At 42.9% G+C, this 71,894-nt stretch overlaps 5 protein-coding genes across 5 annotated transcripts; 2 read left to right on the forward strand and 3 right to left on the reverse strand.

Moving 5' to 3' along the window:
* The first annotated feature begins 346 nt into the window (after positions 1-346).
* Positions 347-2,606, forward strand: marcksl1b (MARCKS-like 1b). Its single transcript, XM_034094411.2, has 2 exons — positions 347-647; positions 1,544-2,606. The coding sequence occupies exons 1-2, from the start codon at positions 561-563 to the stop codon at positions 2,129-2,131; spliced, it is 675 nt and encodes a 224-aa protein (XP_033950302.1). The 5' UTR covers positions 347-560; the 3' UTR covers positions 2,132-2,606.
* A 5,052-nt stretch (positions 2,607-7,658) lies between these two features.
* On the forward strand, positions 7,659-18,381 carry LOC117454901 (probable histone deacetylase 1-B). The gene is given in 12 exon segments (XM_034094169.2): positions 7,659-7,766; positions 8,809-8,926; positions 9,014-9,088; positions 9,841-9,979; positions 10,989-11,130; positions 11,277-11,369; positions 11,574-11,682; positions 14,487-14,870; positions 16,516-16,580; positions 16,582-16,672; positions 18,013-18,058; positions 18,266-18,381. Coding segments are annotated over 12 exon segments (1,365 nt in total). The 5' UTR covers positions 7,659-7,691; the 3' UTR covers positions 18,294-18,381.
* A 2,323-nt stretch (positions 18,382-20,704) lies between these two features.
* Positions 20,705-28,106, reverse strand: eif3i (eukaryotic translation initiation factor 3, subunit I). The gene is made up of 11 exons (XM_034094202.2): positions 27,996-28,106; positions 26,727-26,819; positions 26,546-26,633; positions 26,192-26,257; positions 25,951-26,100; positions 24,513-24,640; positions 24,150-24,260; positions 23,982-24,071; positions 23,399-23,472; positions 22,926-23,018; positions 20,705-21,107 (listed from the first exon to the last, which is right to left on the reverse strand). The coding sequence occupies exons 1-11, from the start codon at positions 27,996-27,998 to the stop codon at positions 21,026-21,028; spliced, it is 978 nt and encodes a 325-aa protein (XP_033950093.1). The 5' UTR covers positions 27,999-28,106; the 3' UTR covers positions 20,705-21,025.
* Positions 28,107-30,205: 2,099 nt separating this feature from the next.
* Positions 30,206-41,442, reverse strand: txlna (taxilin alpha). Its single transcript, XM_034094201.2, has 11 exons — positions 41,332-41,442; positions 40,085-40,517; positions 38,542-38,805; positions 37,906-37,997; positions 37,517-37,687; positions 36,027-36,221; positions 33,030-33,149; positions 32,870-32,944; positions 32,682-32,774; positions 32,499-32,594; positions 30,206-31,472 (listed from the first exon to the last, which is right to left on the reverse strand). Exons 2-11 carry the CDS (start codon positions 40,506-40,508, stop codon positions 31,161-31,163), a joined length of 1,842 nt encoding a protein of 613 aa, XP_033950092.1. The 5' UTR covers positions 40,509-40,517; positions 41,332-41,442; the 3' UTR covers positions 30,206-31,160.
* A 7,195-nt stretch (positions 41,443-48,637) lies between these two features.
* On the reverse strand, positions 48,638-64,478 carry kpna6 (karyopherin alpha 6 (importin alpha 7)). Its single transcript, XM_034094315.2, has 14 exons — positions 64,272-64,478; positions 61,280-61,416; positions 60,966-61,058; positions 60,703-60,802; positions 59,655-59,749; positions 55,811-55,942; positions 55,642-55,730; positions 55,447-55,546; positions 52,576-52,739; positions 52,421-52,499; positions 51,301-51,426; positions 50,976-51,103; positions 50,265-50,449; positions 48,638-49,401 (listed from the first exon to the last, which is right to left on the reverse strand). Exons 1-14 carry the CDS (start codon positions 64,273-64,275, stop codon positions 49,214-49,216), a joined length of 1,620 nt encoding a protein of 539 aa, XP_033950206.1. The 5' UTR covers positions 64,276-64,478; the 3' UTR covers positions 48,638-49,213.
* Between the last annotated feature and the right edge of the window lie 7,416 nt (positions 64,479-71,894).

The raw sequence follows: 71,894 nt of genomic DNA on the forward strand, positions 1-71,894 counted from the left end.
CTATAGATATTCCTCATATTTAACTGAATAATCAACAAATAACATAAATAAATGAGCACTGGCACACATGAGCAGACACACTAAGGACAATAGATGATTCATTAAGATACATTATATGTTTAAATGTGGTGTTTTTTACTTTGAAGCCTGTTAAACACTGAATTCTGCTGTGTTTAATGGATGGCGTTGCTGGGGGTCCTCCTGAGGGGCGGGGCCAATTAGGGAGTCAGAGGTGATTGGCCAGAGCTGACTAGACTTGCCCTCAGACTGCACGCTGATTGGTCTAACCCCAGCTAGGTCCCGCCCACGGGTGGCGCCTTGAACCTGCTGTATGTTGAAGCGTTGCGTTCAACCAGTGTTGAGTTTAGAGGGTCTCTCTCTACCGGGGTGACAAGTCCGAGCTCAGGAAAGGAATAACAGGCGATTGAAGACTAACAAAAACACCGTACTTTTCATCTCTTCACCACTGGATACTTATCTCGAACTGGAGTTTGGATTAACTTCGAAAAACACACTCTTTTTTAGTTTTTCTTTTGCTTTAGAAAAACTCACAGAAGACAATGGGGTCCCAAGCATCCAAAGGAGATGTGGCCGCGGAGGCGAGCGCTGCTGCCGCGGACGGAGCAGCTGTCAAAACCAACGGACAGGTAATTACACGTTATTAAAATGCCATTCAACAGATGAGATACTTGCAGATGCATCAAAGTTGGTTTTCTCGTATGAAAACATTAGTTTAAATGTTTTAGTCGACGCTGAATCGATACAACTTGAATGTGAGGAGGTTTGGGTAAGTCAGGAGGGGCTTTTTTTAAGCTTCGCTTTCTCCTGCTGATGGATTAATCACAGAGAAAAACTAAATAAACCCATATAGCCGTCCGTGTTGTTTGTGTCGGTTTAGTTCATTTATGTTAAATGTGTTTATTTTTGACGGAGGTTTTACCCAAAATCCGCACAACACGTTTGACAATGCCAGGCATTAAAGGGGGAGGGGGGGGTGGGGGGCAGCGCGATGGCACGTAGGCACCACTCCTCCCTGTTAGTCTGCACACCGATTTGGCTCATTTGACATCAAAAGGTGATAAAAAAGTCACATTTAATCATGCATTTAATTCTTCAAACCATTATTACATGTTTTGCATTGATTTAATTCGAAATGAAGGACACTAAAAAGACGTTACTTGAGTTGGCAATGTTCTTGCCAGGTTGGTTATTTTGGAGGAAAACCTCAATTGGAAGTGTTTTTACAGTCTTCCTTCGAAGAGCTCCGGTCTTGTCTTTGTTGAGTCCATGTCTGTCTGGTACCTCAGGCGGTGTGTGAGGAGCTACCGCCGCCTATCGCGAGATTAGAGTACTGCAAGGCGTCGCCTCTGAGCCAGGCGACACGGTGGTTAATTGATGAGCTCGACGACGCTGTGCAAAGAAAGCAGAAATGCACTTCTAAAATCCCTCCTCTGTGTTTTCTAGACATCTGCACAGAGGATTGTTTGTAATTCAAACGTGATTTTCTGTCTCATATCTTATTTTTGTGTCAACCTTTTTTCAGGAGAATGGACATGTGAAGACCAACGGTGATGTCTCCACAAAGACTGATGGAGACGCCGCCGCCGCCACCAACGGCTCGGCTGAGGCAGCGAAGGAGCCTGAGGCGGCCGCAGGAGACGCCATCGAGCCGGCGCCCGCTGCAGACGGAGACGCCGCCAAACCCGAAGGAGAGGCTGCTGCCAAGGAGACTCCCAAGAAGAAGAAGAAGAAGTTCTCCCTGAAGAAGTCCTTCAACTTCAAGCTGAATCTGAAGAAGACCAAGAAGAGCGAGGCTGTGAAGGAGGAAGGCGCCGCCGCCGCCACCTCCCCCGCCGAGGAGAAACCGGCTGAGAACGGGGCTGCTGCTCCTGCTGAGGAGAAGAAGGAGGAGGTGAAGGAGGAGAAGAAGGAGGAGAAGAAGGAGGAGAAGAAGGAGGAGGTTGTTGCTGCTGCTGCTGCCGAGGCCCCCAAAGCAGAGGAGGCTCCGGTGAAAGTGGAGGCTCCCAAAGCAGAGGAGGCCCCCAAAGAGGAAGCTGCCCCGGCCCCCGAGGCCACGAAACCAGCAGAGGAGAGCAGCTCGACCCCCGCTCCCTCTGAAAAGAAGGAGTGATTGTACGTTTATCTCACAATGAACTGGGTGAACTGTTTTTCAAGAGAGAGAGAGAAAATTTAAGAGTATATATATATATTTATATATATATGTGTATATGTATACATATGTATATGGATATATGTATATGTAAATATATACACATGTATGTGAGAGACTCCTTCGACGTGCCACTTTTTCGTCATGATAACAAGACGACAGACTAGATTCACTAGATCACTTCCCTGGTTTCTGCTCGACATCTGGACCCGGACTGAGTTTTAGGCTGTGGGCTGGTCGCCGTGTGGAAATCTGGATTTTAAAAGCTAGAAAGCGAGCTAATGACACCCTGACGTATAGACGGATGGAGAAAGATGGCATCTTTTCCCACAAAATCTGCAAATCAAAGATGCCTCCTTGCTGAAGAAGCTAGATAACATACTAGGACACCACCACTTGAAATGACTGTTTGCAAAAAAAAAAAAAAAAAAAGAAATCAGAAAATTAAAGAGACTTGCCAACTTTTTACATTCCTATATTTTAACCCAAATTTGAAGTATTTTGTGGTGTATTATAGAGAACCATGTTAAAGATTCAGAGAAGCTATTACTTGTTTGTTTAAAGAAAATAAAAAAAAATAGACAACTTTGATTTTTACCTTACTATGAAAAAAGAACACTTAAGCTTGCTATGTTCACTGTTGCGGTTTGATATGAAGCAGAGTCGTTTACCTGTCGTATGTGAGCCTGAATCTGCTTTGTCTCTGTAAATACATTGGATTGATTTCTGTTCTTTATTTTGCTAATGTTGACAGATGTTACTGGTTTTATTGTAAAGTTGATAATGGTAAATAAATGTTGGTTACCTACCTGTGTCTTTATGGTCTTTCACATCATGCATTACATTTTAAGTACAATACTGCAATTAAGAGCGTCTAAAGCTTGGATATTATACTGAACGTTTTATTACAAATAAACAAAAACATATTGAAGAGCTGCAACGATAAGTCGACTAATCAATTGGTTGATAATCAGTAAGTGATTGTTCATGCAAAGATGACATGAAATAATACTGTTTCAGCTGATCACATTTAGATGTCCTGCTTTTTCTAGTTTATTTCATATACAACGGAATATCTTTGGAATTTGGACCCACAAAACAAGACATTTAAATACAATAATGACATTTAATTGACCTATCAATTAGTCAAAAATTCCAGGCAGGGTAATCCATACTGAGATATAAGGATTATTTCTGTTTTGGATTATATAAAACACAACATCTTTGGGTTTGTGACCTATAAAACAAATTAAAATACATCACATTTTACTTTTTCATTGACAATTATCAAAAATGAAAATAATCGTTAGTTGGAGCCAGACAGGAAAGTGTAAGAAAAACAGTGTAAGTCATCCACTTATTGCACAATTGAAACTAACAAGGCAGGTGCGTCATTAACTAACTGGTGTCTGAATATGAGCTTTAATTAGAGCAGCCACACCACTTCCTTTTCCTATTGTTGCCCTAAAAAAACTAATTTCAAACAAGAATATGAAACTTTTAAAAGATGAAATAACATATTCTTCATAAGGTTAAATAAAAAGCACTAAAACACATAATATTTCAGCAGAGAACACAGGAGAAAATGTGGCTAGATTGACATGATAGGTAATTTGTCTTCTCGTTACACTACATTTCACCCGTTTAATGATCACCCTCGTGGCTGTTATTTAGCACAACGACACCATTTGGCCCTAATGTGCCCAAAAAAACATCATTTTCTGAGCGATGTGACATTAGCAAATCATTTGAACCCCAGGTAGTTACAGTACAGAAGGAAACGTGTACATTACAGGGAGGTAATAAAGTGTCTTAGTGCCACTCGTAAAATATGAATGGCTAAGTTCTGCATGACTTCATGTAATTATTGGACTGCCAATCACTCGGTCATAGCTTCAAACAAATCAGATGTGTTTATATACGCAGATATCACAAATCCCACATTTCCACTGATGGAGGAAGTGTTATGACATATTACATTACACACAATCGTACACAGGTAAAAGTACAAAAGCATCAACATCAAAATGAACTTTGAGTAGCGTAAGTCAAAGTATTCGTTATGCAGAATGGCCTTGTTCATTCAAATGTCCTGAATTATGTATAATGAAATGCGTAACCTACATTGATGTAATGTTGTAGCTTGTAAGGTGGAGATTTTTACTTTTTAATACCGTATACGCTGATGAAAGCTTATCCTATGGAAAATGCACCATATTTAATTAGTTCAAGAAATCTGTGTTCATGAATAACAATCTCAATCTGCTAAAAACACGACATTTGCCTTCAAAATGATTAGTGTAATATACTTGAGGTATTCATGTCGAGTACAACTGCCTCAAAATCAAACTCGCTTGACTACGTTTCATTCTGCAGATTCGCCTGGAGGGCCTTTAGAACACAACATCTTTGGATTTAAATATAAAACATACATTACAATCAAGTCACCTTTGACTTGCAGCACGCCCTCTGCCCTCAACCATTAAAAAACATCAATTATTAAACAACACTGATCCACCACTAATAATGTACATAATGACCATGTATTTGAACTGATATGAGATTAGGTTGTTATAGTAACCCACGCGGCACTCCCCCCTCAACACGTCCCATGGATCATTCTGTGATTCCCCGTGGAACAAGACTCACTGAAGGTGATTGGTGTGGAGGTAATTGAACACGCCAACACGTCCATGTTAGCTCCAATCACCCCTGGCCCTCCATTAGTCTTATGGCCCTGAGATCAGCACCATTACATCCACCCCCCCCCCCCCTCCCCCCCTTCCACATCTACAGTATTTCTTCCATAGACAAAGTGAACGCAGCAGTCCGGCTCTGGGTAAACTGACCTCGTTCACATGGTGATATGATGAGTTGAGATTGGAGCTACATTTGAACCCAGACTTCAAAGTATTATTCAAACAAAGCAGTGGCTATGCAGCTCTCTGCCCCTTGAAACACTTCTTAAGCTTAAACATTACATTTTTATGATTGTAAGTGTCTTTAAGAAGAGCTCAATCCTCACCTCTCATACCTACATTGTGTAAACTCTCCTCAATGTCCATTAAAGTGCACATTATTAGCATTTAAACATATCTTCCAATTGTTATGATAACCCTCTATACACTATGTTTTGTTTGCATTGCATACTATAGCATACTATACATGAGACTGTCACCGATCTGCATTTCTCTTTCAGCGATAGATGACAGGTCTGCAGAGATTTGGATGTAAACATGTGAGCTAACACTGCCTCCTGGTGGATAAAGTGGGAAGTGCCACGCAAAGGGTCATCTATTGTCTGTTTTAGAATGGAAGAATTGGGAGGGATGAAACCCTCTGTAATGGTCACCCAGCACACACAGTGAAATGTGTTCTCTGCTTTTAACCCATCCTAGTACCAGGAGTCTAGTACTAGGAGCAGTGGGCAGCTATTGCACAGCGCCCTGGAAGCAAGGGGGTTGTCCGGTGCCTTGCTCAAGGGCACCACGGCATGGCAGGACGTGAACTGGGACCTCTCCAAGTAGCAGTCCACACTCCATATTTTAGGTCTGCTCGGGGACTTGAACCAGCGACCCTACAGCTCACAGTCCAAGCACCTACTGACTGAGCCACTGCCGGAATGTTTTCTCAATATGCCTGCATTCATATGCATAATCAACCTCATTGTGTACACCATAAACATTTTACATATCTATTCTATGTTAGGGTGTTTTCAGAACAGAGGGTGCTGGAATAAAAGACACATAAATAAATGATTTGATGAATGATTTAAAATGCCATTACATGGACCACAAACAATGTTAAAAATACACGTCTGCATCAAGTATTTCAGTGGTAAATTAATTATTATTTATTTTTCAAATTATATATTTATTAATTGTTTTGGCATCTTCTGTCCAACCATAATCTGGCAATGGACAATTGATGATGTTAAATTGGCCCTACACTCATTCACAGTTTTTGTCTTGATCAATCAGGGCCGTCCTTCTCAAATACCTTAAATACATCTAGAACATGTGCTGATAAAAATATATACAGAATTAAAACGGGCGTTTCCACTACTATCTGCTCAGATAATTAAACATTGTTATTGCTTTTTCAGTTAATTCTGATTTTGCACTTCAGGAATCCACTATTACACTGCCATGATGTTATCTGCGCATGATGGAATAAGATACCCCTGTGACCTAAGAATTGCATTGCTATAACTACACTGTAGTTATGTACACATGGCAATAAAAGCCTTGAACCTTGACAAAAATGATTATGAATGGCTGGGGACTTCAAATTACAACACTATCTCTGCGTCATTGAATTAAAATACCTGCATTTCTGCCCCAGTTCTAGACGTCTAGTGTAGCTGCAACCTCGGGGGGGTGCTGTTTGTAACCCCGGCCGGCCTCCCATCCGGGCGGGTGCTCGCCTCTGATTGGGTGACGGAGCTCCGCGCTAGTTGGCTTGCCTGGTGAGGAGAGAGAGGAACCGTGTGAGTGTGTGCTAATTGGTGTAAAATGGCGCTGTCTCAAGGAACAAAGAAAAAGTTTGCTATTACTATGGACGGTAAATATATCTATTAAAACATCAGTTTTGTTGTATTATGGAAGTTTCCGTTAACAGTGCGTAAAACATGTTTGAACGCATGGGTTTAAAAGATGTGCGGCACAGCACGGGCCAATGCTAACTAGCCGGTTGCTAGCAAGGCTATCGTTAGCTTCAGGCTATCATTAGCTTTGATTAAACAGCCTGATTTAGCTACTTGCTATGCTATGCTAGCTTCGAAATGACCCGGTGTTTATCTCTATTACGAATTCTCTAATACCCACAACAATTTCCTTACTTAATTCAAAACTTGAATTGGAGTCTGACATCTGCATGTGAGAACTTGGTCATACTGGGACGAGAAAAGTCGTTAATTTACCCGGTGCTTATAACACAAATGTTTCCCCAAATTGCTACCAACTTCCGAGAAGTGAGGACCGATGCACCGGTGTTCAGTTTGGTTATTTAACGATCGTTGTTCTAGTAAATAAGGGCTATTATGTTGAATTGCATTTCACTATTTTGTTATGCACAAGTAGCCTACTCTTAACAACGTGCACGTCTACACATTGTATGTTGGAAGTAGAAGTGTGATGGTTTATGTTATGTTAAACACTTGTATTAATGTTGGTTGTTGTACATTTTTACTTGTGTCTAAAGATAAACACAAATTAAAGAATAATTCATTCTGACCCGCTGGTCCTTGAATACGATCTCACATGCTGAGAAACCTATATTTTAAGTAGCATATAGTCACAGTTCAGCAAATTGATCAATCAAACTACATTTTATTTTAGTGGTGGATTCAATAAAGGACTGGTTCATCCTGTTTTATACAATTGTGACAAATTTAAGTATGTACGATTGCAAATAAAAGGGCACGTTTTTGAATGTAGTTTGTCATGAAGATAACATTTTCTGTATGTCTTCTTCTTTCCAAGGGGATGTGGGGAACTACTACTACGGGCAGGGCCATCCCATGAAACCCCACAGGATCCGCATGACACACAACCTGCTGCTCAACTATGGACTGTACAGGAAGATGGAGATCTATGTGAGTTATATCACTCCACACAAATCCACCAAACTTACAACCATACATTTTATCTTTCGTTCAGAGAATATTAAACCATCATGTTTTAAGTTGTGTGGATACAATGGGGCAAGGGAATTTTGTAGAATTTGTTTAATTACTATGAGGGGTGTAATAATACATGTAATGGCAATTTGCGTGTTCCCATGTTCCGGTAGCCATTAATAAACAGGTGAGGTTTGGAGTGATCCATACGCGGAGACAAACAGATTATTTCCGGTTGTTGAATGCAGTTTAATTTGATGTTTAGTCAGAGTTGTACCAGGGTTGAATCTTCCACTAAGAATACATTGGTAGTTTCTTGGTTGCTGACTGTACACAAATGTGTATTCATTATTGATGGTTTCTAGCTCTGAAGTGGCAATTTTTAATTCCTTGTTGGCATTTAAATATTAAATATTGATAGATAGATAGATGTAATTTCTTATAACAGCATCAGAAGGTTATCAGGCATTAAAAAAGACACAGTAATATATACATATCAAAGCTACAAAACATATGGAACTACCGTACTTTTCGGACTATAAGCCGCGACTTTTCCCCCCATTTTTTCTGTACAGCTAACGGCCACTAGGGAACCTCCTAGATCTATGGATTTCACAGGTCAAATTAACCACCTTTAACACTATGGGCTCTAGGACCGGTCCGCGCCCGCCACCTCTAAGCGGCGGGCTCCAGCAGGAAAAGCTGGAGGCCGGAAAAGAGTGAGACAGGTAGCGCGCCAAAGTAAAAGTGGAACCGAGAGACAGAACGAGAGCAAGACAGACGGACAGTTTAGCTGCTGCGGCTCATATGCAGGTGCGCTTTATAGTCCGAAAAGTACGGTAGATGGGATTAGATCATATAAGTTATTGATCCCAATTTGGGAATTCGTTTTTTTACAAAGAGACTTGCTAATTAAAAACTGTACACTTAACAATCAGACAAACTCAATGACTACTGACAAGTGGTGAAACGTTAAAGCTGTCCCTTTCTTTCTGATCATGGTCCTGTGTGTTTCCAGCGACCACACAAAGCCAGTGGCGAGGAGATGACCAAATACCACAGTGACGACTACATTAAATTCCTGCGGTCCATCCGGCCAGACAACATGTCCGAGTACAGCAAGCAGATGCAGAGATGTGAGAGTTTGTTATTTCATCCATTGGACACTGAAGCACTCCTTCTGTCCACGTGTGATCATCTATTGGTCTCTTTTTGTCTCGCAGTCAACGTCGGAGAGGACTGTCCGGTGTTCGATGGCCTGTTCGAGTTCTGCCAGCTCTCGACGGGTGGATCTGTCGGTACGTTTTCCAACCATATCTCCCACAATCCCCCTGGAGCACCAGCCTCATACAGGAAGCACTTTAATGACTGTGCAAGGAGTAAACCTGACGTTCATCAAGTTTAGTTGATCCTGCCCTTAAACGTGGTTTTTGAAAGTCCTCTTAAATTAGGATTATTCATTTATTGACTATAATGTCTTGGACTGAGGTTACAGGTATATTATAAACAGGGGTGCACATAACTTTCTCAGTGAGGTACTTATTTGATGAAGCCCTCAACGAGGTGCTAGTGGAGTACTTCAGGAAAGTCGACAGAGAGGGGGGGGGGGGCTAGTGGAGTACTTCGTGACCACAGAGTGTGAACGTTGTGATCAGCTGTTTTAGCGCAGTTGATCGAACCGCCTTCTGGAAAAGCTTCACAAGTACGTCGGTACGCAAATGGCTTTGTGACACAAGTGACGCATTTCAGATTGTTGCCGCGCATGCGTCTGCGTAGCAGTTTTGTGCACCCCTGATTATAACCACCTGTGTTAGTCGTCACTGGGGGTATAGCCCTGTCTACAATTATTTAAACTGTTAATATCCAGGATTGATAGAAATGTAAGATTATGCTGGGTTTTATTAACTCACTTTAAATACTTTAGCATGACATTATTCTCTGCTGTGTTTTTGTTTTTATGATCCCTCAGTTGTTTGTTAAGATTTGTTGTTTGCACTTTGTTGAGATTAGCGCTACATGAACAAAGGGTATGTATCATTCTGTTCTCTAGCTGGGGCGTTGAAGCTGAACAAGCAGCAGACAGACATCGCCATCAACTGGGCGGGAGGTCTCCATCACGCCAAGAAGTCTGAGGCGTCTGGTTTCTGCTACGTCAACGACATCGTGCTAGCCATCCTCGAGCTGCTCAAGTAAGCTGTTGCTTTAATTAGACTTTAATCCGCTTTCTTCACATCTGATGTGACAATACGTGACTTTATAGGCTTACGGCCCGTCTACACTACAGGCATCGAAAAATGCTTTCACCGCTTCGCCCCTTCACTTGAATGGGGTGACGTAGTTGATTTTGAATCTTCGCCGAACTGCATTGTGGGGAGCGGAGCGTGGCTTTGCATCGCGAGCATCAAAAGTTGAGCAATGTTCAACTTTTGAGGCTCGATGCTTGGCATCAGCCAATCAAATCATGCGTATGCAAATCTGACAGTACAAGCGCTAGCCAATCAAACCGTGTGTATGCTGGGAGAGACTACGCAGGTCATTTCCTCATATTCAAAAAAATGGAGCGGTAATGAATCACCCGCTGTATGATCAGTCTCTGTTCATCTACCGGGATACAAACCGGAGGAGCGAGGCATGGAGGGAGGTGGCAGAGGCAGTGGATGAAACTGGTAGGTTTTCGCCTGTTTGGGGATTTTATATCCAGTTTACTTCGTTTTAACTTTGCTATTGCTTTGTATGCCGGGGGCGGGCGGGAGATTCCTGATTGGCTGTTGGTCGCCTTGGGCGCGAGAAATCGCCAAGTCTCAGACACGCCCAGCTTCAAGATTTGTTGATGCCTGTAGTGTAGACGGGCCGTTACTCCTGATTAATCAATATCTTTCCAACTGTATTTGGTCACGTTTTTATCCGAGCTTTCGGCCGGTTTGATTGCATTGGCATTTTTGGGTTTCAAAAAGTGTGCTGCTGACATTGCCAAATTTAAGTTTTAGACCACTTTCAAAGGTTGTTTGGAAGAGTGGATGTTAGAATCAGGGAAACTAAGTAATGCGTGCTTTAAAAAATAAGCAGACTCATCGTTTGTGGAATAACTTTCTAGACAAAATGAACCTTAAGGCAACATCCTCTTGAACCAGCTGCCCGGTATCTACTGGATTTGAATGGCTCTCAGGATGTGTTTAACTCGATGGTCGTCTTCCCCAGGTACCACCAGAGGGTGTTGTATATAGACATCGACATCCACCACGGCGATGGGGTGGAGGAGGCCTTCTACACCACAGACAGGGTCATGACCGTCTCTTTCCACAAGTATGGAGAGTACTTCCCCGGCACTGGAGACCTGAGGGTGAGTTCACTTGTTCTAGTCATACTTCCATGGTCATACTTTTAAGATCACCATTTTATTATTATGCACAAAGAACAATACAAGCCTTGAATTGAAGTCGTGGATCCTTTCTCAAAGTAATTAAATGATATCTCCACTGTGTGCAGGACATCGGAGCTGGAAAGGGAAAGTATTACGCAGTAAACTACCCGCTCAGAGACGGTATTGACGACGAGTCGTATGAAGCCATCTTCAGACCCGTAAGTGGTTTTATTCAGATGCTACATTATCAATCACTGCTTCTCTGAGCGTGTGGGTTAACGTGTGTGTGTGTGTGTGTGTGTGTGTGTGTGTGGTGTGTGTGTGTGTGTGTGTGTGTGTGTGTGTGTGTGTGTGTGTGTGTGTGTGTGTGTGTGTGTGTGTGTGTGTGCGTCTGTGTGCGTGTGTGTGTGTGTGTGTGTCAGATCATGGCTAAAGTGATGGAGATGTACCAGCCGAGTGCTGTTGTTCTGCAGTGTGGAGCGGACTCTCTCTCTGGAGACAGGCTGGGCTGCTTCAACCTCACCATCAAAGGTATCATTAAGAGCTGCACAATTAATCCACATCTTATCAAAATCGCAATATGGACTAGTGCAGGAAGCACAATATAAAAATATCACTCTGCATTAAATCTTATTTTGCTGCAGAGAAGTCCTGACCTGTAAGCGGTATTCTACAGACTAAAAATACTTGTTTGGTACAGATCATTATTTTATTATATTTTTCAACAAATGTGTGAATAATAATACATTTGATTTAAAAGCGCTTTTCCAGGTGCTCACAGACGCTTTACAGGGGTTTGATAAAACATGATGAAATAGAATAAAGAATAGAAATTAAAAAAATATATATCAACACAGCATAATTCACAAATTAAAAGCCAGTCTGAAGAGGTGTGTTTTGAAAGTGGGGGGGTCGGTGCAGTCTCTGATGTGTGGTGGAAGGGAGTTCCAGAGCGTGGGGGCAGCGTGAAGAACATTTTACAAATTGATATTCCCTCTAATAAAGCAAATCAAATCACTATTGCAATATCAGTCAAAATAATCTGAGTTAGTGATTTATTTCCACAACCTCAGTATTGACAGTTATCTCTTCCAGGAAATGACTCATAAATAAATTAATAAATAATAAATGAAAGTTATTTATAAACCATCTTTCAAGCTTAACGCAGCCCAAAGTGCTTTACAGAGTATACATGAGAGTAACACATGCGTCACTTCGGGGCAAAAAGTACGGCTCCGCCCACTTTTTGGGGGGGAAACAAAGCTGTCAGTTGAACGGCGGTCAATACAAATTCAGAAATGTTTGCCAATCCGATCAGACATTTAAGAAAACCGTGGAGTTTTGGATCTTCAGAGAACCCGATTACGATGGCCAGTCAGGCAAACAATTACATGAAATCATTGGAAATCGACGGTCAGGCTCGATATATGGTTGAATATAGCTGTAGGCGATCGATGTCCATAGATGAGAGTAACATCTACGTCACTTTACGGCCCCGCCCACTTTTGGGGAAACCAACGCTGTCATTTGAACGGCGATCGAGCCTGAAGCCACAGAGCTCCTTTCTTCTTAGAGGAAGTACAGAAACACGTAACTCTGGATTTGTTTTAATGTTTGAGGAGAAATAAACGACACGGCAGCTTGTTGGCATGATTAAACTATTATGTTCCGCCTCGCTCGTGAGAGTAACAGCTGGAGAAATTACAGCCTCGCCTACTGATTATAATTTAACCATATATCGAGCCCGATCTTCAATTTCCAATGATTGAATGTAATTGTTTGCCTGTCTGCGCATCGTGATCGGGCTCTTAGAAGATCAGAAAATCCACGGTTTTCTTAAATGTCTGATCGGATTGGCAAAAAAATTATATTGACCGCCATTCGAATGACCGCGTTGTTTCCCCCCCAAAAGTGGGCGGAGCCATAATTTTCGCCCGGAAGTGGCGTAGGTGTTACTCTCATCTGTGACAAAAAATCACAATAATTGGAATATGTTAAAACATGAACAGTGATACTACAAAAAATGATCAAAAAGATAGGTCTTTAATTTACTTTAAATTGAGGCTGCCGTTCTAAGATCCAATGAGATGCGGTTCCACAGTTTGGGGCGATATAAAAACAGAAAGCAGCCTCCGGTTCTCTTGTAATGCACTCTTGAAAAGTGAAACCTTGGAGGATCTAAAGCTGCAGGTTTTAGCGCGGCTCGCCATGGCTCGGTTCGGCTCACTTTAAGCTACGTTTCCATTACGGTCAGTAACGAGGGTAGTAACTGTGGGGGAAGCTTCTGAAGCAACGGGAGTCAGGACTCGGAGAGACACGAGGAGAGCTGGAGCTTTGATGGCAAACACCGACGGTTTATTTGGAGCTTCGGCGGAGAATTCAGAAGACAGGCCACGAGTTGACCACACGGTAGAGATGCTACAATCAATCCTGAAGAGCCCTCCTGCAGCTCCAGGTTTAACTAGAGAGTGTAATAATCAACATTCTTCAATAGAGAGACCAAACAGCTGAGGACACTGAATCAAATTTGTTGTCGCTTATGGCTCGGGGTCATCTCCACCCCGAGAAGGATGTGTTCCAGGTGTCCCACAACAATAACTATCTCTCACCGAGAGTTGCCCGGTCACAAACTGGTAACATCAACAATATGCTAGGGCAGCCCCTCCTTAAGGGAGATAGCGGCTGCTCAAGGCTGCGTCAGAGGGCGAAGGAGGAGGACATGCAGGGCGAATGATTCCCCACAGTAACCACGCAGTGTAGGCGTGTTGTCCTACTGGAACCACTCCGGTGTGGTCCTTGATGGATCGATAATCACAAGTCCTCGTGAAGCTGTGTGCGGCCAACGGTGAAGAGAACTCCTGGTACACTTTCTCGTTTTCGCGTTGCGCCGTCGAGCTCCCGCTGTATTTTTTTCAGCGAGATGGAGGAACATCTGTACCTCGTACCTTGTTGAAATAAAAAATACTTTGTTGAAATTAGAAACACTTGCTGCCGGTAGCTCGTCTGTTTGAAAGATGGTGCTTATGCGACGCTTAGGGACTGTCGCGCAAGAATTGTGACGATTCTCTCAATCAGCGGTCGGCGGTGTTTTACGTCACTAGCTAAGCATATTTTCAGCCTGCTTGGAACCTCGACTGAGGTGGTTCTAAAAAAGTACCAGATAGCCGGTACTACCCCTAGAGGAAAAGCAAAAAAGAGCGAGCCTCGGCACCCTGTAGTGGAAATGCGGCTTTAGTGTCCTTGCCGGTTGATGAAATGAGACAGTCACTTTAATATGTTGTCATAAGCATTTATACATTATATAATGATAATTGATTGTGTGTGTTTTCCTCCAGGCCACGCCAAATGTGTGGAGTACATCAAGAGTTTCAACCTCCCCCTGCTGATGCTGGGGGGGGGGGGCTACACCATCCGTAACGTGGCGCGCTGCTGGACGTTCGAGACGGCCACCGCCCTCGACTGCTCCATCCCCAACGAGCTGCCCTACAACGACTACTTCGAGTACTTCGGGCCCGACTTCAAGCTGCACATCAGCCCGTCCAACATGACCAACCAGAACACCACGGAGTACCTGGAGAAGATCAAGCAGCGGCTGTTTGAGAACCTGCGCATGCTGCCCCACGCCCCCGGGGTCCAGATGCAGGCGATCCCCGAGGACGCCCCTCACCCAGACAGCGGGGACGAGGAGGAGGGGGAGGACCCCGAGAAACGCGTCTCCAGTAAGAGACTTCTTCAGGCGTAGAGTTTACTAACAATCTAATACAAAACCAGCCCTAATTACCATAACTTAGGTGACACATATTTTACCTGTTTTTGCACAAAAAAAGCTATAGACCAAATTCTTTAATGGCCAATGTAAATGAGAAGTGGAAACATTCAGTGGCTCTGAGGGCTGAAGCACCTCTGTAGTATGTATGGAGTCAAATGTGGACAGGGCAATTTCCTCATGTTCGTTTGCACTATGTTTATGGCTTAGAACAGTGGTTCTCAACTGGTGGGTCGCGGACCCGTTTCGAGCGGGTTGCCGATGTGAGTGAAGAGAAAAAGAAATAGATTTTGCAGTAGGCGTTGGACTGGAAGTACCGGAGTCCATAAACGGTTTTGAAAACGTCTGTCGCGTAGTGATCATCTTCTCAATAAAACATCTTTGCTGATGTTTTTTCGAGTCTTCTGGCCAATCAGAATCAACATTGTTGCCGGAAGTCCCCACGGAGAATAACTTAGCGGTAGAACTATTCTTTATACATCCATGGGTACGACTTCAGATAGAAATGAACACATAATGAAATATGGCCCCGGGTTTGATGACAGGTCGCAGAACAATGGGGGCTATCTCCCTTACCCACAATTTAAAGTAAGTCACACAGACTCTCCTCTTTGCTCTTCTCTCTGTGAGGAGCAGCACGCTTCAGAACTAAGTGAAAAACAAACAATGGCATAACATATTATTAATATGTCGGGTAGTAATACATTTATTTATTTTCCTCTCAGAGTGTACCAGAATGCGTATTTTATATTTAGTATTTCAAAAAATCTCCTGGGGGAGAATCCCCCCAGACCCCCTGCTGGGGTTGGGTTTTCAGCACGCGTGCCTTTTTATGTTATGCAGTTCAGCTTTGATTCCATCATCTCATGAAACCTCTTCTAAAGCATACTTTAGTTCTGTGAAGGGATGTACGCCCTGCACTGTACTTCACTTTAATTAATAATGTGTGCTGCAAAGCGTATATATTACAGCACCATTTTCTTGTTGAATAGATTTGAGTTGTTAAAAATGTCGGGTCGCGATTCTTTGCCAAAGGTCCCGAGTGGGTCCCGAGGCCTGACCAGTTGAGAACCACTGGCTTAGAATATTTTATTCTAAAGCGGGATTAAAGGGAACTGACTCATACATAGATGTAATCAGAAACAGGTTTATCACCAGGTTTGACTTGATGTCGTGGTGCATACATAAAAGTAAAAAAAAAAACAGAACTATTTTAAGAACCCTATAATAACATTAAAAAAATTATATTGTGAAAATCAAATAAAGCAGTATTTACATTGAAATAGAGTATAAAATATGTGCAGTCAAAGAAACAGATATTGTAACGTTGTGTGCATTAATGTTTTTTTATTTTACCATATTCTATTCAATATGCTCCTTAGATAACTTTGTATTGTATTTGTTTTATTATTTTCTCCTTATAGCATTGTGAAGCACCTTGAGGTGACGTTGTTTTTAAAGTGTGCTATATAAATGAAATGTATTATGATATGAATGTAATGCATGGAGTCTGCGTTGTGGCTAAGTGTACGACACGCAATATTGTTTGAAAAATGACCTCAAAGAATACGAATGAATGAAGTGTCTCTGTGTTTCAGTCCGGGCCCACGACAAGAGGATCGCCTGCGAGGAGGAGTTCTCCGACTCTGAGGACGAGGCGGAGGGGCCGGGGTGGGGGCCGCAGGAACGCAGCCAATCACAAGAAGGTGAAGCGAGTGAAGAAGGAGGAGGAGAAGGATGCAGAGGAGAAGAAAGGTAAGACCCAAGTCCTCAAAAAGTCACTCAAAACCCACCTGTTCTGCTCAAGCTCCCAGGAAGTGCGCCGGACTGAGGGAAATATTCGTTGTGGCCAAACGGCGGTACTGCACTTCTGTATCAGTCGCTGGGCCCGGAAACACTTTTTCCCATTGAATAACATTGGGAAAGAGACGTCTGTAAATCGTTGGATAATTATTTTTAAACTAAATAAACTACCCAGTATGAACGTGTGTATAGCCCTTAATAAAAACATTCGGTTCTCAAGTTGTAAAAGGTAATAACGTTATTCTGAGAGTTATTTTCCTCGGCATTATGAACGCCCATCTAACCCACGGGACCGCGCTGCCCGGCACGTTCATGTGACGTGTTCAGTACTACATGAGTTTTACCTTAACCCATGGAGGCACAATAAGAACGGATTATATGGGCCATTTTGCGCCAATGAGCAACTCTCATAGGAATGGACGAGGCCCCGCCTCCCACGCTGTATCCAGTTCTTATTATACATCCATGGTTCAACACTGCATTCAACCTCTCTCTCTCTCTCTCTCTCTCTCTCTCTCTCTCTCTCTCTCTCTCTCTCTCTCTCTCTCTCTCTCTCTCTCTCTCTCTCTCTCTCTCTCTCTCTCTCTCTCTCTCTCTCTCTCTCTCTCTCTCTGATCCAGTAATGAGTGACCCGACAGTGAAGAATAAATATATGTATAACTAGTTTAGGCACCCCTGGTTTAGCCTGATCGATCCAATCTCCATTCACAAAACGCGCATTTTAAAAGGTTTTGCATACCGTCTGTCTGCAGACTTGTCAAAGCATTAAAGCTTGGTTTTCACTAACCGTTATCAGTATTTAGTTACTTCGGCATCATTTTGAAACGTGTATTACAATTAAATCACGGTAAAATAGGTTAATTTTGTCGTAGTTAGTTTCCACTACAGTATTTACATGGATATAAGCCCCGCCCCCTCTCCAGCGCGTCCTGTTTGAATGACAGGAGTAAACACAGCTGACAGCCGCGGTGAAACTCCAGCGGTTGGAGCGATGAGAATATTCACATTGCGTCCGTTGTGAACGCAGCATAACGCAGTTCAGAAACCACTGTTCTGACGCTTTTAAAGCAACTTCGAGATTTTAACAGTATCAGGGGCACGCAGGCCACGGTGGCCGTAGGGCGTATAATTATTTTCGGGGCTTCACGGCCGCCGAGAAAATCCTACCCTGGTGCACTATCACGATAGATATGATATCTCTGAAAAGGCATATCGTGGAGACCTAATATCGCCCACCCCTAGTTCTAGATAAAAAATACTGTGATCATGACTCCTGCTTTTCTGCCTCTTAGAAGTGAAAGAGGAGGAGAAGGAGGAAGAGAAGATGGACACCTCAGGGTAAGAGAGTTACCAGTAAAATATTTATTTCGACATATTTCACTTTGACGAGCTATAACACGTGACTTTTGCTCTTTATGATATAAATGAAGACTGAGCTATAAGTTATATTTGTACAGTAGGAATAGTCATCAATCAATCGAGTTACCGAGACTGAAAGTGTGTGTGATCTTTTGTCTCTTAAACTCTTCCATCGTTGCATTTCAGACCAAAAGAAGAAGTGAAGACAACTTGAAGTCTGAGGAGAAATGTTTGGTGAACCCATTCCTCTGTCCTCCCGCTGCAGCGATACGACCCTTTTATATTCCTGTGTTACTGTGTTCAGACCTGGTGTACACTGTTTCCAAGCTCAGCTGAGTGGGCATTGCACAACACAACTATTTAAGCAGGGTGTAAGCCCCACCCAGCTGGAGCGTACCGCAGTGTAAAACAAACGCCACAATTCCTCCCTTTTCCCCGCTGTTGTGTGAAACCAGGGCTGCTTTACTGTGAAGGGAAGCATCAACGTATTACTGTTCCTATCATGGTGTTGCTGATTTAAACAGTGGGGTTGAAATACCTGCAGATGTAATGATTCCGACGTGCAAAAAAGGCTTTTCAGTTATTTTTAAATACCCATTTGTTATGCTGTTAGAATAACCAGCATTCGGTCCACCTTTCTCAATGAATGCATGTTTAAAATGACCCTGATTTTTTTAGCATTTCCACACCGCTCTCGTTGTCCTGACAGGCCTGATATCTGCTTAGTAACTTATTTGAAATCATAAGAAAACGTGATCCCATCTACCTATGAATTTCTGTCTCCCTGCGTTGTGTGTGTTGAAGTGAGAGTGGTTGTGAAGCTGGCCAGAGGATTATGTTTGCAAGCGAATGACTCGTTTTAGATATTTTGTACCATCAGACATGGGGGGGGGGAGTTTTATCCTTGTGAAATGTGCATTATCATCACTTTGTAATAAAAAGAATAAGAAACTGATCAGTTTAGTTTTTTGTCTCAGACTTTTATGAAATGTTTACATACCATACTATTACTTTTTCTCAGCATAGTATACTGAACCGTGTCCTTATGAACTTTAAATGTTCTGGAAAGTTCCTTATACAGCTGTTGTTTTTATCTCATGAAGTCCCTAAGTGACACACCCTGAACAGTCTGCTAGGTCATTTGATTTTGTGTTCCCATGACAACGTGTCCATGTGCCAGACTAACACATGTGACATAACGAGCTACATTTCAAAAGCTTTTTTTGTTGTTGCTAAAGGTAAAATTCAAGCCATTTAAGAATTAAAATACGTACATAACATGTCCTTTATTACATTTAACCTGTTGTGGAAACATTTCTTGATCTAATTGATATGAGACTAACATCGCTGTGACACTGTCACATCGGGACTTTAACCCAAAGTGACATATATGCACACTTAGAAATATGATTATGATCTGCTCAGTTAATTTAGCTGATTCAATAATATTGAGTTAATGTTCTTCTTCAATTCAAAGAATGTTCAAACTAATTTAAACCAAAAAATTATCCTCATTAATTAAGTTACAAATAAGTTATTTTACCACATTTCAGATATTTGACACTAGGGGGGGGGTTACTTGTCAGAAATATGTCCTAGGTGGTCTATTTAGTCTGAAAGATGTTCCCCTTCATTTCCCCAAAAGTAGAAATGGGTCCGGGTTCTTCTTTAAATATGTCTGTTAAAGGTAGGGTAGGTAATTCACTTCAGAAACTCTGTTATATTCCATGGAATGCTCTTAACATCCCGATAGCAATGAACAAATTAAATGCTTTGACAATAAATCCATAAAAAAATATCATCTGGAAGCCGTGGCGCTGTAAACAGCTCGACCAATCATCTGCCTCGGCCCGGCTAAAGTAACTGGATGGCCTACCTGCCTGTCAGCCTTCCATCTGTGCACAAACTTACCTCGTGCCCTCATTGGTCATGTGCGCGTTCGTGTGTGTTGGAGGAGGGGCTCTGTGAGGAAGGAAGGGGCAGATTTTTTTTTCGGCTGCGTAGTTTCAAATTCTAGCGCACTCAAGCTGGTTTCTCCATTCTTACCTACCCTACCTTTAAACTATGGGAATAAAGACCTTAAGAAAATACTTTTCAGGACACCGGTCAGATAACAGCTGTGAGGGAAGGAAACTGAAGTTTTAAACTGCTTAAGTAGAGTTTACGAGGTCTAGTTTTAACTGAACTTATTAACATTAGGTTGATAACTAATCACAGCAGACCAAAGAATACTTGTCTTTGTATCAAAGAGGTTATGATGCATCAACATATAAAAAATATTTGTATATATATATATTTCCAACATTCTATGACTTTTTTCAGACACACTAAAATATGACTTAAAAAGAAATATATATTTTTGACATACTATGAGCTTTCCTGCGACATACTATACTTATTACTTGCCAGATACTTTTAATAATGTATACTAGTTCAGATGTAAATACTAAGGTATGTCAGTAACGAGTAATAGTATAGGGTAATTCAAAAAAGTAAGTACTTGATCCCAATTCGGTAAATGTTTGCGTCCAAGCTATATATCATTCTTATTATAGTAAGCTATTAATAGGTAACAGATCGGGTGTTTCTATGTGAAAGAATAACACAATGCTGCATACACACAACTTGATATCAGTACTTTTATGGTGACTTGTGGTGGAATGCTTACAACAGAAAATATATCAACTCAAGTTCCAGTTATGTGTAGAATCAGATTAAATAGAGTTGGGAATCAGGGAGTGTGGGGTTTGGAAGTCCAGTCAGTCACGAGAAATCTGCAGATCCGGGGTTTAAAGAAAGGACTTCGGATCCCACTAAACGGACCCCAACGGACGTTAGAAAATGACTCAAACACCAAGAACCCTCTTCAGACCGCTTTATTTTGAAGAAATCTGACTGAGGGCGCGGTGGTTGACTGTAAATGCTTGTGATCGAGAAGTCGTCTGTTTATGCCTCCAGCTCAAAGTCAAAGTACTGTGGGTCAAAGCAATGAATCCTAGTGTAGCCGTCCTCTCCTCCGCTGGCGTAGCTGGGAACAGAGGGCAGGAGAACAGTGAGCAATGACTGACACACAACTCTTAAAGGTCCCTATTATTATGTGTTCATCAATATATCACAGGACTCAGATATATACAGAACCTGTCTCTGATTGGCTCCAAACACCAAACAGATCATTGCAGCATTACCCATAATCCCCTCTGTTTCAGCCCTGTTTCCAAAGTGCTGATTCTCTGTCTGTGACTTTAGATGGAAACAAGGAGCCCCTCCCCACGCCCCTCTGAGAGACATTTGGTTACAAAGAACTCAATGGTGCACTAGAGGAGGTTCAGGTGATAAGGTGGGGGGGGGTTACCTTGGTTGCTGATTGGCTAACGGTTACTCAAGACAACACATCGTTATGACATCATAAAGTGGCCAAAATCTGATCAGCTCATTTTCAGACAGGTTTTTATAGAAATGGATCAAAAAGAGAGAAAATCTTTGTTCCTGAAACTTTCAGAGTCTCTTTCCACAGAGGGGACACATGTTGGTGTAGAAGAGACATGAAGAAGAGGGGACACATGTTGATGTAGAAGAGACATGAAGAAGAGGGGACACATGTTGATGTAGAAGAGACATGAAGAAGAGGGGACACATGTTGATGTAGAAGAGACATGAAGAAGAGGGGACACATGTTGATGTAGAAGAGACATGAAGAAGAGGGGACACATGTTGATGTAGAAGAGACATGAAGAAGAGGGGACACATGTTGATGTAGAAGAGACATGAAGAAGAGGGGACACATGTTGATGTAGAAGAGACATGAAGAAGAGGGGACACATGTTGATGTAGAAGAGACATGAAGAAGAGGGGACACATGTTGATGTAGAAGAGACATGAAGAAGAGGGGACACATGTTGATGTAGAAGAGACATGAAGAAGAGGGGACACATGTTGATGTAGAAGAGACATGGAGAAGAGGGACACATGTTGATGTAGAAGAGACATGGAGAAGAGGGGACACATGTTGATGTAGAAGAGACATGGAGAAGAGGGGACACATGTTGATGTAGAAGAGACATGAAGAAGAGGGGACACATGTTGATGTAGAAGAGACATGAAGAAGAGGGGACACATGTTGATGTAGAAGAGACATGAAGAAGAGGGGACACATGTTGATGTAGAAGAGACGTGAAGAAGAGGGGACACATGTTGATGAAGAAGAGACATGAAGAAGAGGGGACACATGTTGATGTAGAAGAGACGTGAAGAAGAGGGGACACATGTTGATGTAGAAGAGACATGGAGAAGAGGGGACACATGTTGATGTAGAAGAGACATGAAGAAGAGGGGACACATGTTGATGTAGAAGAGACGTGAAGAAGAGGGGACACATGTTGATGAAGAAGAGACATGAAGAAGAGGGGACACATGTTGATGTAGAAGAGACGTGAAGAAGAGGGGACACATGTTGATGTAGAAGAGACGTGAAGAAGAGGGGACACATGTTGATGAAGAAGAGACATGAAGAAGAGGGGACACATGTTGATGTAGAAGAGACGTGAAGAAGAGGGGACACATGTTGATGTAGAAGAGACGTGAAGAAGAGGGGACACATGTTGAGGAAGAAGAGACATGAAGAAGAGGGGACACATGTTGATGGAGAAGAGACATGAAGAAGAGGGGACACATGATGAGGAAGAAGAGACATGAAGAAGAGGGGACACATGTTGATGGAGAAGAGACATGAAGAAGAGGGGACACATGTTGATGTAGAAGAGACAGGAAGAAGAGGGGACACATGTTGATGTAGAAGAGACACTTGAATTTACATAATAGGTCCCCTTTAAAGTCAGCTGGTTCTTACCTCTTTCCATCAGGGTGGAACGCCACACAGTTAATGGGTCCGAAATGACCCTTGACCCTGCCGAACTCCTCTTCATAGCAAGCATGGAAGAACCTGAGGGGGGGGGGGGGGGGGGGGGGTTAGAGAATCGGTCTGAGTGAAATGGGACCACAGCAGGTTTAATCGCAAGAGCTTTTACAAAACCACCTTTTCAAGTAAATAAACCAGCGGCTCTGGGATGTATCCAGACGACCGACGAGTAAACTCTCATCCAGGTGAACCACAGAGTTACAGATCAATCTAAATCTGGCTTGAACTGGATAAATTGTTAGTCCATGACAGCGTACCGTGTTTAAAATATCAGATTTCTCTACGTTGATAATGGTTACAAATATTAGGGATGCTAAGTATAACACGACAAATTCTTCAATACCAGTCTGGTCATTTGATGCCGGAATGTTACGCATTTTACTTTTACGCATTCTTTAACTCACCTGGCCTCAAACTTTCCGATCCTGGTGGAGGTCGTGGTGACCTCCATGGCCTCCTGTCCGCCTCCCATCACCACCTGAATCAAACGCACCATGCCGTGGTAACAGTTAGTGACGGTACTTTTCTCTCTCGTGAACATGTCATCGCCAGTCCTCTGCAGAAAGCTTAAGCTCACCTGTCGTGCTATCTTTAGGCAATAGCACAGGTCTCAGATATATAAAAAACAGATCACCCGTTCTAGCCATGCCTCACATCCCTCTATTTCACTTCCTGTTTCAAAAGTGCTGATTTGGGCTTTCCATTGTTTTTAAAGGAGGGGTCTGAGCTCATGCGGGACCCGGCAGCTACCGTCTAAACTAAATGCTGCCGTGATGAAACGCCATATCATGGATCATCAAGGATTCTCTCTGAAACAGTCTGGAGCTCAAAGGCTTTCTCTCTTGCCGGTTATACCACAAGGCGAGTTCCTTTACTTCCTGCTTCTTCACACACATGCTCTCCAGTACAGGTTAGCTCTGAGTGCTAGCGATGCTAATGTAAACACCGACCATATTCTTTATATTCTTGTTATCGAGCATAACTTACGTGATCCATGATGGGGGAGATGGCAGCCGAGTTGACGGGTCTCTCCGTCCTAAAGGTCTTGATGTGATCCATGGTGGCGGAGTCAAACAGCTGGGAGGAAACAAAGAAGACGTAAGTTACCCTGAGTATCTCAGAGCCTGTGATGCAGCTCAGTGAACAGTGCGGTACCTTGGCGGTGTTGTCCTTGGAGGCGCTGATGAACATGGTGAGGTCCAGTGACGTCTGGAGGTCGTTGATCTGCTTGGTGTGCTCCTTGACCTTCTTCAGGATCTCTCCATCCTGACCACAAACGCCAACATTTAGGATCGACAATAAAAAAAAAACAGGTGCATTTTCCGCCAAGCTTTGTCTGCAATCTCACATTAATGTGCTTCATATTCAAAGCGCTCTGAGCACCGGGAGAAGCGCTTTATAAATCACATTATTATATTCTTACACACTTCAATATATTAAGACATTGCGTTCTGAAAAACAAAACATTATCGTTGTGACTGCGCTGCGGCCACATAACCAGTCAGCGTGTTCCCCCACCTTGGCGCTGAACTGGTTGAACTCTCCGTTCTCATGCCCTGCGATGACGAACTCTCCCAGAGGCCCCCACGCAGCGCTGGTGATCTTATGGTCGTTGCACGGTATCGACTGGTAGGGCTGGTTGTCCTCTGCACAAAGGATTATTATTAGCATTATTAGAGCACCGGGCGGCGCTGAAGCCGATCAACACAGAAGATAAACACACCAGGCGGCTCAGAAAGTGTTCAGTTCAATATGGGGATGGGTAGCGAGCCCCGGTATTAAACGGGCCCCGGGGCTGATTATTAAAGACCGCGGTACCGTTAAGCTCCGACGTTATCGGTACTGGAGACATGTCATGTGTATTATTGCAGTCTTAGTGTCGCCAACTCCGTTTCTAATGTGCAAACATTTAAATAAAATGCGTCTATGATGTATTTTTGATCTTTCCAATCCAGACGAGAGATCTCTCCCCCCCGCCTGTGTGTGAGGGGGAGGGGCAGTCACACACACACACACACACACACACACACACACAGAGGAGATGGCGGAGTAAACGGTGTGGTTAAACTTTACCCGTCTCGATGCTCGTTGCCTAAAGTGCAATAAGAGTTCAGCATGTGAGGGCGGTAACACGAGCAATGTGTCTAAACATTTATCAAAAGCGCTCCACATCCAGACGGAGGAATGCACCGGGTTCCACTGTCTTTCTAGCAGCTCTGTAGCCCCCCCCCGTCCACGAGGAACGTTTCCACGTCAGCTGTTCTGTGTGCTAGCAGCAACACACAGAGTTAACTCAATGATACAAACATGGGTTATGATTAGAGGAAACTGAGTTATTTAGTTTGTTAAAGTTTCAGCTATTCTGTTTACAGTTCTGTCATCAGATTATTTAATACCATTTGTTAAAACACTGTTGTTTCTTTTGATGTGAAATATTATTTATTTAATTTAAATAAAAAGCAATGTTAGTTTTGTTCACAATGTGTTTAGTTAGTTTACCTTATTTTGTTCTCCAAAAGAACCGATAAGAGTATCGTTAAAAGACCGGATCGATAAGCGGTATCGATAAAAGTAGTAGTACCGTTAAAAACTTTCCGATACCCATCCCTAGCTAAATATGATCTTGTCATTGTAAATGACTATTTATGCCGTTACTTCCTCATTTTGTTGTTGAGCCACATCATGTTTCATAATGAATTCAATATTTGCACAGAAGAAACATCATTGTGTTTAATATATATATATATATATATATATATATATATATATATATATATATATATATATACACACACAGGAGCACATAACGGGAGAAGAAACATTTGTTACGGTCAATAGTTATAGGAAGGTGCGAAAGTCCACAGCCTGACTAAATGCAGCTGCCATGTTCCCTGAGCAGACACCGACTTCCTGATGAACTCATAAAGGCGGCAGTAATAGACACACGGGCACGTACCAATCTGCTGCGGGTCCCTCAGGTCGAAGAAGTTCAGGAAGCACTGGTAACCCATCTGCTTGTCTGTGGAGAACATGATGATGTTCCCGCTGTAGTCGAAGCCACACGTCCTGACAGCTGAGTTGGTTTCCAGCAGAGCCAGCTGTTTACCTGAGAGACACATGGGGGGGGGGGATCAACAAAGACTGACGGATAGGAGAATCAATAAACACTTTGTTTCACTGCGGCTTCTCTCACTCACCGGTCTGACAGTCCCACAGTCGACAGCTGTTGTCGGCTGATCCTGTCAAGACATTCTTAGTGTCCCCTGAGAGAAGATAGGTCAAGGAACCCAGCATAAGGTAGGATAAACCTGTATTAATCTCCATAGGGACATCCAGGTGTTAGCAATCATGTGAAACTAAATACAAATATAGTAAAAATCAATACATATATATATAATGTATGTCCTTAGGTACATCAATGCAAGTTGTACAAGGTTACCATTGGGTCAAGCCTTGGTTCTGTAACATGTGCCTCACAAAGCATCACATACATGCAAACCCAACATATACTAGTTACAGATTAAACAAGTTTAGTTCTTGGAAAAGGATACAGTCACAGTCCACACACCACACGGCTCCTGTGTGTCCATTGTAGGTGCCGAGCCGCTCTCCGTTCACCGAGTACCACACGTTGGTGACCTACAGCGACACAGCACGACGGAGTTTACCAAACCAAACGAGAAGGTGTAATAAATATCATGGCACGACACATTTCATGGATCATCATCTTACTGTGTCTTTAGCGACAGAGAAGAGCAGGTCTCCTTCTCTGTTGTACTTTATCTGAGTGATGGACCTCTCGTGGCCCTGGAGCAGGATGGGTCTCTGTGGGGGGAGCAGGTTATGGGGAGTGTTACACAAAACGTAGGTCAAATGTCCATGAAAAAATACAAGATTTATTAATAAACAAAAACGGATAGTGGAAAAACCAAACTATTTGGACGTCCACAGCTAAAACAGATAGTGTATCTGTTTACCGGTATATTGTACAGCAACCTTTTAGATATTTAGAAAATACATATAAGCTGTCCTCTTTAAGTAGCTCAATGTATAACCTATATCTTCTTTTAATTACAAAATGTGTTCATTCATTGTAATATCATGTACAACAGTCCAGTTCAGACGGCTATGTATACTTACTTAATATTGGTCAAAGTAGTACAATACATTTTATTTATAGAGCGCACCTAAAAAAGGTACTAAAAGCAACTTAACTTAAGTGGCTTAAAGTTAAAAGTTAAGTGGCTTTTAGTACCTTAATATTAAAACTTGTAATACGTACACATGTTTAAAAAAACAACAACATTGTACTATGAACATTTTTCTTCCGTATCTACATTCATTGTAATATCATGTACAACAGTCCAGTTCAGACGGCTATGTATACTTACTTAATATTGGTCAAAGTAGTACAATACATTTTATTTATAGAGCGCTCCTAAAAGCCACTTAACTAACATGTTTTAAATTAAAACATGTTAGTTAAGTGGCTTTTAGTACCTTAATATTAAAACTTGTAATACGTACACATGTTTAAAAAACAACAACATTGTACTATGAACATTTTTCTTCTGTATCTTCATTTATTGTAATATAATGTACACCAGTAGCCTACAGCTCAAACGGCTATGACTAATGACTTAATATCAGTAAAAGTAATATAATAATAGTGTATTTATATGATATTGTTAAAAGTATTATAATAATACATTTTATTTATAGAGAGCTTGTTAAAAATGTATTAAACGATACTTTACGTGTACATGTTAAGATACGTAAAAACCCATGTACTTTAAACATGGTGATTTAAATAAACCCTGATCATCATCATCAACACGCAGCTAACAGCAGCTCTGATGTGAACGGAGGCTAACTGGAAGCTAACGTTAGCCAGGGCGGATATGCTAACTGAACCGGGGCTAACTATCTCCTCAAACAGAAAGTATAGAATTCCGATCGACATATAAAACGTAGGAGATGGTCATAAAGAAATATACTAACCATTTTTGTCAGCTAAGCGTCTCGCGTAAAGAGAAAAAAGATGAACACCATGGAAGTAAAATAAGAACACTCGTGTTTCAGGCGCCGGAGCCGCGGCGGAAGAGGAAGGTGACGTACTTCCGGCGAAGAACGGCAAAAAGGAACTATTGCGCCCCCTGGTGTAACACTCCAGTAGCGGTTAGAAAAAGAAGAAAAAAATGGACAGAAATATTTGATATTACATGTTAGACGCTTTTATCCAAAGCGACTTACATACTCAATACTGTGGGCAATCCCCATAGGAGTAATTTGGGGTGACGTGTCTTGCCCAGGGACACAACGACATGCTGACTGCAGTGGGGTTTGAACCTGTGCTCCCCTGATCCGAACACCAACGAACTAATCCACTGCGCCACAAAAACAATAAGAAACACATTCAAAGATACCACGAGGCAACAGCAGAAGGTGAGAAAAATAGAGCTAAGTATACAAAATAAAGACATTCATTTTCATACAATCTTTATATTTTACGGGGATTTAAAAGGGAATTTAGATTGATTAATTGATGGTAAAGCACTAAATAGGCTGCTCAAACTACTAGCTTATTTATTATGAACGAGCCTACACTTTAAAATAGGGAATTCTGAGTTAGAAATACCACATTTTTAGTTATTTTGACACAATGAACACTTTTAGTTACATGTCTTGTTACATAAGAATAGATCATATTTGTTAAGTGTTATTATGGGAGAATTCTTCTTCTTGTGGTACTGCTGGCCGAAAGGCCCATATTGAACAAAGCATATTGAGACCGAAACTCATGTACAACAACTTCCTTACAATAAATAAGCACTTGTTATTAGAGGGTTATTGAGGAAACACACTTAACTAATGGCCTAGTTCTTGTAGAATATGGTCATATAGAATAACGCATTAATAATTGCTTAATACTGACATTACATTTCTTGTTAGACGCTTTTATCCAAAGCGACGTACATACTCAATACTGTGGGCAATCCTCACAGGAGCAATTTGGGGTGAAGTGTCTCAGGGACACAACGACATGCTGACTGCAGTGGGGTTTGAACCTGTGCTCCCAGGGCCGGCCCTCGGCATAGGCAGTATAGGCGAATGCTAAGGGCGTTCCCATAGGGGGCGCCGGAAAAAGAAAAAAAAAAGTTAGAAATTAAAAAAAAATATATTTTTACATTTCATAACACAATTTCCCGATTTTGGATCAACAAAGTACATCTTATTATCTTATACTAACAGAACTACGTATATATTGCGTACAGCGCCCATAAACTATGGCACACCCCCCCCCAAATCAAGTTGAACTGCCCCAGTTCCAGTAAAAACCAGAAGTTTATGTGACATTTTTCTTTTTTTAGCCTCCCTATACTGAGCAATAAAGAGCCAATATACTGCTAACACAACGGTGAATATGTACCTTAATATAAAGTGTTACCACATTTTATATGCAGCTTTATTTCTTATCAAGAAAAGTCCAGCAACACAATATACACTGTTACATCCTTTATTAACAAGAAACAAAAACATACAGAGCCAGATAAAAGTACTGCAAAAGACAAAATAAGGAAACATCTTTGGTTCCTTCTCACGGCCACTGAACCTCCCCCCCCCCCCACACACAGGAGCAGAGAAACAGTGAGTCTGATCTGTGGGACGTTGGAAAATGAGTTGATGTCTTGTTAATGCTACATATTAATTAATACATAAGAATGTCTGAAGATAAACTGACATGTGGGTCAAACTACAATTCAAAAGGCCAATAACATTTCCTTATTCCTATGGCTCGGTCGCTGCTCCTTGGAAAGTATGACGCGCAGCTGAGGCGATAACAAGGTTTAGTAATCCTAAGGTTCTGCTGTGAGACATGTCGTCGGTTTATTACATCCATGCGGGACAGTGGAGATGATGAGTTTACATTCTCAGCTAAGTGCTTGTCGAGTTGAGACTGCCACAGAGTGAAGACCAAAAGGCAAACGTTGCATAGAGGTCCTCGAACATTCTCCGTTTGAAACCTGATTACACGCTACTGCAATTATCAGGGCTGCGAGGAGACAATCAAAGCCACACACACTTCAAGTGGTCTGGAAGAAAAACATGAAATTAGAAGCTATGAATCACACACACACGCACGCACACACGCACACGATCTTCGAGAGGCTAGGAATGAAACATTTGGTCCTAAAAGTAACACGAATATAAATGAATAAAAAACAGGTTTATTTTTAGTGGTGCTCTGTAAGATACATACATTTAAATAATGATTAAACAATAAATACAGAACACACAAACAAACACAGCGGAAATGAATAAGTGTGATGCAAACAAGAAAACATTTTCCCTCAAATGGTCGACAAGCAAGAACTTGTCAAATAATGAAAAAAACAAACTGAAATGCCCTTTAATAATTGTGTAGAATCCTATATTATTTCTGTTATAATTTGGATTGGCTGGAGACATTATTTACTTCACATTAAAGTAAAGAACTGGAAGAAAAACATGAAATTAGAAGCTGTGAATCACACCTTCCAAAACACATGGAGAGAGGAGGATGCAAAAGGAGACTGAGGGGCCACACACACACGACCTCTCGTCACATTCCTACTTAGCATGCGTCCTCTCAAGCAGCACTGTTGTCAAAAAGGGAATGTGTAGTGGTACAGCAACTGAAATGCACACGGATAGTTTGATAAGATATTACTGCAGCCTTCATATAAACTTGGAAGTCAAGTTGGAGAAAGAAAACTTGAAAACGTCTCTTATTAATATATTTATGTTTTGATTCAATGAAGTGCCGGTGGTGTACTGGAAGCCATGTCTCCATACACCACCAGCAGCATGGTGTAGCTCATGGTACCTGCCTGTGGGAATTAAAAAGACCAATACATGGATTTGGGGGAGAAAGAAGTTTGTGTAAATGCTTTGACTAAACAGTGATCTTAACGAGGAGTCTTCACAGTAATTGAGCTATGTGACAGATGAGGCATTTTCTCATCACCGTCCTAAAGCCTGCAGTGCATGCTGGGAGGACACAAGTTAAGCTTGCTTTCTGATCTGTTTCTGGACCAGTGTTTAACTTCAGCTTCTTCCAGCAGAGGAGGAAGCGGGGGGCGCGGGGGGGGGGTTATTGTAGGGGGGTTTTGATGCTGCTTCGCTTCATTCCTGCACAGCGACAGGCAGAGGCTTTGCTTCCTCGAGCAGAGAGTCTGTGTCCAGGTGTGGCTCACAGTGGCAGGAGTGGGAGCAGGGGGGGGCGTCCGGGGCAGGGAGAGAGTCCGTGGGGGGGGGAGAGGGGGAGTCCGTCCCTGGGGTTGAGGGAGGGGCTCCTGCAGCGCCACCTTCTGGACAACTGAGGTTCTGCACCTTCTTGTTGAGCTCGTTGCGCTCGACCTTCAGAGCCCGGCGCAGCTTCTCCAGACGCTGGACCTTACCCTGCAGAGCCTCGAAGTCACGGTCACGCACCGATTTCTGGACCAAACACACACCAATGCAAAATTATAAAAAAGTCAGATTTCTGCAGGTCAACTCACGATAAACGCTAATATTAGGTTTATAAGTTTTTGTTATATCACTGTTCATGTTTTATTGTTTCTACATATTTTAATTATGTTCCTCATTTGTAATGAAAGCATGAAAGGGGCTATAGAAATAAAGTTTATTATTAACATTTCCAATCACGGTTCCAACATGATCCGAATCACGGGAGAAACTGAGCTTTGTATCGTCGCTCCATTTTTTACTATATTAAACAACACATGAATCCAAAATGTGTGTGTGCAGACAATGCTGTAACTTTAAAGGGGACCTATCGTGCAAAATGCATCTCTAAAAACGGGGCTACAACGGAGCTGATCCAGATTTGCGTCCGATATGACGTAATATCTGAAATGTGGACCCACGGCCCAATCAGAAACGTTGCTATCAGAAACAATGCCCGACTGTTTTGGACGTAATATGGTCGGTGTTTACATTAGCATCGCTAACACTCCGAGCTAACCTGTACTGGAGAGCATGTGTGTGAAGAAGCAGGAAGTAAAAAGGAACTCACCTTGTGGTATAACCGGCAAGAGAGAAAGCCTTTGAGCTCCAGACTGTTTCAGAGAGAATCCTTGATAATCCATGATATGGCGTTTCATCACGGCAGCATTTAGTTTAGACAGTAGCTGCCGGGTCCCGCATGTTTTTTATATATCTGACCTACGCTATAGCCTAAAAATAGCATGATACCTTTAAGTTAATTAATGCTAATTGATTTGTCTTTAATAAATCAAATACGCTGGTTAAAAGGGATTTCTACTTTTTCTAGATGCAGCCGAGTTAAGGCTCGAAGATATACAAGCACTAACTAGAGTTGAAGTTAGGACTTTTCATGAGCTCCGTGACGCCGGAGGACAGGAGTTAAAGTTCCCCAAAATATACACCACACTGACCGATTCTATTCAGTGCAAAGAAGCATTTCTGTTCAGGACAATAGAAACCAAAGAACTGCCGTACCTCCTCTGCCATCTCCAGCAGAGCCTTGTTGCTGCTCTCCCACCTGGACCGGTACATGGCCGTCTCCTTCTCCAGCTTCTTGATCTTTTTAGTCATCTGTGAGAGGAAACAAGACGGTCACGCCCAGCTACAGGTAGACACAAATCACCCCCCCTCCATCTGACACTCCCCCAGACCCCTCACCTTCTCCATCTCCTGTTTGAACGTGGTGAAGACCTCGTTGCTCTTGGACAAAGTGCTCTGAAACTCTTCAAACTTCTCCGTGTACAGTGACAGCTGCAACGACAGGTTCGATCAAGTTAGGATGCAATAATATCAAAGAGCCAATCACAGTGGAGTTATTGAAGCAGCAGCAAAGACTGATGGGAAACCTGCTGCTTGAGGTGGACTTCCTGCTGCTTCATCAGCTCACACATCCTCTGAGACTCCACCGCTTCTTTCAGCAGCTGCGGAGACGAGGGGAAACGATCAGGACATTAAAGCATAACACCAGGACGTGTATTGTGTGAGTGTCTTTAAGTGGATCCTTACGAAGTGTTTCTCTCTGTCGTGGCGCTCCTCCGACTCCTTCAGCAGCTCCTGGGCCTGCTGCAGCTTGGCGTCCACCAGCTGCTGCTGCAGGTCTTTGTGCTTCACCACTTTGTCTATGTGCTGCGGACAGAGGGACGAAGAGCCGTCAACATGCGGGAAACACTATTCTGAGTTCTAGGACCTTTAAAAGGTCACCTCTTATGTGTCCCCTCTTCTTCATGTCTCTTCTACATCAACATGTGTCCCCTCTTCTTCATGTCTCTTCCACATCAACATGTGTCCCCTCTTCTTCATGTCTCTCTACATCAACATGTGTCCCCTCTTCTTCATGTCTCTTCCACATCAACATGTGTCCCCTCTTCCTCATGTCTCTTCTACATCAACATGTGTCCCCTCTTCTTCATGTCTCTTCTACATCAACATGTGTCCCCTCTTCTTCACGTCTCTTCTACATCAACACGTGTCCCCTCTTCTTCATGTCTCTCTACATCAACATGTGTCCCCTCTTCTTCCTGTTTCTTCTACATCAACATGTGTCCCCTCTTCTTCATGTCTCTTCTACATCACCATGTGTCCCCTCTTCTTCATGTCTCTTCTACATCAACACGTGTCCCCTCTTCTTCATGTCTCTTCTACATCAACACGTGTCCCCTCTTCTTCATGTCTCTTCTACATCAACACGTGTCCCCTCTTCTTCATGTCTCTTCTACATCAACACGTGTCCCCTCTTCTTCATGTCTCTTCTACATCAACACGTGTCCCCTCTTCTTCACGTCTCTTCTACATCAACACGTGTCCCCTCTTCTTCATGTCTCTTCTACATCAACATGTGTCCCCTCTTCTTCACGTCTCTTCTACATCAACATGTGTCCCCTCTTCTTCACGTCTCTTCTACATCAACATGTGTCCCCTCTTCTTCACGTCTCTTCTACATCAACATGTGTCCCCTCTTCTTCATGTCTCTTCTACATCAACATGTGTCCCCTCTTCTTCATGTCTCTTCTACATCAACATGTGTCCCCTCTTCTTCATGTCTCTTCTACATCAACACGTGTCCCCTCTTCTTCATGTCTCTTCTACATCAACACGTGTCCCCTCTTCTTCATGTCTCTTCTACATCAACATGTGTCCCCTCTTCTTCATGTCTCTTCTACATCAACATGTGTCCCCTCTTCTTCATGTCTCTTCTACATCAACATGTGTCCCCTTTCAACATGTGTCCCCTCTTCTTCATGTCTCTTCTACATCACCATGTGTCCCCTCTTCTTCATGTCTCTTCTACATCAACACGTGTCCCCTCTTCTTCATGTCTCTTCTACATCAACACGTGTCCCCTCTTCTTCATGTCTCTTCTACATCAACATGTGTCCCCTCTTCTTCATGTCTCTTCGACATCAACATGTGTCCCCTCTTCTTCATGTCTCTTCTACATCAACACGTGTCCCCTCTTCTTCATGTCTCTTCTACATCAACATGTGTCCCCTCTTCTTCCCGTCTCTTCTACATCAACATGTGTCCCCTCTTCTTCATGTCTCTTCTACATCAACATGTGTCCCCTCTTCTTCATGTGTCTTCTACGTCAACATGTGTCCCCTCTTCTTCCCGTCTCTTCTACATCAACATGTGTCCCCTCTTCTTCATGTCTCTTCTACATCAACATGTGTCCCCTCTTCTTCATGTCTCTTCTACATCAACATGTGTCCCCTCTTCTTCATGTCTCTTCTACATCAACATGTGTCCCCTTTCAAGATGTGTCCCCTCTTCTTCATGTCTCTTCTACATCAACATGTGTCCCCTCTTCTCCATGTCTCTTCTACATCAACATGTGTCCCCTCTGTGGAAAGAGACTCTGAAAGTTTCAGGAACAAAGATTCTCTCTCTTTTTGATCCATTTATATAAAAACCTGTCTGAAAATGAGCTGATCAGATTTTGGCCACACGATTTTTTTTGGCTCGTGTAACCATTAGCCAATCAGCAACCAAGGTAACCCCCCCCACCTTATCACCTGAATCTCCTCCTCGAGCACCAATGGGCGCTTTCACACCGGAGTACCTTTCCCAGGAATAGTTCCTGGGATTTTGTGTTCACACCAAAAAGATCTGGAACTAGAACTTTTTTCCAGGAACCTTTTCAGTCCCTGCTCGAGTACAGGTACTTTCCTGGGGAGAAAAAGGTTCCAATATCCGCCATTTTATTTGCTCGCATTAGCATTCTTAGCATTCGCCCAGCGCAGAAAGGCAGAGAGACTAACTTATGGCAACGCAAAAGAAAGCATGGGAGCGGTGGAGATGAGGAGGTGTCGGCGTTCTGGCGATTTACTCGGAAGGCTTCAGTAGAAGCTGCTGGGACTCCCAGCAGCTTCTACTGAAGCCTTCCCCAACTCCGGGGACTTCCGTCCGGGGACTTCGGGTGGCAGTATACGCCGTTTAGATGTTTGCGGCCTGTCAATATATTGATGAAAAACAGTATAATAGGCAGGGCTGCACATAACTGGTGCGCATGCCCACCCCCCGCCAAAAAAGGAGCACCGGATCATTTGAAAAAAGGTGCATTTGCGCACCGAGAGAGAGAGAGAGATATTTGCGAGTTGCATAAGAACTGGTAAGATATCAGGGTTTCCCACACATAGACTTTATTTGGGCAGGCCGCCCAGGTTTATTAACGCCCTGGTATTAAGTATAATTTGCGAGCTATTTAGGTTTAATTTTTTTAATCCGCCCGCGAGCACGACGGCATCTGGGATCCCTCGCTATCGCGTGAAGGGTCTGCTTTGTGCGCTCCGCACAGTAACCCTGCTGCGAGGCACGGGCGAACAGTTCATGAGCGTGCTCACTAGCGCACCCCCCCCCCCCGGTTCATAAAGTCAAGTACCCCTCAAAAGGTACGGTTCATTTCATTTTAAGGACGCGCACCAAGCAACATCTCCAGGTGCTCCTTTGAGAGCCAGGGCCACACAGCGATGTGACCTTTCCAGAGAGCTCCCACAATGCACTCACCTCTTCTCTCAGTTTGTACTGGTCATAGAGCTTCTTCAGTTTCTCCGCCAGCTCCGTGTTCTCCTGCCTCAGGCTGGCGTTCCTCTCATTGTGCTGCTCCATCTGAGCCTGGATGTCGTTCAGAGTCACCTGGAAGTGTGAGGTCACTTCCTTCCTCTTCTCCTCCTCCAGACGCGTCCTCTGCACCCCCTCCTCCTGCAGGTGGAAGATGTATAACGTGTGCAGAAGGATTGTTTATGTAGCGTTGCCCAATTATACTGTGGGAAGCTTACTCTTTCTGTACTGCACAAAGAAACCCGTCTAAAACCTGGAGTAAATGCATCGAATGAAGAAAGCTAATCGGAGGACTAACACAGGGGTCGATATCAAGGGTAAAAAGCCACGGCCCACCATCGTAACCTCTGTGGAGCATCCGCCCAAAGAGAATCGACTAATAATGAAGAAAATGAACACATATACGTATAATGCACTTTCTGCCTTCCTGTCATTAGGAGTTAGACATGTAATGGCTATATGTAATAGATTTGATTAGATCCTTCATTATCCTAAACTGCTGGGACATTTCGCCAATACCTTTATATTTTCTACTCTTCACTTACTGTCAGCATAGGTCGGCATTGATGTACAGAGCCGACAGAAGACCTTGTTTATACTGGCATCATATAGAGAGGTGCAGTGACGCGTCCTGAAACCAGGAAGTAGCTGCTGGTTCCCTCCACAGAAAGCAACGGGATTTCTCCACAGGGTTTTGGAAAATAGCTGGAAATAAGGTCTGTGGAAAACAAACCTGTTTGATAAATGCACGTTTTGTTCAGCCGGATAATCTCCACATGTCTACCCTACTTTTATAATGTTCGAATCATAAATCTAATCGATAGATTATAAAAGGGTTTTAGGACGCGTCACTGCAGCCAACTCCATCGATCAAGCTGAAACTTTCTCTCCCTCTTCTTCTCATGCTCCCTGTCACTCTCCTTTATCTCCTCCGGTGACTTTCTTTTATTTGAAGATTGTTTTTTGCCCGGCGCTTGGCCGGTTACCGCTGGTATTCAAAACATTTGGCGAATGGTTTGGTGGCGCGATAGTCTGTAGTGAAGGAGCGCCTGCTCGTGCTGAGCTCCGCAGCCGTTTGCTTTTCACCCAACAACGATAACCGCCTCACGAAACGCTATGTTGTAGCGTTAATAAACGAAACAGTTTAACTAAATTGCTTGTCAAAATACCAATACCACAGGAATTGTGGCCCGAGCGGGCAAGTGGAAAGTACGTTATGCTGCCCGGGGTGTCTAAATAGTGCTTCCGGGCCAGCGGGCCATTTATAATGTCGAGCCCTGAATAAGCGTATTGACATCTTTTAAATTGTCTATTGTTTTTACTTGTACTTGTTGTAAGATGTGTGAGCTGTGTGATTGTTTTGTTTATTTGACGGTTCAGCACTTTGTGTGTATCCCCCTGAATCCCTTGTATCTAACGGGGGGGTGTTCCGGTACCTTCAGCGTGCGGTTGTGTCGCTGCAGCTCCCGGCACAGACTCTCCAGCTTGCTGCGGGCGAGGATGGCCTTGCTGTGCTCGGTCCTCAGGTTGTCTTTCTCCTGCACCACCTGGTTCTGCTTCTTCTGCAGCACCCGCATCTGCTTCGTGGTGTTACGGTGCTCCTCCAGCTGCCACACACACACACACACACACACACACACACACACACACACAGGTTGTTAAGGTGTTTCAATGGGGGGGGGGGGGAATCAAATTCTGTGGGAAACACTGATGGTGATAATGATTGTTGCCCTAATGGAGCAGCCCTCCATAGACGCCACCAGAGTTAGGGTCAGCTGACTTCGCCTTTGAATAAAAAGGAAATCTGTTAGCGGGAAACACTCACCAGCTCAGCGTACTTCTTACAGAGGCCTGCAAGCTTTTCATCGGGGGTGCTCAGGGTGTTCAGAGTCTGCATGAGGAGAGTGATCTCTTTGCCTGCGGAACAAAGGAAACCAGAGAGGACGGGATAACCGAGCACGTTAGACAACTGAACAGAAATAGTAAGTATTTAGCAGATTATGTTTCTAAAGAGAGTGGTGCAGGAATGTGTCCTAAAACCTGGAAATGACCACTTCCTGGTTCCTCGTCTTAAGGGGAACACAATGTTTAATATTTATGTATTTATTCCACACATGGCAGTTATTTTAAAACATGTACACTTATACTGGTTGTTTTTTTCATAGCGCATGGTGGAAAGGAACAGGGAGAAGAACATCTCATTTGACCTCCCCCTTCTTACAAAAAAATAACAACAACAAATAATAATAATGTGAAATAACCATTAAAAAGTCAAATAAAAGCAATATTCTTTTAGTTGCTGTGATATGTGTTTGGTTCGGGCCTACAAAAATACCTCATCACTGCACCACCATTCCAAATATGCTTTACATTTCAAGTTCATTGTGCAGCATCCACCACACGGTCTGATACGATGACCCACACATAATGAAGTCAAGTCGAGACGTATGTTTCTCCTTACCCAGACCCTTCACTTTCTTCTTGTCCTGAGGCTTCTTCTGCTCCTTCTCCCCTCCGTTACCGGCCCCGTTGACTTTCCCCTCCGGCTTGCCACCGCCCCTCCGCTCGCTGGTCAGGCCGTTGAGCACCGGGCCGTGTGATTGGCCGTTGGGCACGGTGCTGCCGTCCTCCGAGAGGCTCTCCCGGCAGTAGATGCTGAGGATGTCCTCCAGTTGCCGGCTCAGCGCCTCCGCCATGTCACTCTGAGAGAGGGTCGCCTCGGCAACTACACACAGAGGAGTGGGAGAAAGGCCTTTAAGAACACTCACGATACATGGGAGTAACACCTCCGTCACTTACGGGGGGAAATTACGGCCCGCCCACTTTTGGGTGAAACAACGCTGCCATTTGAACGGCGGACGATACAAATTCTGAAGTTTTTGCCAATCCGATCAGAAATGTTTGAAAACCGTGGATTTTCTGATCTTCAAAGAGCCCGATCACAATGGCCAGTCAGGCAAACATTACATGAAATCATTTGAAATCGAGAATCGGGCTCGATATATGGTTAAATTATAATCAGTAGGCGAGGCTGTAATTTCTCCAGCTGTTACTCTCACGAGCGAGGCGGAAAATAATAGTTTTAATCATGCCAACAAGCTGCCGTGTCGTTTATTTCTCCTCAAACATTAAAACAAATCCAGAGTTACGTGTTTCTGTACTTCCTCTAAGAAGAAAGGAGCTCTGTGGCTTCAGGCTCGATCGCCGTTCAAATGACAGCGTTGATTTCCCCCAAAAGTGGGCGGGGCCGTAAAGTGACGTAGATGTTACTCTCATCTATGGACATCGATCGCCTACAGCTATATTCAACCATATATCGAGCCCGACCGTCGATTTCCAATGATTTCATGTAATTGTTTGCCTGTCTGGGCATCGTAATCGGGCTCTTTGAAGATCCAAAAATCCACGGTTTTCTTAAATTTCTGATCGTATTTGCAAAAACTTCAGAATTTGTATTGACCGCCGTTCAAATGACAGCTTTGTTTCCCCCCCAAAAGTGGGCGGAGCCGTACTTTTTGCCCAGAAGTGACGCATGTGTTACTCTCATGAATAGTCAACATGCATTTTTGTAATGTAAGCAATCCTAAACACAAGTTTAAGTAGGGCTGCTCGATTATGGCAAAAATGTGATATTACCTCCACCTAAAAAGCAAACCATTCATCTTTGCTGTGATGACGTACTATTACATTTTAAGTGGCTAATTCAACAAACTGGGATACCAACGAATATTACAGGAAGTATTTAAGCTAATTTTTAGCTCAACACATTTTACATCATACTTTTTTGGTCTCTATGAGAACATTTCAAAAAGCCCTTTAATGTTAAAAAAAAACATAATTGTTTTCCTATCCGATATCAATCATTAAACAATGAACCCTTTCAAACAGGGAAAAAACGCCAACAAAAACTCCCTACTGTTATGTCATGTTATCAATGGTTCTCATGTAACAGTGTCAATACTGTTAGAAAATACAGTTTGCAATGTAAATAATTCAGACTCTACCTTCACTTCCCGCCTCATCCTCTTGCGGTGTGTCTGTCTTTGTTGGTGTGTCCTGAGGCGGTGTGTCCTGAGGCGGTGTGTCCGTCAGCTGAGGTGTGTCCATCTGAGGTGATGTGTCCTGAGGCGGTGTGTCCGTCAGCTGAGGTGTGTCCATCTGAGGTGATGTGTCCTGAGGCGGTGTGTCCGTCAGCTGAGGTGCATCCGTCTGAGGTGATGTGTCCTGAGGTGATGTGTCCATCAGCTGAGGTGTGTCCGTCTGTAGCTGTGTGTCCTCAGGACGTGATTCTGTCTGTGGTGGCTGTACTTCAGACTCTTTCGGGCTGTCTAAGTTGTCTTGTGCAGCCGCAGGTGCCTCCATCCCTCCTGCGGTTGCTGGATCCTCACTGCCCTGGGTGCCAGACTCTTCTGTGTCTTGTTTTTTCATCTCTGGTATCTGTAACAAGTAGAACAAACCATAATGTCATACTGGCAATAACAGCGAGGCAAGGCCATAATTAAGGGTTCATGAACTATTACTTTTGATTCATATATACAGACTTCAGTTACACCTGGAGTAACATTGACAAGCTACCCTGCATACACAGTCATTAAAACACCTTTGACAGCTTGGATCAAACTTAACCTCATCAATAATTATAACCATAACTTATAATACATATGATAGTATTCTCACTCTCTGGTACTTCTACTTTTACTTAAGTAATCACAACTTCTTCCACCACCTATTAACAACCTACCAGTTTTGACATACTAACATGAAGTAACTGCTTTCTAAGTATTGGTTCAAGCTGGACTGAAGCCTAGGAGTTAAGATTGTTAATAGCAGTGCCAACCAATCATAATTCTGGTGTGATTATTTGAACAGAAGTTAGCTAACTTAGACATGTTCTAACTTCTCTCATTAGATACTTAACCTTCTCGTTAGAAAAGCTTCCTGTACACACGTTTATAATACCAGTGTTAGCTTGGCATGTGTACATATAAATGTCACGGAAAGTTTAAGCTACATTTCCTACCAAGTGTTGCCACTAGCTTTCGTTTCTCCACCTGCTATCGAGCTTTCTCATTGCGTTAGCTAGAACACGCTAACCTCGCTAGCTCCAGATGCGGCTAACAGATATTAGCTTCCACGACCGCCAGTTAGCTCATATAAACATGACAAAGATATATAAAAACAAAGGGCGGACTGTACTTGTGTTTTCCTCTGAATTATATCCCGCTATTGGGTGCATAAGGGAGTTGTTTACCTTCAGATTCAAGGAGGAAATAGCTAATGTGAGAACAGCATCAACAACAGCGTGAGGCAGAAAAAACACTTCCGGTCACAACTTTGGATTCTTCTTCGTGTACATTCTCTGCCTGATGCCCTGCTGCCATCTACAGGAATTATAGAGAAATTACTCAAAGCGATGAGTCAAGCGAAAATACTTTTGTAAGGACCCAGCGTGACACGGGTCATGAACTTTAAATGTTCTGGAAAGTTCCTTATACAGCTTTAGCCTTTATTTTATCTCATGAAGTCCCTAAGTGACACACCCTGAACAGTCTGCTGGGTCCTGGGCCAGGTCATTTGATTTTGTGTTCCCATGACAACATGACCAAGATGTTCATGTGCCAGACTAACGACAGAACGAGCTACATTTCAAAAGCTTTTTGTTGTTGTTGCTAAAGGTACAATTCAAGCCATTTAAGAATTAAAATGGTTACATTACATGTACTTTATTACATTTAACCTGTTGTGGAAACATTTCTTGATCAAATTGATATGAAACAAATGAGACAAACATCGCTGTGACACTGATGTGACATCGGGACTTAGGGACAACCCTACACTTTCACAGTGAACCCAAAGTGACATATAAGCACAATTAGAAATATGATTATGATTAAGGAGATGGACTTTAATCTCAGAACGAACAAAAAACATTTTTCTCTTTCATATCCCCAAAAAAACGTTTTCATATGGCCCTAATCCTCTTCGGTAATAAATGTAAAACAATTAAAACATAAGAAATTGCTCCAATTGCCAAAAATCTATATTTAATGTGACTAAGGGAAAAGTCAGACCAATTGTTTCTTATTGTTCTTCAGTCTTGAAATCTGCCAGACAATTTAAAAGTCACAATTTGTATTATTAGTCAAAGTGCACATGCATACATTTCTTTGATATCCAACCTGATGGACATTGTTGTTTATTTATCATTTGTTTAATTCATGGGGCACATTAGACTAAATGTTTTCCTTTAAATATAATAATACAAAATATAGAATATATATATCTTTATATAAAACCTGTGGTACCCTGAGAGTGTGGTTGTGTTATCAGAGACAGTTTCATCCCACAGGCGATAAGACCGTTAAACACGTGAGCTTGGCTATCTTCATTTTGATTGTTGTTATTTTATATATGTATATTTTTTATGTCTTGTCAATTATACTGCTAATGAACCTGTGATCGAAGTGTTTCATACATTACACAATTACACCGGAGTGTATGTGTTATGACAATAAACCATTGAATCTTGAATTTTTAGCATGTTGATTTGTTAGCTTTAAATCAGGACAGGTCCATCCATCCATCCATCTTCTCCCGCTTATCCGTGGTCGGGTCGCGGGGGTAGCAGTTCCAGCAGAGAGCCCCAAACTTTCCTTTCCCTGGCGACATCAACCAGCTCTGACTGGGGGGTCCCAAGGCGCTCCCAGGCCAGCGAAGAGATATAATCCCTCCACCTGGTCCTTGGTCTACCCCTTGGTCTCTTCCCAGCTGGACGTGCCTGGAACACCTCCCTAGGGAGGCGCCCAGGTGGCATCCTAACTAGGTGTCCGAACCACCTCAACTGGCTCCTTTCGACGCGAAGGAGGAGCGGTTCAACTCCGAGTCCCTCCCGGATGACTGAACTTCTCACCTTATCCCTAAGGGAGACGCCAGCCACCCTGCGGAGAAAACCCATCTCGTTCTTTCGGTCATGACCCATCCTTCATGACTGTGAAGCTGACCGTTGAGCGGCCCAGACCAAGCAAGGAGGCAGAGGCAGAACGTCCAAAAATATAACCCAACGTGGGCATTTATTAAAAACATGGGCACAAAGTTCACAGCCTCAATCCTGCGGTTCTCTTTGTCCACATCCTGCAGCCACAAGGATCTCTCACACACACCCAGCCTCTCAACAGACAGGGCAACAGAGCCTAAATACACTCACTCTAATCAGCACAACAAGACACAGGTGAGAGGGGAGGAGACAACACAGGACACCAGGTGCACACAATCATCAGTCACAGACAACATATACTGGGCAATCACGCTAATAAAGTGCCCTATTACCCGGCCTGAAGCCGTCAGTCCATAGTGACGAAGTTCCCTTCGTCACATGTCCTTCCCCCTCTCCCCAGGAAGCACAGTGTCTTTACCGTCTCGGCTTCGGGACAACCAGTCAGCCACCCGGTTTCAACGTCGCCTCCTCCGCCACCCCCAGCGGGGCCAGTGAAGCCGTTGTCTCCTCGTGGGTCCGGGTCCGCCTCCTCGGCCTGCAAACGCTGCTCCTCCTGCTGGTCTCTCGTCTCCTGCTGCCTCAACAGCTGTGGCCCCCTGGTCCGTTCCAGGCATAGCCACCCCCAGCCACGGTTCCTCTCTTTGGTCCCTCTTCTTCCCTCTCGTAATTTTCACCTCCTTACTTGGTCGAATCCCACTTCTGACACCAAATGTGAAGCTGACCGTTGAGCGGCCCAGACCAAGCAAGGAGGCAGAGGTAGAATGTCCAAAAATATAACCCAACGTGGGCATTTATTAAAAACATGGGCACAAAGTTCACAGCCTCAATCCTGCTGTTCTCCTTGTCCACATCCTGCAGCCACAAGGATCTCTCACACACACCCAGCCTCTCAACAGACAGGGAAACAGAGCCTAAATACACTCCATACTCTAATCAGCACAACAAGACACAGGTGAGAGGGCCAGGTGCACCCAATCATCAGTCACAGACAACATACACTGTGCAATCACGCTAATAAAGTGCCCTATTACCCGGCCTGAAGCCGTCAGTCCATAGTGACGAAGTTCCCTTCGTCACTATGACCATAGGTGAGGGTAGGGATGAAAATGGTCCGCTAGACAGAGAGCTTTGCCTTCTGGCTCAGCTCTCTTTTCGTCATAACGGTGCGGTAAAGCGACTGCAGTACCGCTCCCGCTGCTCCGGCCCATCTCACGCTCCATTGTTCCCTCACTCGAGAACAAGACCCTGAGATACTTTAACTCCTTCACTTGGGTTAAGGACTCATTCCCTACTTGGAGTGGACAGTCCATCGGTTTCCTGCAGAGAACCATGGCCTCAGATCTGGAGGTGCTGATCCTCATCCCAGCTGAAGGTCGCAGACCGATGAAGCCATTAGAACCACATCATCTGCAAAAAGCAGTGGTGCAATCCTTAGTCCACCGAACCGCAGACCCCCCCCCACGACTACGCCTCGAAATCCTATCCATGTATATTACAAACAGGATTGGTGACAAAGCGCAGCCCTGGCGGAGGCCAACCCTCACCAGAAATGGGTCCGACTTACTGCCGAGGACCCGGACACAGCTCTCGCTTTGGGAGTACAGATTGGATGGCCCTGAGTAGAGACCCCCTCACCCCATACTCCCGCAGCACCTCGGTCATACGCCTTCTCCAAGTCTACAAAACACATGTAGACCGGATAAGCGTACTTCCAGGATCCTTGCGAGAGTAAAAAGCTGATCCGTCATTCCACGGCCAGGACAGGTATCCATTCAAATGTTACATCAAATAACTTCATATCAGGACTCACACTTAGAATCTTTGTACACAAATGCTTCATTTCCAGCATGGTAGTGCCCACCTTGAAACTAAGGAAAGCCATGGATAGCCGCTCGTCGGTCCAAAGCTATATATTGTAACACATGAACAAATCTTCAGGCAGGAATGAAAGAAGAAGCATTTTCTTTAAAGGGTTGCAACATAACTTTATTTGTTTTGTAGAGTATTTCCACTGAACAACTTTAAATTCAATATATTTTCCTTTACATTTTTTTATATTGTTGCCGTTTCTTGTATGTTCATGTTTGTGTGTCATGTTCAGTTGAAGTGTACACGTTTCTCGTCACTCATTCATACCGTCGGTAAAGTCAAGTCAAGTCACAGTTCTTTTTTAAAGATGGGTCATTTTGAGCAAAACGGAAAATCATAAACAAGAATAGCGTAAATAAATACATGTAAAAGAAATGAGAGGACCAGAGCAGAGGACTGGTCAGTGATGGCATATGAAAAGATATTTTTTACAAACATGTAGCATTGTAAACATTTGAAGCAACATTACTTGACCAAGCCGAGCGTGGCTTTAGATTTTGATAAAGACATGAACAGCTTCTCGGACGGAAGACAAGTCAGATTTGAGATATTTAGTGATGTCTGTTCATTCCCCTTAAGATAACAAGGGTCCTGATCATGCAGCCTGACTAGGACAAACCTTTCAACACAATTATCCAAAAATATAGCCCAGAAAATCCTGAGCAGAAAAGGCTTGGCTCCTCACCTCCTATTTTATATATTTACTTCCTGTGACATGTTCCAACGAGGCTTTTTCTCCACTTCTCAGAAGTGATTAGAATTGCATCTGAATCCCTGTCAATGTATCAGAACATACATATAGTTTAACTTATAATACTTTTTAATGTAAATCACTATTTCTGAATCCCAGATGTTATGTTAGAAAAAAAAAAAGTCAAGTAGGTGCCTCTGTTAGCTCCGCCTCTGAGAGCAAGGGGGGGTCTTTGCCTCTCTGGGGGGGGGGGGGGGGGGGGGGGGTGGGTGGTGGGGGGGGATTTAGGACAATATTTACTGCAGTCTTCAGGATCATTTTGCAGATTCCTCTCACTCCCTTAACAGTACTTGAACTTGAGAGAAAACTGAGACGAGAGGGTCTGAGCTATTGCAGCTTCTACTGAAACGAAGCCAATTACATCAATTGAATTTTGAAAACAAGAAGTAGATCAATTCAACCAGCCTTCAGGATGACAACACTTTGGTAAACTATGACAAAACACGTCAGTACCTGCATTTGTCTGCTATGATAGTCGCTTACGATTCCACAACTTGCATCACGTGCCGCGTCTAAGTACATTTCTATCAGCGCAGTTTCTCTACACACAGAGGGGCCGCAATATCTTTGAATCAGTTCATATTTTTCACCTCATGACATCAATGCTTAGCTTTGCACAGTGAAGCCGGCGGGGGGGGGGGGGGGGGGGGGGGGGGGGGGGGGAGGAGCGGGGGGGGGGGGGAGGAAAGCCCCGTTTTTTATGCAATTACTCGAGTAACCCCTCCCCTTTTCCAGATAATTACACTGCCTTAATTCAATTCCTTTGTTTTCAGGCGCCCACGGTAATGCATGCCACTTTTCCAAAGCAAGCACGGCAAATAATGTAACTTGAAAGATAAGGAAAATAGAGCAGCAATGTTCTGCACAAAACGTGTGCACATTCAAGTAAATAAAAGATAGAAAGAAGAACAAATCTCTAAGTCAAAGACAGACACACGAGAACCTCCAGTCTTTGTTGGTCGGATTGGCACTTTTGTGAATAGGAGTGCATTTTGGGTTAGAAATATAAATGTTTTCCTGGTTGATGCACGGTTTGTTTTTTCTGGATATATAGAGATTTTTTTTAACATTGCAATTCTGGCGTTATTTTGTAGGCCAAGCACAGAATCGGTCATGAAATCCAAGACTTCAGTTCTAAATACTGCTCTACACATCTGTCTGTAGAGGAAAGTTCTTGATGCTCAATTATTCATGATTTCAACTCTTATGTCTGCTGGCGCACGCGCGATCTGTGGATTGCATCGACCTCACTAACCCTAGCTTAGAATGGCCAGATGTAGCAGTATGATATTCTGCAATAACCAAACAGGAAAAGTAGCTGATTATCCCCCAGAAATTGCAACCATAACAGAAATTGGTAGAAAAGAACGATTTTTGAGGAGCGTGTATCCCAAACTTGTTATACACGATATCCAATAGTTAAATCTGTTATATTTGAGTTTGTAATTCTGTTTTTAGTTGCATGATTTGTTGCGAAGGCGGGTCAGTAATCCACAGAGCAGACGCAGTCCCAGACGCAGTCAGAGTCAATCTGTTCCTCACACAGTGCCGTCAGTCAACATCACACAACATCAGTTCTGCTCCATCCATAAAGCCTTAAACGCTGACCTGGGATCAGCCTCTGTCGCGAGCAGAGCTGATCCCAGGTCAGCGTTTACAGTTGGCTAGTTTAAACCATCGTAAGTCACGTGGCTAGAAACAACCAAAAAGTTTCCATGAGACCTCTGTGCGCACCGAATCGCCTTTCAAATTTGGGACAAATCTCTAAAACGGAAAATTAAAAAGTAAATGCGGAAAAAGTGCTAAAAAAAAAAAAAATCCAAAACGGCAATTTTCACGTTCTCATGAAATAACTTCTTTTTTTTTTACTCCAAAGTCTATGGAAACTTTTTTTGCTGTTCGCCACTCATCTGTAAGAGGTGTGTGTACAGTGTCTGCTGGTGTTGTATGCAAGTGTGCATGAAGTGTGCGCAAATATATATTTATATATAATGCAAATACATCTTAATTCAAATATATACTCATACTCGAATTTCTGATTAGGCTCGTCACTCGTCTGACATGTATCCCTCGCCAAACCCGGGTTAGTTTTAGACCCACGAGGGGACAGACTTTCCTTCATAGGCAGAGGAAAGGCTGTTTACATCACTATCACAACGGACCCATGCTAAATCATCACCGGCTGGAATTCCCACTCCTCCAAGACATAGTGATAAAGAATGCCATAGGTTATATATAGCACTATACAAAACACCACCACCGTCACTACACTTTAAACGCCACCAAACCGGTTAGTCGTGGCCCAGTTTTTTTTTTTTTTTTTTTACATTTCTTCACACTGTTCTCGGTCTCTCTGTGCCAACTGTGTGTGTGTGTTTGGCCAGGGATACTCAGTGACTGTACGCAGGGTAATATAACACCATGCAACAACCCCACCACGTACAGCTGGGGAGGGAGGGGCCAGCGCCTCGTTCACTAGCAGCATCTTGTTCACTTCGATGAAATCAGAAACTATATCTGGTATTTCACCCTTTAAACTTCTTTAATTTGTTGAAGTATATAAAAATATGAATGCTTTTGCTGCCGTGTGACGGCACCGTGTCCCCCTTTAACCCCAGCTGTGCTTTGTTTAATGGTTAGATCACTTCATAATTCATATTGTTATTAATAACACAGCACACGACGAACATTGGATCTCTAACTATACCTCCCCTCTTTTCCAATATCTCATCCCAAACCCTTCCTACGTTCAGATACATCTTTACACTCATCCCCACCCGTCCTGAAATGTATCCCGCTAAAGAAAATGTTAATAGAAGGGGGAGGAAATGTTAAATGAAGGGAAAAATAAATCACACTTCTAGCTTAGGTGTGCAGAGATCAGCCCTAAGCCTAAATAAAGAAATCACAAGCACTAAAAAAGGTTAAGATAAATAAGTGTCGGGGGGGGGGGGGGGGGGGGGGGGGGGGGGTGACAAACAAAAAAGGATCGTATATCTGTCGTTTCTCTCTTTTCAATAAGGTCGGACTGACATCAAGAGCTAGGCGTATTTCACCTCATGCACCCCCCGTCTGTGGACTTCGCCTGGGGCTGCATGGGTAATCCTGAAAATAGGAATGTCCCGTTGGGGAAAGAAAGGAGTTTATATGAACCGACAAACCAGCGCTACTGCAGATGAGAGCGTTAGCATGGCAGCTACATGTCTGTGTGTGCGTTTGAAGCCGGGACAGACTCACACTGCAGGGCGATCACGTCCTCAGTGACGCAGTTTCTGTGGCTCTCTCCCATTGGCCAGATATCACTGCAGGAAGTCAGTCCACTGCTTTGTAGAAAGAAAGGGGGGAGGGGGAGGGGGGGGGGGGGGTGTCTGGAGAGCGGGACAGTTTTCCTCCAAGAGGTGCGTGTGTTTTTTGTGTTACCGGTAGGGGGTCGATGTGGGTTGACACCGGCTTCTCCATGAGATACGGAGGTACAGAGGGGGGGGTGAAAGGTGTATTTTAGAGGAGAGAGGAGGGGACTTATAGCTGGAAGCCCTCCATAGGGGCCTCCTGCGGGGGGAAGAGGAACTGCTGGTTGGCTGCGTCCACCTGCGGGGCGAGGCTGTTGTCCTCGTCCTCCGTGCCGAAGTAATGCTCGATGAGATCGAAGGCCTTCTGGTAGATCTCCTGGTTGTCGTGGCTCTGGAGGAACTCGATTTTGTCAAGACCTGGAAGTGAAATAGGCGTTAGATCAATATATGTAATTACGTATCTTGAAACTACCCAAAGCAGAAGTGACGTCAGCGTCTTCATTTGCGTAATCTTCCCTCAGGGATTTATTCCGGTGTGCCTTGGGTTTACTGGCAGGCCGCAAACCACTTCACGACGTATACTGCCACCCGAAGTGGGGACTGGCTAGAATGCCGACACCTCCTCGTCACTCCAACGCTCCCATGTTTTTTTTGTGTTGCCATAAGTTAGTCTCTCTGCGTTGGTGCCAGAAAATAGAATGGCGGCTTCACAAAACTTTTCAGAGTTTTTGGATTGGATTGGATATACTTTATTAATCCCCGTGGGGAAATTGTTTCTCTGCATTTGACCCATCCTAGTGTTAGGAGTAGTGGGCTGCCATTTTGAACAGCGCCCGGGGAGCAGTGTAGGGAACGGTGCCTTGCTCAGGGACACCTCGGTAGCACTTGGTCTTGCCGGGACTTGAACTGGTGTCCAGTTCCAGTTGCCAAGCCAAGTCCCTATCGACTTCGCCACCACCACCACCACGGGGCAATTGGCCCAGCCAATCAAAATTGGTACTTTTTCTCCCAGGATAGTCCCACCTCTCTAGCAGGCAGTAAAATGGGGGTAAAAGTTCTCGGAACTAAGTTCTCTTTTTGGTGTGAACGCAAAATTCCAGGCACTAGCGGAACTAAACGGGAAAAGTACTCCGGTGTGAACGCGCCTATTGGTACCAAAACTCTGGTCTGATTACAGTTCAAAACAAAGCCACCCTTCTTTCTAACGACATCATCACTACACGTTTGTCTCTGGTAATGTTTCATGCTCCTAACGTTGTTGTGTGGACACGCTGCAGTACCATATGCTTCTTCGATGAGGCTGCAGTAGGGGTTGACCCCGCTGCCGCTGTTCTCCTGCTTGGCTTCCTGCTCTCCCAGCCTCAGGATGTTCTCCAGCCCGTTCAGAGCCACCTGAACGATCTTAGAGTCCATCACCGTCAGCAGGTCACACAGCGGCTTAATGCAGCCCAGGTTCACCAGGTATCTATATGCAAACACACACACACACACACACACAAAACATACCATTACATTTAATGACGATGCTAAAGATGGGGATGTTCAAAGATAAACAGAAAGCCTGAGGTCTATAGAACAGTTTTTTCCACCAGGCGGTCAGGAGGCTGAACTCTCTCCCCCCCCCTCCCCCACTGGACTTTAACACCCCCACACACTCAAATCCAAACCCTTTTTACGCTGCTATGGACAATATTGCACATTCGATGGACAATCTGCACTAATGTGCATTCTCAAAATATTGAAGTGACTGTTATTTTGTATATTTATTGATTTTTACGTTTTTATTTAGGTCTTAATGGAAGATTGACAATACAAAAAAAACAAAAAAACTTTCTCTTAAAGCGTGACTTAATATCTTTAAGCGTTTGTTTTAGTAAGTCTTTTATCTAAAAGATAAAGATTTGTATTTCCTTTTAGTTGAAACTGAACAAACAGTCAGGCATCGTGTCATTAGAGGGGATGATGTAATATATATTGCCTCTAAGTCTGACCTGATCTGTTCTGGGGTTCCTCCGGACGTTGCGTTGGTGATGGCCCAGGCCGCCTCTTTCCTGGTTCTGAATTCAGCTTTCTGTAGGATGTCGATCAGCACTGGGAAGATGTTGGCATCAATGACCGTCTGTAGGGCAGGAGAAGTTATCAAATCAGGAACACATCTCCAAAAAGCAGCTTCAGCATCATTATTAAATAGTATAACAACCACAGCAAACATGATTGAGGGGGAAAGGGTCAGATACTGAGATTGGCAAGTGTGTGTGTGTGTGTGTGTGTGTGTGTGTGTGTGTGTGTGTGTGTGTGTGTGTGTGTGCGCATCACCTGTATTTGTGCTCGGTTTCCTGCGGTGATGTTTGAGATGGTCCAGCAGGCCTCTTTGCGGATGGACTCCTTAGCGCTGCTGAGGAGGTGCAGCAGACAGGGCAGGGCGGAGCAGTTCAACACCACCTGGAACAGAGAGGGGGTGAAACTAGTTTATAAAAAAGGTTTACAATTAAGTATAAAAAACCAAATGAAAATGAATACAGATATCTAAAAAGGGAAAACTAAACACATGATCACATCAAGCCCCCAGGAAGTGCACCGGACTCTGAGGAAAATATTAGTTGTGGCCAAACGGCGGTACTACACTTCTGTATCAGTCACTGGGCCCCATTGACTAACATTGGGAAAGAGACGTCTGTAAATCGTTGGATAATTTTTTTAAAACTAAATAAACTACCCAGTATGAACATGTGTATAGCACTTATTAAAAACATTCGGTCCTCAAGTTGTAAAATGCGCTAATTACGTTATTCTGAGTTATTTTCCTCGGCATTATGAACGCGGATCTGAGAGTGGGAGCTCCGGGGGCGGGGCTTAGGGGCAACTCGTCTGCGCATGCTCTATGAGCGCACATACGGGTGCTTCTGCTCTGACAGCCAGGCATGCTGGGTAACCTGTGACGTTTCGCTCTCAAAAGTTGGGCCATTTTGCCTTCATGCGCCAATGAGCAGCTCTCATAGGAAAGAACGAGGCCCCGCCTCCCAGGCTGTATCCAGTTCTTATTATACATCCATGGATCGCATCAACTTGGCTCGGTTGCTTGCCGATTTACTGACTGACATTACAGCTGTTTTTGTCAGGGAATTGAACCGCTATTCAGGGGAAAGGGTCTCCCACATAATTTTGGGGGCAAGTTATCCGAGTGGGAAGCCTATCTGGAAAGAGAAAATACACTATAATCTACTTTGAATTAAATAAAATATATGATATAAATAATCTGATTCTGATCAATTTGACCATGAAGTTCCCACCAGGTTTTTATTTTTATAAATGGTGCTTCAATTCCCACATGATGACATTTCAAAATCTGAATGTACCCTTTATTTAAAAGTAATAGTCTCATCACTCTCACGTCTCACCAAGAATGAGAATTATGTACAGAACCATAAACTCTCACCTGCGTTTGGATGTCGTCTCCAGTGACAATGTTTCCTACGGCTCTCAAAGCAGGCGAGGCCACCTTGTAGTCCGTGTGCCTGCAGAAACAAATTGTAAGTATTTACGGGTCAGATCTACGGTGAGAACGGCAACAGAGAGTGTAGCTGGACTCACATGAGCAGCTCTACAAGACGCCTGCAGACTCCAGAGTCGATGACGGCTTGGATCTTGTCGTTGGGGCCGTCTGAGAGGTAGGACAGGGCCCAACAGGCATCTGCCAGCAAGTCTGGGTCGCTGCTAAATAAAAGCCTGGACAGCACGGGCAGACAGGGCGACACCTAGACAGCAAAGACATAATGAGTATGCATGATGAAAACATAACTTTAAATACGCCCATAAATCACACGCGATCGACAAGTCAACCTTCTCAGAGCAGCTTAGCTACGTCATGTTGGTTGAGACACATTTAAGAGACGGATCACGTTTTGTTCAGCCGGATAATCTCCACATGTCGACCCTACTTTTATAATTTTCGAAAAATGCTAACGTTATGCTATAAACGAACTACAGCAGGGTCGCTGCTTCAACGTCTCGCCGACTTCAGATCCATATTCAAAAATACAGATTCTAAATGGTTCAAGTTGAAGCGTTTGTTTGAACAGTCTGCAGGAAGCAGGGACTGGCTTTCAAGCAGAACAGGGCAACCAAACTTAGAGAAGTGTTTACGTGTTCGGTGTAATGACGTAAAACGGCCTCGACAACTTCTGTAGTCCTATTCAGCCACTTGGTAACAACCATCGTTTTTCAGATCCCGTTTTCAGATCCCGTTGCTTTTTTGTCGAAAGAACCGGAAGTGGTAACATGCCACTTACTTCCGGGTTTTAGGACGCGTCACTGCGGCCCTCTATAGGAGTCAATATTAGCCATGACTTCTATCCTAGAAATGCCGCTTATGTCGACCATTCAAACGCTTTCATAAGACGACCATGTCTGTAAATAAATAGTATAAAGTTACAAAACTTTTCTAGCACTGCGTCATTCGATCTCCCGGGTAAATATTACAGCGACTACTTGGTAGAGCTGAGAGTCTTTAATGATGTTTTGCAATGTTATCCATCTTATTTCAGTAGTAGATGTTTTGCATGGATTGAACTGAACAGAATAGAGAGGCGAAGTCCCTCCCTTTCCTCCATGGGACCTTATTTCTGAAAAAGTATGTATTGAAGTCAATGGCGAGAGAAAGATTATCTTTCGATCCCGTTTGAATTGTGCCACGAATTACACACATGATGTTTGTCAATTTAAAAGATAATTTTGCAAGTCAAAAAAATTAAACTGTCGTAAAACTGTGAAGTAACACTTTTTTGTGTGTGAAACCGCTCAATGAACTACATCTCCCGTCTCGCACCACACACCAAGACGGCCGCCACGTTGAAACATTTCACTTCTTTCTTTCAGAACGAGGCGAAAAGTATTAAAAGAGGTGAAAATCACTCCAAGTCTGGGCGCGTTGAGAGCTGTACATACACACAAGGGGAGTGAGTCGGTTCCGTGAGAGCCAGCATGCGGGACCGGGACTCTGGGATTTTGTAGTCTTTGTAGTTGCGTGTTTTTCATCGTCTTATATTTCAACAGTTTTACGACAAACTGACTTTTTTTACATGGAAATAATTGTTTAAGATTGACAAACATCATGTGTGTAATTCGTGGCACAATTCAAACGGGATCGAAAGATAATCTTTCTCTCCCCATTGACTTCAATACATAATTTTTCCGAAATAAGGTCCCATGGGGCGGAAGTAGATGGGCGGGACTTCACCTCTCTATTTACCAATATGCTTGCTGTGGCTTCCACATGTTTATAAACAGGGTATATGCAGGAATCCTGAAGTCAAATTTAATACCTTTTAAGACCTTTTTTTAAGACCCTTTCCATACATTTTAAGACCTCATCGCAACATCGAAGTCTAACCGGTTACTTTGGCGACACACTTTACCTCACATTTACTATATTGATTGTAAGATAGCACAACTAAACAGAGTGCAGACAGACTACTGAAGCCTCCTCTCCACATGAACTTCAACCTCTCTGTGAAGGTCAGGTTTAATGCAGCATGCTGCTTTGTTGCTTCTGTACTCTGTGCTCTTTCATTCCAGCAAAACTCCTCAGAAACCAGTATTTAACCAATAAACAAAACAATTTACAGAACTATGAAATATATTAAACTTTGGTGAGCTTCAGCGGGGTAATGCCATATGGGAGCTCCCTCACAAATACCCAGGGGTTAAATTGGGCTGGGGCTGTCCGGGGCTAAGCCCGGCACAGAGGACGATGCTCTGACGTCATCACCCTCACACATTTGTCATATGTTTACAAAAAACGATATATATGTTAAGACTTTTCTCGTTCTTAATATAGACTATATTTAGGGTCGATATGTGTTGACCTTACTTTAAAATAGCAGATCTCTGTGACCGGATATAGTTTGGCTTAGACCCTGGCCCCACGAGGACGCATACAGAAAAACGCATACGCAAAAAAGTCTTCCGTTCACACGCATTCGATTCGTCTGTTCACACTAGACCGCTGGAAATGCTGGAAACGCTGTAGTACATATGCCAGGCCTGTAAGTGGCGCTGCTGCCACCACAAAATACACCAACAGCAGCGAAGAAGACACCGGAGCATGGTTGCCCTTCTGTTTATTCTCCGCGGTGGACGGCGTGTTCTCCTGCTGTATTTCTCTCAGGTAGTCCACCAGCAGATAAACACCCCCCCCACGCTATGCATGGGGCCACCTTGAGGGCGTTTCCCGACATGTTGTTTCAGTAAATTAAAGGGTGTTTCATGTTGTCGTTGCTGTGGACCTTCTTAATACCTTGGAAAATGCCGTTTAATACTTTTTAATAGCCTTAATTTTCGCTAAATTGATTTATCAACTTTTAATACTTTTTAAGACCCCGCGGACAGCCTGATAAAGCAACATGTTGAAAATCCATGATCTAAAATGATCAGAGTTTTTGTTGTTCACTTCATCATTGGTACCTTTTCAAACGCAGGTGGAGGGTTTTTTCCTCTACACAGATTAGACAGAGCCCACACTGCGTTCCTCGTCATGGTCAATCGAGTGGATTTGGTCAGAAGCCTGAAAGGACAAAGGAGAGCAAAAGCCATGAGGATCAGACATATGCAAAACACAGGTAGGAAACTCAGGCGCTGAAACAAAGAGGATGGACTTACATTAATAATGGTGGAAGAATGTCGCAGTTCAGCACGTAGTCTCTGCACACCGCACTGTCCCCTGCAATATTACCCAAGGCCCAAACAGCCTGCAGGAAGAGATAACATTAGGTATAAGAGAATAGAACAAACAAACACAAGCCACATCAAACCACACACTGTGGGTTACCTGTTCTTGGACATCTTCAAAGTCCGAGTTCAGTAGTTCGATGAAGATTGGCACCGCTCCGGCCGCAATCACAGTCTTCGTCTGCATGGATGTGCCGGATGCTATGTTGGTCAGTGCCCACGCTGCCTCGAACTGCAGGGCAGACAATGATGCAGGGAAATCAGATGACATTTCAAATGTATTTTACCACGAAGCCAGAACAGAGAAAAACATGTTAGGTCAACAAACGATAAATTCTATTCCGCCTCATGGGACCTTATTTCGGAAAAATTATGTATTGAAGTCGATGGAGAGAGAAAACGTATCTTTCGATCCCGTTTGAATTGTGCCACGAATTCCACACATGATGTTTGTCAATCTTAAAAAATAATTTCCATGTCAAAAAAGTCAGTTTGTCGTAAAACTGTTGAAATATAAGACGATGAAAAATACGCAACTAGAAAGACTACAAATCCCAGAGTCCCGGTCCCGCATGCTGGCTCTCACGGAACGACTCACTCCCCTTGTGTGTGTGCAGCTCTCAACGTGCCCAGACTTGGAGAGATTTTCACCTCTTTTAATACTTTCCGCCTCGTTCTGAAAGAAAGAAGTGAAATGTTCCAACGTGACGGCCGTCTTGGTGTGTGGTGCGAGACGGGAGATGCAGTTCATTGAGCGGTTTCACACAAAAAAATGTGTTACTTCGCAGTTTTACGACTTTTTTTTTTTTTTTTTTTACTTTAGTTATCTTTTAAATTGACAAACATCATATGTTCGCATATCATGCGGACGTGGACGATTCGGTATCGATGCAGTGACGGAAGATAATCGATTATAGCGTAGTAACGTTGCTTCCTGATTTTCCGGCCGCGGCTTTACTACAATCAGGGTTCATACACTTTTTCACCAATGATTTTCAATGACTTTTCCGTGACTTCAATGACCTTTACCTCATTTTCCATGACCAAAAGAAAATTACGACTGAAAATGGTTTATTTTAACATGGAACAGGAAAATAAGGTTTGCATATGAAACATGTTGTGCCTATCTAAAACAAGTCAAATAGTAGGCTTACTAGCTTCTACACGCTAAAGCAACTGTAGTCAGGGATGCAAACTTATCAGGTATGAAAAAGGTGACAAGGATCCGAGCCCCCGACCCCACGGAATATCGGCTTTAAAATTAGGAATAACAGGATTTTAGCAGTCGGAACAACTAAAGCAGGTAATAATAACAGAAACGCCAAAGAGTCACATCTAATAGACATATATAAAAGCATTTATTTTAATTGTGTAGCAGTCAGTTTATCATTTTGGCAGCACTGTTGAGCATTTTGAAAATGTATTTTCATGCCTCTGTGCAAGGCTTAGTCTTTCTATCTTTATAGCCACTGGTGTAAAGTAACTAAGTTCATAAACTCAACAAGTACTATACGTGGGTACAATTTTGAGATACATATTTCAATGTTTTGCTACTGTGTACTTCTACTCCTCTACAGTTCAGAGGTACATGGTGTACTTCTCCTCCACTGCATGTATTTAATAGCTTCAGTTACTTTACAGATGTGGATGAATGATGTGAAATATAATCAAGTGTTGAATCAGACTTTAGTTCCACCTGGAGTAAATCCACCAGCTACCCTGCAGTCTACAAAGCCATTCAGACTAGCTGCTCCTTCACCAGCTTTGAGAACACTTTCATGATCAATCATTATAAAACATATCATATATATTATTCTGAAATGGACCAATCTGCACAACGACTACTTTTACTGTCGCTACTTTCACTATATTTTGATGAGAATACTTTTCTACTTTCACTTGAGGAACATTTTGAATGCAGGACCTTTACTGTAACAGAGTATTCCTACACTCTGGTACTTCTACTTTTACTCAAGTACAAGACCTGAGTACTTCTACTTTTACTCAAGTACAAGATCTGAGTACTTCTACTTTTACTCAAGTACAAGATCTGAGTACTTCTACTTTTACTCAAGTACAAGATCTGAGTACTTCTACTTTGACTACAAGATCTGAGTACTTCTACTTTTACTCAAGTACAAGATCTGAGTACTTCTACTTTTAATCAAGTACTAGATCTGAGTACTTACTTCTACTTTTACTCAAGAACAAGACCTGAGTACTTCTACTTTTATTCTAGTACAATATCTATCCTTATACCACCTCTGTTTATAGCCTATGAAAAAAACGATTAGAAAACGAAGGCTAAAGCTAACGTTAGCAGATAGTGACAATGTATGCTAGCTAGCTCAACGATTCCTTAAATAATATTGCGACAGAAAAACTTTTCAGTTCACATCACGCTCTGCCGCTCTGCTCTGAACACCTGAACGGCCCGTTCTAACAGCTGTTCACCAGCGGAGGAGTCTGTGCCACAGTGACTCCGCACAGTTAACGAACGTACCGTAGATAATGTAGCTGACCTTCATCCCGGAGCAGCAGAGTTCAGCCGACAGGCAGGAAGACTCGAGCACACAGCTCGCGCTTCATATATTAAAAAATAACACCATGCGCCTCATGATGGCACATAACAGCTCGCGACCGCAGATTATTTCGGCGATTAGATAAAATGTAAATTAAATTTGACGCAACTTTAGTTACATTTCCATGACTTTTCCAAAACTTTGGGAAAAATATTGTTTTCCATAACTTTTCCAGGGCCTGGAATTTGCATTTTGAAATTCCACGACTTTTCCAGGTTTTCAATGACCGTACGAACCCTGTACAATGTTTTTTTTCTTCTGTCACTTTAATATCAAATCGGTCGGCGACGCAGAGATCAGGGAACAGACGTGACGGCGGCACAGCAACACGGAGCAGTCTGCTTCATCCACCAACACAAGAACACCAGTCCAGAACCGACAGCAGAAGGACTCGCTCTGAATCACTCCGTGTCGCTGCGGCACAGAGACACAGACAGGGATTTATGTTTTTCAAAGATAATCGCGTTACAATCATGTCAGGTTTTTGGTGGATTCAATCAAGTCTTGGATTGCAGAGTATGGATGTCCTCTAGCAATTTTCAGACGATGTATACGTGTGTGAAGTTTGTGAAGGCAGGAGGAAAAAAGCTTCCGCGATCACCGTCTCCTCTCCGTTCCCCCAAGCCCCGCCCCCTCCCTGAAAATAATGAGTGACAGGCTGATAGTGACCCGATAGAAACTTTATTATTCACTTAATCACTGAGATATAATGAAGCTAATTTAATCTCATACATTCATGGGATGTATGTAACAGTAAGACAGAGAATGTAAGTGAGCACCCACATGCAGTATTTTAGTTGTTATTTGCTGTTGTAAATACTCCTGTTGTCTGCTGTGTTCAGACTCAGGTCCTGTGTGTGAGGCCACATTCAGGACATTCAGTGTCCTTTCTTAACAGAAGGCCGTGGCTAGAAGCTGCAGCTCGACTGCAGAAGCATTAGCTTTTTGTTTTTGAGGATGGAACAACTTCACACACGGAGGCTAGAACTATACAATTCATTTATTTTGGTTTATAAATTAATGTCAAGACATTTATGTTATTGATTTCTGAAGCACTTTCTAAATAATAAAAAGAGAGTTCATATGTATTTACTGCATGCATGCATTGATGAAAAATAAGCCATGTGCAGTAATATAGAAAATTGAGGATGCAACGCATTGGTATGAATCGGGATATCGAATTGAAGACAGGATAATCGTAATCGAATCGTGAGACCAGTGAAGACGCACAGCCCTACTAAATGGGTGGGTTTTATTATCGCGGACTTTATGACAAGTTCTGCCCGCTGTGAAACTTTTCTTGTTTCCATAGCAACAACAACTTCGCCCCTCTATAGCCTAACCGTGCGAGGACAAACTGACCTGGAGTGTGCAGTTGGTGCTCATCTTCAAGAACTCCACAAATCTATCCACGACTCGAGCTGTGTTTATAACTTCATCAATCGGAGGGTTGGGCTCTGAAACAAGGGAGGTAAAGAGAATGTAAGTCATCGTGTTTGGTTCATTGTGACCTCCTGACTGCCAGCACATAGATTCACTGTTAACCCTTAGATGCCCGAGTGACTGGACCCTGCACGCTTCCATAAGTGGGTCAAAAAGGACCCGTATTAGAATAATATGTGTTTTTATGCCATATTTGTCTAAGAAAAATCACTTGTATAATATTTAGTATTATATTTTGGTTCACACTAGAAATATTTTATAATTAATTTTTCACTATTTCGATTTTTTTTTTTATACATTTTGAACATATTGATGCAAAGATCTCCGCTATTCTGAGACCCTCACAGTATTCCAGACCCTTTTCTACTCATAGCCCACCCCCCCATCAATCCATGCCGGTTGATCAAGTTTGATAGTCCTATACCCCCCCCCCCCCCTAACCTTCCATTATATTGTAAAGCGATTTTGTATAATGTATTATTATTATACTGACAGGTATCAGATCTTGCCGTCACTTGTGATGTAGTCTGTGTGTCCTACAGTGAAAGTATAATAATAATACATTTTATTTTTAGGTGCCTTTCATGACACCCAAGGACACCGTACAATTTGTTAAAAAAAAGAGAAAGAAAACGCTAATAGGCAACAGAACATGATAAAAACACAAACAGGAAATCATATTATTAGTATTCCTGACGGAAACAGGTGATAAGAATCAAAGGTTCCCATAGGAAAAGCATGCGGGTCATTTTCGACCCACTTATGGAAGCTTGGGGTAGAAATACAAAAACTACAATTTCTTAAAATTTTAATTTAAAATGTGAATGGCGTGATATCCAAAACATGTTTTTTGAGGAGTAGCTGGAATATGAAATGATAACAATTTTTAATTACCAAGATACTTCAAGAAAACCAGCTCACCGGGTGCAAAAAGACCCACTTATGCATCAAAGCACGCGATAAATACCTTTGGAAAGTAGTTTCCTGAACTTCTGTGTTGTGGCGAGCTGAAGCTCTGGGTCCTCCGAGAAAAGCATCTCCACCATTTCCTTTGTAATGACACCTTCCTGCAACAACACATAGACAAGCATTTTCAAAACTTGATCCACTGACTCTTCTCAACCTGCAGGCTGGAAGAAAAACTAGACCACAACAATCAAAACAATGTTGCTGTGTGAGCTTCTCTTTATCGATTTTGTGTGAAAGGCATTAGGAGAAATAGACACTCACTGTAACTGGAGAGCTGAGGTATGAGTCCACCAGAGGATTCTCAAACATGGCTTCCTCTTCATTGAGAACGTCCACATTCCTCCTCTTGAAAAGCTGTGAATATAAGATAGTTGGAGACCACAAGACACAGTTAAGCCAGACCATGTTGAGTGTGCATAAATGAAATCCTGAAATAATGTCAAACAGAGAGATAAAGGATCTCATGAGTGGGATTGAGAGGTTTGGTGTAGGTATAAGACTATCCACTCAATTAGGGTATTTATCACACCCCAAAATGACATCCCGTTTCATCCCATCCCAGTTTGGTTTAATACCTGCTGTTCTCGTTTCTGTTTCCTGAGTTGGATGCCCTCCTCCTCTCTTCTGCGCCTCATCTCCTCCGGGTTCAGTGCTTTGTTCTTGTAGCGGTTCATCCTGTAGTTGTTGTCTTTGGCCGGACTGGCTGACGGCTCTGAACGGACACAGAAAAAGGTAGAAATCAAGATTAATAAACAACACAATGTTTGCTTCAAGTTGATCTGAACATGTTTATATCATCACACACACACACACACACACACACACACGATCTGTTCGGCAAAGTTAGGTTTGGACGATATCCTTTCCTTCTGGGAGGGCGTGCATAACACGGCATAACACCGGAGCCCCCTGCAGGGAAACTTTGACGCTGTTCTGAGTTTGTTCTAATCTGTCAACATGACGTACGGCTTTCAGATTTTTCCGTCATTGTTAAAGACGGAAAATATTCGGTTAACGCGACCTCTGGAACAGAGTATGTTTCATCACTAAGAATAGGTCCAGATAATGACTTGTACACCGGTCTATTTATAAAAGCTTGCATAAATACACTGAAAATGGACTACACGTCCCAAAAATGCACACACACACACACACACACACACACACACACACACACACACACACACACACACACACACACACACACACACACACACACACACACACACACACACACACACACACACACACACACACACACACACACACACACACACACACACACAGCTATTCAGTCAGCTGGCAGGCAGAACACACGTCTTTATGCAATAGAGTTAAATCGCAGAGTTAGCGTAAAGTGGTGCCCACACACAGGACAAACTGCCCATTCTCAGCATTTGTGCAGTCATGCCTCCAGAAAGGGGCACTGTGCAGATCCCTGAGTCACCCGGGGCTACAGGGGAGAGAGAAGCAGGGACAACTTTGAAACCTGCCACCAACACACGGTGGTGCCAACTTTCTGAGCCAAAAGCCCCCCCGTTGTAACAACAGGAGTTTACAAGGGTAAATATTAGAACAAGTGGCTCAAATTGAGGTCATGTTTTGGTTTGAGGCTCTTAGCACAACCAGCCTGATCTAAAGCTTATGCATGTGTGTGTGTAATGGGCCCAGATGGTAAAGCCACAGGCATGGACCGCACGCACACACACAGGTTGTGGCTGGATGCTCTAATTTCTGTACTGTATTGGTTGTACTAGTACTATGTGAACTGCACCCACTGTTTACTGGTGGGGCTTGATGGCACAGACATAGCACTGCAGAGGATGAGTCTGCGTTGGCACTTCAGAGGAGACCCTAACTACAGCAAGGAGTCTCTGAAGGAAAAAAGAGTAAAATGGTGAGAGGTGTTTTAGTGTCTAGATTCAAATAAGATCATGTAGCTACCTAAACCTAGTGGTATTTAGCCATACTGATTGATTTTGTCTTAGTTTCGGGATTTTAAGTGAGCTGCTACGGAGATTTCAGCCACTACCATAAAGCCATAGAGTAAAAACCCTTTGTTGTAGGGCGGTGGAAGACATTACAAATCAAAACATCCGTGTTGCTTCATAGCATCAATTATGTTTTAACCAACGGCTGACCTTGGTGACAAATTGAGGGCGATTCAAGTTAAGGACACTTTACCAACATAAAAACAAAGGGAACCTAAGAGAAATCCTGTCACAATGACAATGACCTGATATCTGTTTGTGTGCCATATTTCCAGGTGACATGTAGAATGAAGCAAGAAGGTTTGGGTGGGTCAGTTTGAACATACAAGTTAAAAGTAAGTTCACACTAAATTGAAGAATACTGAGGGCTTGAAAACACAAGCACAATCCTAGTCCTAGGGAATAGTCTGGAAAGCATGGGGACCCCCGGTGTCCCACACGTGAGTACAGTATGCTGTCAGATACGTCTAAACTGTCAGAAATATGGATTTAACAAGGTTAATTATTTTCTTTTATGTTAAAAAGTTTGACAACACGAACTGAATATAATATAATTATATACACAATATAATGCAGTTTGCCACATGTTCATATAAAGTTGTTTATATATTTGGTGTAAATATGTCTTTATTTTAATCAATGTTAATGTTAATCGTTTTTGAAAAAAGGTTCTTTCTATGTTTTCTTTTAATAACTGATATATTTTTGATCTTCTCTTACAACTTATTTCCTTATGTTTGTAACACCAAAGCAAAGTCTTTGTATCTGTAAACGTACCTGGAAATAAACTGAAATTCTGAACTGTGTTGAAAAACATGGCTGTAAAAGAGCTAATTTAGCTTAGCTAGCGTTAGCTGCTACGCACACCCATCTGTGTCTAATAAATAGGACTATTAAAATGTGTCATCTTATTGATGATGTCTAATTACCTTTTCTAAGTGATTCAAAGTATAATGGCAAATAACAATCTCTCTACCCACCACAAAACACCTTACACACAGCTAACGCTACACAACGTTTGACATGCACACTACGTAGCATTAGCTCAACAGCTAATATTAGCAACAGTTGTATGCAAAGAAACACGACACCGGGAGACATTAGAAAATGAAACTTTAAAAAGCTGGCAAGCAAGCAGATCTGTGGATATAACTCATATTTAGATGTAGGCCAAAGTTTAGCTATATGCTTCGTGTGTCTTCCTAAATCCTAAAAAGGTGGTGCTAATTAGCTTAGCTATTAGCCACGTTTCGTTAGGTAGGGTAACAAATACCCCTTTCTTTGGTTATAATTAGTTATATGACATGTTATACATTATGAAACACTGACCTAAGACTAGATAGTGAGCTGACAGAATATTTACGAAGAGAAATAGCGTAAAACAGGAACTCAATCTGCGCTAATGTTACTACGTAGCATCTTAAACTAGAGTTAGCTCCCTAGGTAGTGAGTTAGCTACGTCTTTAGCTAAACAACAGTGACAGGATAATTTAATTTTCTTTAATCCCGATTTAGAAACCCAGATTTGTAGCTCCTAAACAAGTAATCGGTACCCTCGATTTGTCCAACAGCTTACCCATTATGTCGTGTTGAGTGTATCAAGTCGTGAAGATGGGAAGTAATTTTAAATCCTTTCTCTCTCCTAGCTTTCCAGAATTTGCTCCTGTAAGCAATATGTCTGTCGGAGACGGAAACGTCAAAATATAACAGCACCAACAGCTTCCTGCCAGCAGGGGGCGCACCAGTTTCACAAAACACTCCTCCTCACATTTAGCTACCATAAGGATAACAAGAAAGCTACCAAACTCACATATCAATCAACAGTGGCTAAGTAGCTAAGTAGATCTACCCAAGTACTGTACTTTAGTACCATTTTGAAGAACTTGTACTTTACTTGAGCATATACATGTATTGTGTCTGGATATTTGTCTGTTAATGTTGGACATGGAGCTGCTGTGATGCAAGTCAAATTTCAGACTTGATCTGACAAATAAAGTAATATCGTATCGTATTTCAATTTGTTGTTACTTTGTACTTCTACTCCACTACAATTCAGAGGTAAATGGTGTACTTTTACTCAATTTCCTTCATTTAATACCTTTAACTACTTTGCAGATTTGGTTTAATGATGTGAAATATATATATATAAGACCTCATTACTATTATTCTGAAATGGATCTGCATAATGACTACTTTTACTTTTGGTACTTTAAGTATATTTTGATGCTTACACTATTTTGCTTTAACTTGAGTAACATTTTGAATGCAGGACTTTTACTTGTATCAGAGTATTAATTTCTTACACTCTGGTAGTTTACTCAAGTAAAAATATCCTAGTACTTCTTACATCACTGGTATATCTATAATGAATTAAAGACTGGATTTATTTAAGTCCGCAACAGATACATTGGTCATCATCGCTACAGGTTTACCCACACTTCCACCATGAATATATGATATCATACCAGTTAATTAGGGTGGGAAAGGGAACACAGCATTTTTAAATTATATTAGGCCTACTTTAAAATCATTGCTTTTCACTAATCTTTTCATTTTGCATACCATCTGGCATTTAATCAATAACTGCCTCCCTGTTGGTGTGTGTGTGTGTGTGTGTGTGTGTGTGTGTGTGTGTGTGTGTGTGTGTGTGTGTGTGTTGGTTCCCCAGCGTTTTCTCAAAGTGACTGTGACATAGTAATACAGGTGAGGTGCATCCGTGGTCAATTTGCTGGGAGCAGGTAGTGTTAAATTACTGCACTATATCGTGGTTCAGCATCGTCCTCTGACATGGGCCTGGGGAGATACACCAGAAAAAACATTAGGGGGCAATGTTGTATAAATAAAATGGAAACAATGGGGCATTCACTGCTTTCAGGCTGGCTTTTTCACTCATAAAAAGGGTGTGGGAGGTCAAGTCAATTGTAGCGCAACCAGATACTCCATGATTGCAATTTCTTAGCAGACAAGAACCAATATTGTTCATAGATCCATGCCCCTACAGACAGAGCAGCCAGTGGCTCGTGGCTTCACTCAGCCATCAGCAGGTGTGCTGGCTCTGAGATGACTCAAAAGACACTGCTTGCTGAATAGCAGCTCTCCACTGGTATCGAACAACCCAACCACATCACACATCCAGTCTTCAGGGATGTAGCTTGGGCTCATCCAATCTGATTTACGATACGATACGATAATACTTTAATGGCCAGATCAAGTCAGACATTTGACTTGCATCACAGCAGCTCCATGTTTAACATCAACATGGACACATATAAAGACACAATACATGAAAAACAAACAACAAACATGTATCACACCAGCACAATCACTGGATTGACGATTTCACAGGATCCTCCTTTTTCGAGTTATTTACCTTTTTTCATTTATAGGCCTGCTGAAGCTAATCATACAGCAGCCGCCACTTTGCAGGGAAGCAAAGGCTATCCATTAGTCAATGCCACAGAGTAAAGACTGGCTCTGTAATGGAATCATAAGAGCCGAGCAAGGCGTGTAACCGAAGGGTTTTAAACAAGAGTAAAGTAGACAGGTCACTTGGTCACTTCTGCTGAGCACCCACTTCCCATCAGCTCCTAATGCAGATATAATACACCCTGCAATCAATACCCTCATTTAAACTGCTGTGAATTAAAAAGAGAAAATAACTAAATCCACAAACAGGAAGACCTCTCCTGCTGACCTCATTAGTGGCCATTGCCTGTCTAGGCTGAGTAAGCATTCTGAAAGACCGCAATGCATTTTCATCAACGTTGCTACAGCAGGATGAGAGCTGCTTGGTGTTGATCAAGTGCAATTTCATCAGAATGAGTTATAAGTGTTTTCTGGCAAGACAGCACATTGTTGGTTACCGTACTTTTCGGACTATATAAAAGTACATATAAGCCGCAGCAGCTAAAATGTCCGTCTGTCTTGCTCTCGTTCTGTCTCTCGGTTCCACTTTTACTTTGGCGCGCTACCTGTCTCACTCCCTTAAAGGTGGCGGGCGCGGACCGGTCATAGAGCCCATAGTGTTAAAGGTGGTTAATTTGACCTGTAAAATCCATAGATTTAGGAGGTTCCCTAGTGGCCGTTAGCTGTACAAAAAAAATAGGGAAAAAAGTCGCGGCTTATAGTCCGAAAAGTACGGTAATTGTATTTCTACAGCAGACGCTTTTTTTCTCCACCTTTTGTCCAGAGAAACATTCAAAAGAGCGTTATCTCCATATTCTCACTGCTTTTCTGACAGTCAAAATAAATATGTTTCATTTGTAGAAAGAGAGTTTTGTTTATCCAGTGGAGACATTTCACAGGCAACATCTGCCCTGTTTTGCATCATGTTCCTGGCAACACATCCATGATAAAACATCAAGCAGGACTCAGATCTCTGCAGGTGGAACTGTAACAATTGTTTACATGTACCATATAAAGAGACTAACAACATCAAGGAGCATGTTTGCAGAGTGAAAAACTCAATTATGAAGCGTCAAAGGCAGTTTAGTTTTGATTCTGCTTATTTAATTGCGCAACTATACCCCGTTTAAACTGCCTCCTTAATTCAATTACACCCAATATGATAATAAGGCCAGTTTGCTGAAATGTGAGAATGTGGTTGGCCTGCCTGGGGGAGAGAGAACATCTGCAAGGCTCGCTGCTGAACGCTTTGTGCGAGAGTAATAAAGGGTGAGAGAGATAACGCCATGGGGAGGATAGTGTGCGGTGAGTGCAGTGTGTCAGCGCATGTGGGGTGTGAATGGAGAAGGGAAGATATGTCTTTATAATATAGCATTGAAAATCCATTCAGGGCTGTCCATTTCTTGCTTTTTTATCTGACGACTGGGGTCCTCTCAGTCTCTGTCTCCCTTTCTGACATCTACCAGGTGGCGGGGGCCGATAAGTGAGATGCTGAGTAGGTGATTTTCAAATATTCTTGGGTATCATTCAATCATTCCTTGTGTGTGAGAGGGAGATTTGTGGGAACCATTTGAATACTAATGTAGAATTTAAAAACCTCACATGATAAAAGGCTCCTATGGCCAAATCTGTATTCGTAGGGACGAGAAATGACAATGTCAGGGAGTAAATATGGCTACCACTTTTCATTCAAGAAGACGAGAGCTGCATGGGATCTCACTTTAAATGGGAGTCCATGATAATCTTTCTCAAACCACAATCCAACCACACACAGAGCCATTGGACAAGGCTGAGATACTCTTTCTTTCAGGAAGCTCTCCAGAAAACCTTCATCCAGGATAGAGCAGTCTTCAACCTACACAAGTTCTCCAACACTCCTACGCAGGGGCGCCGCCAGGGATGTTGGGCCCCATGAAAAGATATCACATTGGTTACTTAAACATTTTTTTCTTAATGTTCTAAAATAGTTTGGGCCCCTGTCAGTCACGGGCCCTTAGAACCGTCCTAACTTTTCACCCCCTTACGGCGCCCCTGCTCCTACGCACCCTTCACTGCTAGAGATGGCTGCTCTGATCCGATTCAAGACATGGTTATCATTCTCTGAAAGGCTCAGGCCCATCGTCCTTCCTGAACATCGTCAAACCGGACAACACAGCCAGTCCACTCTGCTTTGCTTCTGCCAATTCATTAGCTAGTCCCTCGCTACAAGAACATTCACTTGCAGTTTTGATCAACAATCGTGAAACAAGCTCCCCATTGACACCAGGACGTCAATAAACAGATCTTCCATTGCAGATTGAATGTGTTCAGCAGGGGCGGATCTAGACAAATATTCATGGGGTGGCAGGAGAATTTCAAGGGTGGCATCCCCTGGCAGAAGTATATGCTGATTTAATCGCAGTCATATCAATCAATGTTAACTTGGAAAGCCACAATATTGATATTTGAAGTCAATAACATCAGGTGACATTATTGTGGCACATCAATAGATTAGATTAGATTAGAATCTTTAATGACCACACAGCCAGGCTGGTGGAATTCGTGTTCAGTGCAGAGTATTACAGCTTGTTCCATACAATTCAACATACAATAAACAGACAATAAAAAGTACAACACACAGCACAGGGCAAAGACATATCATAACATAAAGTTCAAGGTGTGGTGGATTGTTATTGTTCATTGGGGTTATTTAGAGTCCATTTAGTGTCCGTATTGCAAAGGGGAAGAAGCTGTTTTTGAAGCGAGCGGTTTTGTCAAGTTTGAGTCCAGTAGGACTCCACGATACTTTAACTGGGAGACTAGTTCTATTTCTGCTCCATTTAAAAACACATTGGATCCTTCGATTTTGACTGGTCGTTTACTGAACATCATGCATACTGTTTTTTTTTACGTTTAACTGTAAGCAAATGTTGTTCCGCCAGTGTTGAACCTTGTCCAAAGCTTTTGAGAGACAACATGAGATAATTTCAGTGTTCTTCCCGTGTACAAAGATGACCGCATCATCGGCATACATTTGCACATTCAACTCAGGACATACATTAGGCAAGTCATTTATGTACAGTGAAAACAGTAACGGTCCAAGAATGGAACCTTGTGGAACCCCAACAGGTTGACAACGTAGGGGGATTTGGCAAAGTTGACCAAAACACACTGTTTTCTGTTCGATAAGTAAGACTTAAACCAATGTATAGAAACTGCAGAAAAATGTAAACGAGTCAACTTTGTAAGGAGCACTTGGTGGTCAACAGTGTCAAAAGCCTTCCTGAGATCAAGGAGGGCAGCACCTACATATGGGCTCGTGTCCAACATACATTTAACCTTTTCCACAAAGACACAGTGAGCCGTCTCAGTGGAGTGGTGAGCACGGAAACGAAACTGCATTGGGTGGAGTGGAGCGAAACCTTTGTCTAAATGTTTGGTGATAAGTTTTGACACCCATTTCTCAGCTATCTTAGAGACACAGGGGAGGATGCTGATTGGTCTATAATTGGACATCATTGCCTTATCCGCAGATTTAAAGATCGGTGTCACCGTGGCAACCTTCCAGGATGATGGAACTTCACTCGTGCTGAAAGATTGATTCACTAGCATAGTAATTGGTTTTATTAGACCGTCGATATGTGTCTTTCTAAAGTTGGTGTCTAAATCATATGCATCCCTAGCCTTAGAGCCTCTTAACCCTGAGATTATATGTTTTACCTCCACCTCTGTGATTTCCTCTAGGTCAAAAACGGACTATGTGTCACAATCGGGTTAGGTGAGACCTCAGATTGATTTTTAATTCTAGTACATTACTTTCCTGTTTGGAACTATGTACTAGCGCTCCCGAGCGGTCTCGTGTGAGCATAAGACATTTTTGATATCCTATTCGGTTCGTTTGCGTTTCGTATGCGTGTATTTTCGTGTAAATGGGGTCTAGAACTCAATATTATGCATGTAACTGACTTGTATAATGAAAAATATCAACATTTCTGTAAATGTGCCAGAGTTAGCCAAGAGGCTATTTTTCATCTGTAGTCCATGGACAGATTTTGTAAGTTACCCAAGAGAAATTTCATTTTAAACAATTAAATACAATCAAATAAAAACATGCACCATACGGTACTTGACATCTTAATAAAAAAACAGAACAATAAAATAAAACAAAAAAGAACAGTGCCGTGTGCAGTGGGGTGTAAGGAGCAGAAGATTGTGTCAGTGTTTCAGAGCTGATTCCTCACTAACCATGTTTTGAGTTGGGATTTAAATAAAGTAAATGTGGTCTGGTCTCTGATTGTAGATGGGATTGAGTTAAATTGTTGAGCAGCTTTAACAGAAAATGAAGACTGACTGGAGGAACTTTTCCTGAGTGGAATAATGCACTTTTCCTTTTCCATTGGTGTGAAATAACACAGAGATGTCACAGAGTGGGCTGAGGTGCACCAGTCTGATGCCAAAGAGGGATATAGGGGATTGAAAGGGGGGGTATTGAGTCAGAAATCACTTAGGGAGGCCAGCAGAGTAGATGAAGCAAAGAGATCAATATGGCACAGAGATTGTTCACACTGTAATTGATGAACACGTGGCTCGCCAGGACTTCCTCTCGACCCTTACAGGCTCATTTCAGCCCAATCGAACCGGCTCAATAAGGCCTAGTAAGAGCTTTTATTGACCTGCCAAAGGCCATGCTATTGGTATTGGAAGGCCTCTGTGTCTTTATTTTTAGACTTTCCATAAGTAACACACAGTGTAAAAAAGGCTTTAAAGTCCGTGACTATAGAGGGAGATTCCAACCAAGTCCTTTATATTAGGTCCCATGTCATGCTTTTCCGGTTATTACCCGCCCCCTTGTGTGTTATGTAGCTTTTTCTGCATGTGAACGGTCTGCAGAGTCAAAAACCCTCAAAGTACACCCTGTAGCGAGTAAAACTCTAACACAGAAAATACCTGTCTATGCTGCCCCAGAACGCCTCGTTGGAGACTTTCTTCCTGGTATAAGTGACGTAACGATTGGTTCTCACACACACACACACACACACACACACACACACACACACACACACACACACACACACACACACACACACACACACACACACACACACACACACACACACACACACACACACACACACACACACACACACACACACACACACACACACACACACACACACACACACACACACACACACACACACCACACACACACACACACACACACACTCACTCAGCCTTATCTTTTTTCAGCTGCAGCTCCACGGATTTCTCAGCCTGAGTTCGCCGTGTCTCGCTGTCTCGCAGACCCCACGCAGCAACCAGGAAATGACCCCAGTAATCCAGCTCACACTGGCCGCTCCTCGAGCCTCAAAGGGTGGAGCAGCGAGCTCCGCAACGTCCCGCCCAGTGGTGGCTGGTGGAAAATATTTTTGGTGGGGCTATGGAAAAGGTGACCAAACCATACTAGGGGGGTCCGGGGGGATGCTCCCCCGGAAGAACATTTTGAGAAATTAGCCCTTAAATTATGACTTCTGGTGATGTTGGAGGGGGGGGAGGACAAATTGAGGCTTAAAAATATGAGATAATCCATAATCTTCAATTTGGTTAGCTATGAATCAAACCAAAACTTCCAAATACCTTGTCCTGGATATAGTTTCTACAGTATAAACTGTGCAACAGTACAATAGGCCCACACAAACTGCAGAACACTGGTGCTTTGGGAACACTCAAATGATTTAATTCCCATTTAAAGACTAAATACAAACATTATATGTGTGTGTGTGTGTGTGTGTGTGTGTGTGTGTGTGTGTGTGTG

Source organism: Pseudochaenichthys georgianus, chromosome 11 (genome assembly GCF_902827115.2).
Source record: "Pseudochaenichthys georgianus chromosome 11, fPseGeo1.2, whole genome shotgun sequence".
In the NCBI taxonomy this organism is placed as follows: Eukaryota; Metazoa; Chordata; class Actinopteri; order Perciformes; family Channichthyidae; genus Pseudochaenichthys; species Pseudochaenichthys georgianus.

Bases quoted from the DNA above. Each gene is read 5' to 3' on its own strand.
- marcksl1b (XM_034094411.2), top strand. From the start codon at position 561: ATGGGGTCCCAAGCATCCAAAGGAGATGTGGCCGCGGAGGCGAGCGCT. The intron at 648-1,543 runs GTAATTACACGT...ACCTTTTTTCAG, and splicing joins CTGTCAAAACCAACGGACAG to GAGAATGGACATGTGAAGAC.
- eif3i (XM_034094202.2), bottom strand. The intron at 23,473-23,981 runs GTAAGTTATGCT...CGTTTGATTCAG, and splicing joins TCTCCCCCATCATGGATCAC to GTGGTGATGGGAGGCGGACA. The intron at 21,108-22,925 runs GTAAGAACCAGC...CTCTGTTCCCAG, and splicing joins TTCCACCCTGATGGAAAGAG to CTACGCCAGCGGAGGAGAGG.
- txlna (XM_034094201.2), bottom strand. From the start codon at position 40,508: ATGAAAAAACAAGACACAGAAGAGTCTGGCACCCAGGGCAGTGAGGAT. The intron at 36,222-37,516 runs GTACCGGAACAC...TTCCACCTGCAG, and splicing joins GACACAACCGCACGCTGAAG to GAGGAGGGGGTGCAGAGGAC. The intron at 32,595-32,681 runs GTGAGGGGTCTG...TTCCTCTCACAG, and splicing joins TCAAACAGGAGATGGAGAAG to ATGACTAAAAAGATCAAGAA.
- kpna6 (XM_034094315.2), bottom strand. The intron at 61,059-61,279 runs GTATTAAACCAA...TTATATTCACAG, and splicing joins AACAGAAACGAGAACAGCAG to CTTTTCAAGAGGAGGAATGT. The intron at 50,450-50,975 runs GTCAGACTTAGA...GTTTGCATATAG, and splicing joins GGAACCCCAGAACAGATCAG to ATACCTGGTGAACCTGGGCT.